At 46.8% G+C, this 72,089-nt stretch overlaps 2 protein-coding genes and 1 long non-coding RNA gene across 3 annotated transcripts; 2 read left to right on the top strand and 1 right to left on the bottom strand.

Moving 5' to 3' along the window:
- Positions 1-15,792: 15,792 nt before the first annotated feature.
- On the bottom strand, positions 15,793-17,296 carry LOC112879846. The gene is made up of 3 exons (XR_003226198.1): positions 17,200-17,296; positions 16,208-16,279; positions 15,793-15,953 (listed from the first exon to the last, which is right to left on the bottom strand). It is a non-coding gene; the product is annotated as an uncharacterized LOC112879846 (long non-coding RNA).
- Positions 17,297-23,474: 6,178 nt separating this feature from the next.
- On the top strand, positions 23,475-25,462 carry LOC112873697 (probable acyl-activating enzyme 6). The gene is made up of 2 exons (XM_025936724.1): positions 23,475-23,762; positions 23,855-25,462. Exons 1-2 carry the CDS (start codon positions 23,565-23,567, stop codon positions 25,331-25,333), a joined length of 1,677 nt encoding a protein of 558 aa, XP_025792509.1. The 5' UTR covers positions 23,475-23,564; the 3' UTR covers positions 25,334-25,462.
- Positions 25,463-31,711: 6,249 nt separating this feature from the next.
- On the top strand, positions 31,712-32,149 carry LOC112896681. The gene has a single exon (XM_025964754.1). It carries the CDS (start codon positions 31,712-31,714, stop codon positions 32,147-32,149), a length of 438 nt encoding a protein of 145 aa, XP_025820539.1.
- The last annotated feature ends 39,940 nt before the right edge of the window (positions 32,150-72,089 follow it).

The following is a 72,089-nucleotide window of genomic DNA, read 5'->3' on the forward strand; positions in this document are numbered from 1 at the left end:
CGTCGCAGCTCCATCAGCGAGCTCCACAGCTTCGTCAATATTCATCCACGAATCAAGCTAAGTGATTTATACCTTTTCCGACTTGTTCTTCACAGCATCAGCTACCTTTTCGGGTACGCCTCTCGATGGGCATGAAACCCTCGGGGGCTACGCCCTGATCGACTACTCCTGGGATGCTAGACCGACAGCCACAGCTTTGGCGCATTGAGTACTGGAGGCTCTGCCACAGACTTAATGCCCCAAGTGCTAGCGGCTTTGCCACGGCCTTAGGACACTGACTACGGAGGCTACGCCACAAGGTTGTGTTCTGAGTGCTGGAGGCTTCATGGGACTACTCCCTATGGAAGTACAGATCTTCGTGTGTTGCCACACACGCTCTCGCCGGCTACTTTATGCGCACGGTGCATCCTCTTTGTCGCATGACGACTTCTTTGTCTTCTCTTAACGGTTGTTAAAGTACTCGGGTAGCACACGCCTTACTCCGTGAAACCTCGACTCTTCTGTAAGCCTATGCTCCTACGCGTGCATGCGGCTAAGCTCCCTACGCTATGGTCTACGGCCATCAGAGATCAAGTGCTTAAACGTAACAGGCTAACTGCCCAGGGAAATTACATGGCCTAGCAAGAGCAAGACGCGAAATTTTTACAGCGAATAAATTTTGGTTTCTTCACATTATTACTGAGTACTACTCGGTATCTTCGCATTATGCTATATAATGAATGCATTGTCTTTTTTCAGATCAAGCTTCGGCAACAACCCTCCAGGTAGCACGGCGTGCCATCACAGTTTCGCTAGTTCCCAGGCTCGGGGGCTGGGCGCTGCACACTACTCGACATGCCTCCTTCGGCTCTCCTGGCTCGTCAGCTCGGGGGCTGGACGCCGCAAAACTACTCGAAGAAGACTCATATGAAGACTAAGAGTGCAGAAGAAACCTTAAGTCACCGCGCGGTTAAATAAACCAGCGGGAGGCTTAATTTCACTATGCAGAAAGCGAAGAGTTTTTCTCGGAATTTCAGAGTAACACCAATGCCACGATTCTTGGATCCTTTTTCCCAAACCTGGGAGATTTGGGTTCAAGGCTCGGGGGCTGCGGGGTATGTGGCATCGACTACTTATTTTTCGAATTTATTCGAAGAGTAGGTAAGGAGGATTCAAGCTTAATTTGACCCTCAGCCTGATTCTTCGATTCAACCTAAGGCTCGAGGGCTACTCCATATGGAGTGCGATTTTTAAATTGCACACCATAACAAAAATTCGAGGCATGAGCACCTCATAGCTTCGATGCAGCCAAGCAAGTACTCGAAGAAGGGCTTCAAGATGAAGCTTCAGAAGAAGTCGAAGACTGCTTCGAAAGTACTCGATACACCTGCAGTACTCAGCTACGAAGAGCTCGGGGGCTTGTCAGACCCGGGGCCAAGGGACTATGTACATAGCGTAGTTTAAGAGATTAAGTCCGTCTTATCTCTTATTTACTTCGTTTATCTCTTATTTATTCCGTTTAAATAGAAGATAGAGCTAACCAATACAGAGGGAATCTACTCAAGATATGTTCTGGTATGATTCCTCAGCTGGTGTTGGTTAGTATCTTTGTAACCCTGGCCTCTCGGATATATAAGGGAGGTCAGAGACCCCCCTTCAAAACAGAAGATCACTAGGTCATTCTACACCAAAGGCAATACAAACCACCATACAGGACGTAGGGTGTTACGCATCTTGCGGCCCGAACCTGTCTAAGCTTTGTCTTCCTTGCACCTTCGAGTTCCTGATCTCGGCGTCCCTTCACCCAAAACTTACCACCTTGGGTATATCCCACGGTGGGCAGCCGGTTAAATACCGACAGGTCGATGTTGCCCTTGCATGACGGTTCTATAGTGCTATTTTGCTCAAACAATTGCATTGCGTGCATGAGGGTTAACTTTGTTTAAAAAATAGCAAAGTGTGAAGTTCAAAATATGTGCTGACTCGCTGAGGCGAACGGTCCAGTCCAGATGGGCGGACGGTCCGCCATCTACACAGAAGGTTTTTGATAGAAACTTGAGTTTCTGGTGAGCATCAAAAGATGAACGGGGTAAGGTCCGCCTAGGGGGAGCGGTTGGTCCACCAACTAACACCGAATGGTTTGGTGATAATGTTCATGTGTGATAGAACCGCTTGAATTATTTCGGCTCAAGCGCGCTAGTCATCACTAGGCAGGCGACAGAAGCTCAACGCACTTCAAACGGAACAACTCATTGGTCTGTCGGGTCACTGCCCGATTCAACCATGGTTAAACAGAATCGACGTAGGTTTACCTCGCACGAAGACGAGTCCAGCCTTACAACAGCTCGCAACTTTTACACCACAGGATAATTAATCATTATTACACAGGGGTTTTGTTTCATCCTAGCTAATACAAATTTATACAAGCATTATTCGAAACTTCAAGTTTACCGGGCAGTATTTAGAGTTAGCAGTGAAAACAACAACGCGACTACATACGTCGCAAAGATAGGCACCATACTCAGCCCAAAGCATGGCTTTACTTCGAAGGGTCATTGCCGGCCGGGGACGGATCCCATTCCACGGACCAGCCAAGCGGAACAGTGCCGGGCCAAGTCAGACTATCCACTTGGGTCACGAACATCATACCTGAAAACTATATTACTAGCAAGGCCGAGTATACTAATACTCAGTAAGGCTTACCCAACATTTGGGTATACTTAGCCCATAACTAGACCATGATAGGTTGAACGGCTCTAGTTTTCTTTTGCTGAAAAGCAACAAAGAGTATGTCCTTACTTTCATATGTTAGCTTTCAGATTCTAGATTCTTTTAACCATTCTAGGTAAGCACCTATACTAGTCAAGTAAGGTAGATATTAAGCATCCATCAAAATTATTCCATTAACTGTTACTGTTATTACTCTATGTGGCAGAAGTATCAAGCAGTCTCAATCTCTGTGAGAAATGGATGATTCTGAATCGAATTTCATAACCTTGCAAGGGATCCTAACTCACACGCTCGGAAACTTAACTTTCCGGGCAACCGTTTCCATCTTATTCCGGGGCATGGATCAGGGCCACCACAAGTGACTGCAGGACCATACGCACATTCACTGTGCAGGACGTACGCCAACAGCGCGACTGTATGGCCGTACTCCCATCCGCTATGCGGAACGTATTCCCACATATTGGTGCGTGTGTGTGACAAAAACCAAAATTTGAGTGGTGGGGTAAGTCCACTTGCCGGGCCAATCAGGTAATAGGCTTACCGCGTACCATATTTACGGTATGTGGCTAGTACTTTCAAACACTTGACCACCACTACCATACACTGCAACCTTATCAAACTTAAATCAACACAAATGGGGTATTCTTTCAAGTCATGATATCGTACATAACCCCATCCGTTATCCTTATAGTGATTGCAGAATGGTAAACAATCAATTCCTATATCGCGCGAGTGACAGGAAATCACTCAACTTCTACCGGTCCTATTAGTAGAGCATCTATTCGGTAAAGACTTGGAAAAACATTACATAGGTTCCTAAGTTTCATGCATCTAGGGTTTCATTACAACTCCTAAAACTTAATGCACAGTATAGATATATAACATAATAAGTGCATAATTTGAAAAACTGGGTTATGTACCGGGGCTTGCCTTCTTGGGTGAGGCTGGGGTCAGGAATGTCAACAACTTCCGAACTTTGGTTCGGGGCTTCAGTAAGATCCTCGGCGACGTTCACTTGGTCTTCAGATATACCCTGCTCGGGTTCCGGGACCAATTCGTAGGTTCCGTCTTCAAGCGTCGTTGATTCTACATGATATGCAATGATTTGAATTAAATGATTATTAAGTCAATAACTTTCCTTCATGATAAGGTTGCAATCCAACAATTCACATTCAAAACACCACAAAGCAAAGGATTTGAATTTCAAGAATTCAAATTTACTTGTTATACATTAATCTAATTAATTCTACTAGTATCATAAATAATTTCTATAACTTCAAGCTTAAGAGTATTGAGGTTAGGAATTTAACTACAAACACTTGAAGTTGATATAAAGCTTCTATTAATTTCTTATTTTTGAACCTAACAGGTTAGTGGTACAAAAATGAACAAATTCAAACTTAGATTAACAAGTTTTATTTTTAGATTGAAATCTATAGGGGCTCTGACTTTGAATTTTAGTGAGTGTGTTTACTTCTATCAGATGAGCTTGCCATAAATTTTTCAAAAATTTTTGAAAGCAGAAACTAAGGTATTTGAATCAAATTCAAATTTCAAGTTTAAATCAAAAACTTAAGTTAAACAGTGCTATAAATTATTCAAAAATTTCTATCAATTACTCAACATCAGAAAGATATATGGTAAAAAGATCTAAGCATGGAAGCATGAGAAACATGCTTGAATAGTCTTAATTCATTTCAAGCTTAATTTGCACAAATTAAAATAAGTTCCAGTTAGAGTTTAGTACTGCTGGTGACATTTGCACACAAGTTCACTCATGCCACATACAAGTTGCATACCAAAGATTACATGAAATAAAGCTAGCATGCAAGAGATACATACAAGATTCCCTTTTGTTAAACTTTAAAATAACACTTAAAATATTAAGTTTCAAACTAAACTTTGGTAACAAAAGTTGCAGAGCTAGACTCTTAGAGTACAACAAAATAGGTTTGACAATTTTTAGATTTTTCTACAAATTTCTATAGATTTTCAAAGTTGGAAGATTTGAATTGGGGGGTACTGATATTGTTGTAGAAAATGGTATTGTTGTAGAAAAGACCCTAGAAAGAAAAGAAGACTTGCAATTGGGTTCCTGATCGGTTTAAACAGAGGAACCGAACGACGACGGCCAAATTCTAGCGAGGCGGCTCACCGGCGGCGAGGGGAAAGTGGTGGAAAAGGTTCAGGCACTCACGGCGGACTCGGGGATGACCGGAATCGAGGAAGAAAGGCTCAGAGGCGATGGTTCAACGGAGGTCCAAGCCGGTGCGGCGAAGTTCCGAGAGCGGCGGCGGCGTTTCGGCGGCCGGAATGCAGGAGGGCGACGGGAAAGTGGCAAGGAAGCTTCTACGCGTAGATGTGGTGCTGGTGGTGAGCTTGGCGAGGGCTAAGAGGGGGCGGAGCGTTAGGACGATGGTGAGACCGAGCGGCGGCGGTGGAGAGGATCGCCGGCGCGGTGTTCTGGGCGGCGTAAATGTGAGAAGATGGAGAAGAGCTGGCTAGGAAGTTTTGGTGGGATGTGGCGGTGCCAGGGGAGCACTAGGTTGCGGACGTGGGGCGGCGGAGGCGGCTAACGGCGGCGAGCAGGACAGTGGCGGAGCTCTGGCGACGGTAGTCGAGCGGAGAAGAAAAAGAGGAGGTGAAAAGAAGTCGAGGAGGGCTCCTGGATGCGCTGCAAGACAAAGAGGAGTCACGGGCAAGCGGGGAGCAGCTGCTGGTGGCCGGCGGCGCGACGTGGCGGCTTCGGGCGGCGGCGGTGCGACGTGGCTGGGCGGGGAAAATACCAGCGGGGTCGGGCGAGCGGCGGGCGGGCGAGCTGGAGGCCAGGTGGTGCGGGTAGGGCGGCGAGGGGGCAACTGGTGGCCAGGGAGATCGCCGGTGAGGGGGCTGCGGGCGGCGCAGAAGAGAAACAGAGAGGGAGGGGAGAGAGGAAGACGATGAGGACTTATCCATAATTTTCGAAAAGTGCAAGGGGTTCACTGTAAAGTAAAATTTTTTTCAAACCATATCCCAAATGAAAATATGCCCAAAATCAAAAGTGTAGGGCTTAAAAAGAACTACAACTTTGCTTTAAGGATCAGCTTCAAAGGAGTTAGGGTTTTGAAACTATTTCAAAATCCGACAAACTATGCAATTTCAAATAAAACCTATTTAAATTTCACATTTCAAATGAGACCTTAGGATAATTCCACTTCTTACAGTGGTTTAAAAGTAAATACTTGCTTTTGCAACACAAACCTTCATGCATTTTGAAATTACCTTTCATTCAAACACATTTTACAAAAGAACTCTAATTAATTTTTTTTATAATTACAAAAATACCCTGTAACTTGCATTTAGGTTTTAAATCCATTCACAAGAACAAACACAAAATTTACACTAAACTCTAGTGTGTCTTATTTCCAAGTACCAGAAATGTCACATCGTGGCAGGACCAATTTAATCGGTCAAGTCCCTAGTGTCTGAACATGGTGAACGGCGGACAGTTCGGCCCAGATGGGCGGACCGTCAGCAAACGATGCAAGACAATCCTCTATTCTTACTGGGTTTTTCAACTTGAACGGCGGACGGTCCGCTAGGTCTCTAACGGTCATTTCTAGCACATATTTATTGCACTTCTAGCCATTGGGTTTGAACGGCGGATAGTCCGGTTTTTGTGAGGCAGATAGTCCGTGATTACTCTGTTTCGATGGGTTTTGAGTGTAATCGCAAGATTCCGAGGGGGTGGCTATATACCTCATGCCTAGCTGTGGGTAAGATCTCTTAGCACATTTGAAAGCTTCCTTGACATAATAGAGCCAGCTCCCTCCTCTCTCTCACTCACTTTGCTTGGTGGTTGCATTCTTGAGAGTGTGAGAGCATCCTAGTGCATTGCATCAGGAGTTTGAGCTTTGTGGCACTAGAGAGTCTTCAAGCAAGCATCATTGACTTGTTACTCTTTGGGGTTGCCGCCTCCTAGATGGCTTGGAGGAAGTGAAACCGTTGAGCCCTTCAAGAAGATTGTGAAGGTGCCTAGGTTTTGTTTGTGAGTGGTTCTTATGGTCACCTCGCCGGAGTGGTGAAGAGTAACTCTAGCGGAATCGAGGTTTGGAGAGGTTCATTGATTCAAGCCAGCTCAAGATCAAGAAGAGTTCTTGATAGAGGAGTGGTTGAAGCTCTGAATCCACCTCAACATGGATTAGGGGTGACCGGCAAGTCATCAACACCACGAGAAAAGTTCTTATCTCGTGCCCGGTTATTTCTTTACTCATTTAATTCTTGCAATTTACTTGAGCACTTTACCATACTAGAGTTTGAATTGCTACTCGTCATCCTAGGAACCTCACTAGTAATAGGAGTTAGTAGAAATAGGGGCTCTCTTGTGTTACTAATTAAATTTGCCTAGTGTTTGTGATTTTAGTTAATACCACATATTCACCCCCTCTGGTCGGTATCCTTGATCCTATAGGAGCTATCGTCCGGGACACGCAAAGACGAATCGGACATGGTGGAGCTCAATCATTGTGGAGGAAGATCAGCTGCAGGAGGTCAAGGCTTCAGGAAGCGCTTGCGGTGGCGCGTGTTCCAGTCCCTGCGCCAGTGATGGTGGTGGTCCTGCAGCGGTGCCTAGTGGCCGCCATCCATGATATCTAGTAGGTCGCCAAGGTCCATGGTGGTTCCTGACAATCAGCTTGCTCCTGAAGCTCCGAGTATAGCCATGCAGCCATCATCAAGCCGGGGCCTTCACCACGGGTATGTGCCCATGGAGAAGATGAATGTTGCACACAAGGTACTCGATGATGAGTTAAATTCACCGCATTGAGGAAGGGTTACCATACACAATGCAAGCCTACCAACCAAACACGATTTTCATAAACCAGGCTAAACTAAGCTCAGCAACCACATACGAGGGTCCAGCACTGTTGCAGCCAGGCCAAGGCTGGCCGTGGCTAATTCTTAGCCAGGCTTAAACTAAGCCAAGCAACCAATCACAACCATACTGTATTATTTTCTATCTATATTTCGTATAGGCGTATATGGTAGCAGTTATATTAGTCAAGAACACAACATGTGTGCTTAGATTTTTTTTTTTTGGTTTGTCCTTTTTTGTGCTTTTCAACTTCATTCAGTAACACACGATCAAGTCTAGCATGTCTTCTGAAATTCTCAAAGGATGATGTCTTTTTACTCTTTTCTATACCTCATTATTGGCTCGATCCGGAAGTAGGATTAGCAATATTAAGTGCTCCAAGCATTGCGACAATAACATCACAACGCGTGGAACATGAGTTAGCTCGTAAACTAAACGGATTATTCATCAGAATTTAAGCGCACTATATGATGAGCTAAGGATTAGTAATTCCTAAACATTTCTCCTAATAGATGGAGCTGTACTTGTTATCACCGGAGTGAGGCAGCATATTCAATGACCAAAGTACAACAAGAAATACCACCATTCAGCCCTTTCCACGCACTACGACAGGAAGGGTTATTAACAACGGGATATGTGGTCGTCCATGGTTGTTAAAAGTTCCGTCGCTAATACTATTAACGACCACACAAAATTTCCTGTCGTTAACTTTACAATGATGGCAAAATATGTGGTTGCTAACACTCTACTATGAACGACCACATTTCAAATGATAACGACCACTATTTTGATCGTTAATATTATTATGGCATGTTGCATGAGGCATCAAAGACCATTTCCTTCTTTTTTAACGACCACAATTTTGTTATCGGCAACAACTTTCCACTGGGCTACATAGCATTAACGACCACGTCGAAAAGATTAACAACCACACTGTCATTTCTAATATTTTCAGATCGACTACTTGAGGGTAGTTAACGACCACTTTGCACCACGTAGAGAAATTATATATTTTTTAACAAGCATGCATGTAAAATAAATTTATTTGCAACAACAAACATAATCCAACATCACAGTACTTCATATTTTTGCGATAGATATCCAGGACATAAAACTAACAAAGGCTAACTTAAGGCCAATCCTATAAAAAAAATCAAACTAGCTGTAAGCATAGGCATATGCATGCAACGTAGATCTCCTCATGAACCATTCACTTGTCTTGCTTCTAATAATCTTCATCCGGATCTCTTGTTCCCTACAGTATGCAAGTTTCATATCAGCCCCCAAAAAGGAAAGAAATAAGGAATTAACAATAGTTTTGAGTGTACATGCTTACAGCTGATTATGGTGATTCATGTTGGCTATAGTTAGCACTCATATGCTTCTTCATTTGCGCCCATTTTTCTTCCATTCGGCTCATACGATTGTTAACGTTTCAATTTTCTTCATGAAGGACTTGATTATCTTCCTGAAGTGCTTGTCTTTCTTGCTCAGACTGTGCTAGTTTCTATATCAATTCAGCCTTGGTAATTGCTGGACTTCTCAAGTCTCTTGCTTTTATTCCACCACCGTAACCAACAACATGGTCACGCCTTGTGGATGGGAAGCACTTGTCCACAAGGTCTACATTAGAAAGAGAAGGGTTCGACAACCTTTGCTTCTGAATCTGTGCCTGTAGAGCAAAGCAATCTGAATTAGGGGCTTATACCAACACGTATGTAACTATTCTAAGGCAACGCTGAACAAAAAAAAAGATCCATGTGGAACTATAAACTTACATGCTTCCTGGAGGCTTGTTCCACCCTTTGTGTGAGTGATAGAAAATAATGTGTCCCATTAGTGATAGACTTGTTTTCGTTGCCACCCCATTAGTGATAGAACATTGGAACATGTAATGAATTGACAAGTGAAAAACAAGTGAGCAATGGAGTCTATACAGTCTATACATACATTGTCCCAGATGATCTGTCTGTAAGGTTTGCTGCCACTGCGATGAAGAATTTTTAAGCTAGATCTATTTTTGGAGTTTCTCTTGCTGTTTGCCTAAAATTTGAAAGAAATTATGTTACTAAGGGCAATCACAAGGGGTCACATGTAAACCACACAAGTTATCATTATATAATACGCAAGATTTACACTTACTATGAACTCCTTGCTGTAGAAATGTTCTTTGACAAGCCACTCCGAATCTGCTTTTGGAATCTCTTGATGACAATTCTTAATAACATGCTGCATATTCCTTGCTGGCTTAACAAAATGCCGATTTAAGTGTCCACGCCAATTGTTCCATAGATCTCAAGCGTGCTCCATGATCTCATTTTCCTAGACATCAAGTTCAATGTTTTGGTCTGCATTTTCAAACTTGTCCTGGTGTTAAACAAATATTGTTATCTGAAGACATGCCTTGTTGAAGGATAAAAAGAATGAATAGGCAGCTGCGTAGGGGAGCATTTACCTTAATTGCATAAAAATGTGCTTTTGAGCTACTGTATTTATATCTGTCCATTTCTTAACCCTTATTGGGGTGATGTTAAGATCACGCACAATTCTACCCAACGTTGTGAGAATGTTTTAGATAAAGCCCTCTTGTTATAGAACTTCACTTTAATTTTCTCGCCTGCCTTTAGTTTAGCAACCTTCTTACATTTGTTTTTTTTCCTAGATCTTGTTTCTTTTCAACATTTTTGTCACCTGGAACATTAATGAAAATATTAGAACAATTTAATCATATCGAAATAATTTTATTTTACTTGTGTTAGTGGTCATACGATTTAATGTATCTGCAAGACGCTGATCCTCTTGTAATTCTTCAGTCTCAATGTTATCATTATCTGACAATTGGGAATATCCATGATCAGTTTATTTTCTACCTTATATCTTGCATGATTAGATGAGTAAAGCTAGTACCACGATATTGGTTCCAGTATTCGGAGGGTCAGGGCTTCACGCAGGATACTAGAGTATCACTTATTATTAATGCACGTATGATGCCTAGGTTAATCAAGTATTGTTAGATGTTGTTTTATCTCTACGGTAAGTAGTGACAGTCATATACCTTCTTCGTAATCCTCCATATTCAGATTGAGGGGTACAAAGTCCATAAAGTAGCCGAGTTGGCTAGCGACTCGTCTGCCAGTCATGTGCGATTCTTCCAGTAGTGCCTGGGAGCCTAGAGCTTAGACTTAATCATATGTATGTGTGTATGTGTATGGTATAAGCTGTATGTTTAGAGTAGCTTTATTTTTCCTTTCTTCCTGCCTTTGCCTATTCATGAGTTTGAGCTTGAGTTAACTTGTCTACCTCATTATCCATATATTATACTTACCCCTGTTTGTACAATTAAATATTCAATCAAAAATTAACCATCAACTTATCTATTTTATAACCGTCATCTTCCCTACGAAAATATAAATATAATATCCAAGATTACTCACGGGCAAAATGCTACTATGGTATTTCGTGCGCTTGTGGATTTAACTGCGATGTAAGAAATACCAACAAGCATCATCTCTGATGATCCATCTGGCACTTAGTCCGACGCTTCAGACCATAGTACTGGATCAGCCAATAATGATGAAGAATCTCTCTTAAACCTATGGGACGCTACTGTGTAGAGTATCGGATGAATGCTAGTTGAGCAACTGCTGCTAAGCCAAGTACTGGATTATCTTGTACTACTTGAATCTTTGCTTCCTATGCAGAGCATTGATCCGCTGCTTGTAATCCGGAGGGTGTCGGATCAACCGATACTTTGTAGGTGATCTCTGGTTATTTGTACATCTTAGAATTATTCTATTTTTGGATTTTTACCATGACTTGCACTTACTATGATTTGGATCACTTGTTTTGAATGATTTTACTATGATTTGGACTTCATCCATGAAACCTAAAAATCCTACGGATATACGCTTACAAACTCGTTTGTCTCGGTGACATATCATACTCAATCACCAAAATTATGATTATTGGTCTAATGAGATAATTTTCCTTACAATTTGGTATATCCTTTGGCGGTTCTAAACCAAATGCATCCTGTACTACGCTCCAAACAAATCTTGCAACATGACAATCAAAACATAAGTGTTGGATGGTTTTTTTTGTTATTTTAAATTAAAACCAACACTTGTCATCACCGTTCCGGTTTCACTTCAAGACAATCAAAATGTCACCCTTCACTACGAACTAAACTAAGATCTTAATTGCTAGAGGGTAACTTTAACTTTCATAAATATTTATTTAGGGGTATTGCGGTTTGGTTTACTAATTGTTTATACATTGATTGCACTGTAAACACTCGCTGTTTAGTGAGACTCCATTTGATAGAGTCTTGCTGGTCATCGAGCTATAGAAATAAGTAAATTCCGTCAATGCCACTATAAATTATAGAATTTCTCTTGATGCAATTGAAATTTTTAGCTTCCCTTCAGAGCAACTCCAACAGCCTAGATATAATGCTAGTTAAATTTAGAGTTTTAGAGGACTATACAAAAATAGAAATATTCCTGGCCGATGGGGTAAACCAACATACTCTCCAAATCTTGACTATCTATATTCAAATTACACTACTACAAAAATAATTTATAGGGACACCCTATTTTTTTCTAGGGGCGGGCCAAAAGATAACCCGCTTCTACAAATGGAGCGGGTTACTGTAGCAATTCACCGTCCCCGAAAATGCATTTTTAGGGGGGTGATGGCGTCACCTGTCCCTATAAATAACCATCATTTTTAAGGACGGCTGACGCCATCACCCGCCCCTAAAAATGCATTTCTAGGGTAGGTGATAGCATGACCCGCCTTACAAGTAGTCCCACACAAAATAAATTTATAACTTTTTTCATATGATCTCGAATGAAGTCAAACTTTATATCAAAATTGTAAAGATTGACAAGACCTACAATTTTGTAGTTGTAAGCTTTTTCATTTAAAGTAATTTAAGAGTCCAAAAAACTATTATAAGTTGTCTAACAACTCAAAAAATTATTATAAGTTGTCTAACAACTATGACTATATAATATCTCATACAACTCAAGTCATACATTGAAATTTCCAGAATCTTAACATTTATATACACTAAAATATACTTGGCATATTTTTTATCTACAGTTCACAATAACCATAGTGTAGAATTTTTACTTTTTTTATTTGTTTTGCTATATGTAAAGATTTAAATAAATTTTTGGAATAAAGTAGGAAAATATTTTTAGGGGCGGGTGATGGCGTCATCCGCCCTTATAAATCAATTTTAGAGTTAATATAAAAGAATAGCATACCATATAGAGTTACAAGTGACTGTGTGGTGAAGAGGAAGGTACGCACAAGGCTTGAGATACGCCGTTCGAACCCCGGATGATTCAAGTGTGCATATTTTATTAAAAAAATTGTACCTCAATAGTATAAGGGCTTTGGTGGTGGTTGGTTGGCTGCAATATTTTTTTCTTTTTTATTTTGCTATTTTTTTATTTTTTTAAAATTTTTTCATTCTGTAAATTGATTTGTAGAAATTATTTTCAGCACCCGCCCCTAAAAATAGCATTTCTAACTGCGAGAAGTAGAGGCAGGTACCGCACCCACCCCTAAAAACCTTTTTTTATAGTGTCACCTCCACGTCGGATCATTTTCCTAGCGATCGGGCCATTTTTTTTCCACTTGACGCCCGATGGACGCCTCGACGCCACCGCGATGCCTCAACCCTAAACCCCTCGATGCCTTCCACTTGGCTCCGCACTCATCCATTAGGTTCCAGCAGCGAACGACTGCAAATCGAAACTAGGTCGCCGTGGCAGGGGATGGCCAGTGACTTGGCAGCCACGGTCGTGGACGGGCAGCGCCGGCCCGGTGCCTCGACAACTGTGCCAAGGGACGAGGAGGAGCGGCGGCATGAGGGCCACGTGAAGGAAGGGGGCAGCCACGCGTTGAGGCAGCTGAGAGGGGAGGGTAGACCCCCACATCTCTTCGGCCTCAGAGGAGTAGCGGGAGGGGGGGGAGGGACGAGCCGCTCCTGCAGGGAGGGGTAGCGGGGAGGGGCGGACGCCCGCGCATCCTTGGTCTCTAGAGGGGTCGGCCGGCCCACCTCTACCGCCGCGCGCTGGCTGGGAGAGGCGCCGGGCGGACGCTCATCCGCCACCGTGCGCTGGCTCGGAGAGCTGGGCGCGTGCGCCTCCATCGCCGCGAGCTGGCTGGGATGGCCGACCCTGCGCTGCTCCATCGCCGCATGCGGGCTGGAAGGGGCGGCCAGGCAGGCAGGGACAGGGGTGGCAACATGTAGCAGGTCGGCGAGGACGAGGGCGCGGGCATGGATTAGAGGGGCGGGGAGGACGCGTGGGAGGAGGAAGTACTGCGGGAAAAGAGGAGCGTGAGCAAGGAGGGAGATGGCTAGTCGGAGCCACTCCGCAAAGATGCCTAGCGGAGGGGAGGGGATGCCGAGCCAAATAGAGAAGAGAGGAAGAAAGAGAGGCTGTTGGATCACTTTTTTCCTAATATTTTTCTAATTTTACAGATCCAAATAGATTTAGCTAGCCTCTTGGAGTTGCTCATACTCCCAATATTTCAAATTTCTTTCCCCTTAGTTTCTCTTTCCGTTAGTTGTTAGTGCTCCTCACTAACGAGATGGGCACACATGCTGGAGAGCCAATTCCGTCTGTTGTCCAATACCGAACCTACCCCTTATCCAATGAAAACATGTGCTCGCACCCTTATCTCAGCGGATTCCATCCCACACCCGACTCCATCCTATATTCCTATCCCGGAAAGAATTAGTCTAAATTTGAACTGAGTCAAACTTTCTTAAATTTGACTAAATTTACAGAAAATATTATGAACATTTATGTCTCAAAATATGTATATTATGAAATATATTTCATGGTAAACTTTAATTATAATTATTTGGAATCATGAACAATATAATTTTTTTAATTATTTGGTCAAAGGTGGGTTAGATTAACTTAGTACTCCGTTCTAAAAGGACAGTTTGTTTAGAATATTTCAGACACATTACTCATTAAAAAATGATCTTGTTGCCCCTAATTAATATAGGAATTGTGATTGAAAACCGTATTATTTATTTGGTTTACTAGATCCTCAATAAATACATATGTATTGAAACTACAAAAGCAGAATCTACCAAACATTTGATTGGCTCGATGCGCTTTTCTATATAACTTTTCTTGGTACTTGGCATTACTTTAATTAGATGGATTTTAGTGTAAGCAAAACAACACTGTTTGTGAGGTAAATTTTAAAGGCTAAATAAAGCAACAGTGTTTTGGGGATGGAGGGAGTACAAGATATTATTGTATTATTTTTAGGACGAAGGGAGTACAATTTATTCAGACAAATGTTTTAGATAGTTTTTCACCATAACTTTCATGAGGATAACTCCTGCAAGATATATAACTTTTCAACAGAAAATATTGGGAATGTTATCAGGAAACTTTCTATGTTTGGAAACTTTTGGCGACACCTTATACACATAAGGTTTTCATTATTCACTTTCCCTTATTAAGTTAGGTCCAAATTGAATTTTAAAACGACTCATTCAACAAAGTTTTGTGTAAAACCTTATTCAGATGAGTTCGTTCCACTAAGCTTTGTACAAAACTTGTTTTGAACGACTCGATAAGCTACTTTTTAATAAAAATAATAACTTCTCATCTAGCTTTCGCCCACTCGAAAAACCAAGAGAAATGAAAAGGAAAAGGAAAGGGCCGTGGTCGGAAGAGGGGAAGATAGTGGCCAATAATCACTGCGTGGTCGCAGGGCCACGCGCGTCGTCGATCCTGCAGAACACACTACACTGTCGAGTCCAGTGCTAAACAGGAAAACGAGTGGGCAAGGCAAGCACGAGACCAGAACCCCGCCGCTCATCTCTGTCCCTCCGGCATCCTGTTCATCCGTGGTATCTGCTGACTGCTTCCAAGGTGTTTTGTGAACATATAACGACGAACCAACATATACCGATTGGCCGTTTATAACAAACTTTTACCCACGGACAGTCTGAAGTTAACTTTTTTTACCGACTGGTCATCCAATGGAATCATTTAAATGGATAAAAAATAGAACTCATTTGGCTGCAAATTAGTTTTAGAGTTCAGCACAAGCACATTAGTCATACATACCACATTCACAGTATAAAGCTCAAAATTCATTACATAAATGCTTGATATGTATATATACATATTGTTCTGTTGTACAAAAGAGTCCAAAAGAGATCAGTTGGCACCTGCATTGAGTGGCTTTCTATCAACTAACTTGCTACTTTTTCCAACAAGTCAACTAATCTAGCTGTGAGTGACTATAATCTAAAAAAACAAAAGATATGGATCCAGCAGAGAGTAGAGTACTGTAGAGTGATCAATTCACCTAGTATGGAGTTAATAGCGCCCAACAGATCCTGAAAAATAAACAGAAAGTAGTAATAGTTAGATAATTAAACTTGGAGAAAAACTTGCTTATACCCAATGAGAATGAAATAAACCACATCAACTGGCTCAAAATGTTCTATTGATCATGCACACAGGGCAACTAGTTCAAAAAGGTCACTCTGATGGCAAAATTTAAAATGGACAGCACACCAGGGCCAATAATCATGTAGTTCATGGTAGCGTTGATTGTAAGCATTTTGATGAAGCTAAGTGTAAAAAATACCTGCAGTACATGGTAGCATTGATTGTAAGCTCATCAATTTCATCTAAAGACAGGATGTAGAGATGAGCAAACCTGCAAAAGAACCAGGTTAGAAATTTGGACCAACAGATAGTTCTACTATCGCTACTGATCACACGAGAAGGCTCCTATGAATAATAAATAGACCATCCATTCATTTGCAAACAATTAACACAAGCTGTTGTATTTACATTGCATTGATCATGACTATACCTTTCTCGAGCTTGCCCTCTAGCTTCTTATGATCCTTGAACATTGGAAAAGTTAGACTGTAATATACTATTCGTTTGTGAAAGCAAAAAAAACAGTTTTGAAGAGTCAGACTGAAGGACACATTCTGAAAATTCAGATTGCACATTGAAATTAAACACCAGAGATAGCACCAGCAGCTAATACATATCAGACTAACAGTTGCACCCACCAAAAATATGATTCAGGCAACAGTATATCAGAAATTTCAGATGCCTACCAAGTCGAGTCAATACAGCTATTTGTCCTACATCGAAAGCACCTACCCCCGCGAAACATCCTAGATCCTAAAGTTTCTGCAGATACTTGCTTATTTACTTCTTGAATGTTTATGGCTCTCTGTGCACATCAACTAGAACAATTAGCAATAAAATGTGGACAATTTGATACAATATAACGCCAACTATTGCTGGTCTGTAGTCTGCTACTTCTGCTTTATGCTACCGCTACAGACATACTGCTAGTCTTTCTAAATCAACTAGAATAATGCACGCAGGTAGAATAGTTGCACAGTATGCACTATGCCGTAGCAGACGGATTTCTGAACTCCAATAATGCACGCAGCTAGAATCACAGGAATCTGAGAGAGGGGTGCCGCATTGGGTGAAATGGATTGACGGTGAGGCCAGCAGCTCCCATGGCCCAAAAATTAGATCGGGATCTAAATCAAATCTAGGGAAAATAGTGAGAGAGAGATGGGGGGGAGAGAGAGGGGAGACATTTACCGGATTGAAGGAGTGCAGTAGCCACCGAGGGAGCAACCGGAAGTGTCGTTGACGATGACAGCTATATGGGACGGCACCAGCACGGGCTGCCGCCTGCATCAACCTTGGATTTTTCGAGGCGCCATTCGCCGCATCCAGCACGTCTTGTGCAGCCGACTGTGTAAGCTGCAGTCCGACTGCGCAAATAGCATAAATACTGTAATAAATAATGTAGGATAAGGGATGGGGCACGTCGCATAATTTAAATTTATCGTAAACTATTCAGATACAAGTAGGACTAGTCGGAATTTAAAAAAACCACCCGAATAGCACTCGAATAGTACTTCTAAGCTCGTATCTGGCTAGGATCTGTGTAACCCTTTCCCCAAGGCGGGCACGAACTCCCTCCAACAATCATCTAAATCAGTATAAATCATAACACAGGATGTAGGGTATTACGCTCCTTGCGCGCCGAATTTGTCTAAATCTTTGTGTTCGTTGCACCCTCGAGTTTCTTATCTCGGCGACACCTCACCTACAACCTACCACCTTAAGGGTATTTCTCGTGGGCTTGGCGGTAAAATATCGATAGCCGGCGCACCAGGTAGGGATGCTCATTAAAGATCCTCTAGCGAGCTCGATAGCAGCGTTCAACCTCATCGTCGCGCTGGAAGAAGGCGAGGCTTTCATCTTCGGCTCTTGGGTCAGCATCGCCAATGGCTCTGGTGACTTCGGCAGCCACCTCGTCAACCCCAAGGAGTCGGAGGCATCAACGCCAACATCCAGCCGCGACATCAAAGAATTCGCCGACAATCTCGGCGAGATCCAAATTTCCGATCTAATCAGAAATCGCGAGAGCGAATCCGGGTCCAACTCAGCTCCTACTCGCGACAGGTCCGAATTCGAGTCTCAGCCACCATTTATCTGGAAGCGCTACAATCCGAGTCCCTATCCGCATTGGAAAAGAACTTAGATGATCTATTCAAACTTGGACTCCGACCTCAGCTTGCGCCGCAACATCAACATGTCGCTGCTACTTCGACTTTGTGAAGATGCTCGGTTAACCACCGATGACTATTTCGACTACTCGTCTCGACTAGAAATCTAGTCGGGAGCGGGCTTCACACCGTCAATAACTAGTCGGGACTCCGACTAGTCGGGCTTCATCAACAAACTGTCGTGGCTCTTTTGACGAGCGCTATGGCTTCGTCAGCGATCGTCCACGAATCAAGTCATTTATACCTTTCCCGACTTGTTCTTCATAAGATCGGCTACTTACCTGTGTACGCCTCTCGACGGGTATGAAACCCTCCAGAGCTACACTTCGCCGCCTACTTTTTGCGCAACGCGCATTCTCTTTATCTCAATGTTGACTTCTTATTTCTTCATTTATCATCTTCTCTTAACGGTCGCTAATCCACTTGGGTAGCATATGCCCTAATCCGTGAAACCTCGGCTCTTCTGTCACGCCTAAAGCCCTACGCGTACACAGGACAAATGTCTCATACACGTTATGAGCAACGGCTAAAACGGGACCAGATGCTTAAACGTAATATGCGGACTACTCGGGAGATGTACATGGCTTGAACAAGAGCTCAACACAACAAGCTTATTTTTACACCAAATAAATTTTGATATCTTCACATTATGCTACATAATGTATGCATTATCTTTTTTCAGATCAAGATTCAACAACAACTCTCTAGTTCGCTAGGCACATCTCCAATGGCTCTGCTAGCTCCAAGGCGCAGGGGCTAGGTGCCAATAACTACTCGACATGGCTACTCTGGCTCACCTAGCTCATAAGCTCGGGGGCTGGACGCCGCAAAACTACTCGAAAGACTTGCAAAAGAACCTGATTTAAGAGGCTTTTGAGGATTTATCTAGGAAAAATAATTGTTTAACCATTATTTTAGGGATTTTCTTTCGAAATAAGGAGGTTTTAAAATTTTTAACCTAGAGATCCTATCTAGCCATTAAATTAGGGATAATATTTGTTTTGAGTAGTAATTTAGGATTTCTTTAAGGAAGTTATTTCTTTAACCATTTGTTCTGGATGTCATCCGGAAAAAGGGATTTTCAAATTTTTGAGCCAATTTGCCTATTTTAACCATCAATTCAAATCCTTAACTTATTCTGCAATGCATGCCACCATCTTGTGGATCTTTTTTTCCAAATCTAAGGATTTGGATTCAAAGCTCAGAGGCTGTAGGATACATATCATCAATGGCTTATTTTTCAAATTCATTTGGAAGATGAAGATCAAAAGATTCAATACTAATTTGACGCTCAGTCTGATTCTTCGTTTCAATCTAAGGCTCAGTGGCTACTCCATATGAAGTGCAATTTACATCGCACCCCATGTAAAAGAAGACTTAAGACTACTCGGGGCACGAGCACCTCACAACCTTGAGGCAATTAAGGAAGTACTCGGAAGACACTTTCAAGATGGAGTTTCAGAAGAACTCGAAGATGGCTTTAGAAGTACTCGGAACCCTGCAGTACTCGGATATGAAGAGCTCGGGGGCTTGTCAGACTCGGGACCACGGGACCGCACACATGGTATGAATACGCTAAGATATAGGATGGGGCATGTCCCGTACCTTATATATGTTGTAAGCTATTTGAACACGAGTAGGACTAGTCGGAATAGATGGAAACACCCGAGTAGCACTCGGATAGGACTCCTAAGCTCGTATTAAGCTCGTATCTGGTTAGGATCTCTATAACCCTGTCCCCCAGACTACATAAGAGCGAGCAGAGATCCCTCCAACGGACAATCATCTAATGCAATACAAACCACCATACAGGACGTAGGGTATTACGCTGCTTGCGTCCCGAACCTATCTAAATCTTTATGTTCCTTGCACGTTCGAGTTTCTGATCTCGGCAACACCTCACCTACAACCTACCACCTTGGGGGTATCCTTAGGTGGACTTGGCGGTAAAACACCGACACGGGACGTGTCGCGCCTGAAGTGGCCAGTGCAAGATCATAAGGAGGAAGGGGAGGCAGGAAGGAAGAACAAGAGGAATGGAAACCAAGCTGGCAGGAACCGAGGGCGTCGTGGAGTGGATGGCGGCTGGAGGGGGTGGGGTGGGGTGGGGTGGGGGCGTGGACAGATTGGACCCTAGGGTTAGAACATCAGCCATAGGATCTCTAAACCAACGGCTGAGATCAAATAGTGTGCTGGGCTGAGGTGATGCTATCTCAGCTCAACTATATTTTAAAAGGTTTTTCCTATTAACTCTATTTTATTTTAGTAACAAATATTAATGCAAGGTGTTATTTTATTTAATGTATGAATATGCTCCCATACATGTTTATTTTTAATTTAAAGAACATTTTTACAATATATGCAATTCAAATGTGAGGTAGATTATAAAAAAGGTATACTATTGCATAAAAATCATAACTAAATTATTTTTATGAATAGATATACTAAATTAAGATCATATTAAAGTTTCATGCAAAATGGTATGCTGAAATTCATAATTAAATTTGTGTATTATTAAATTTATGAAACTATAAATTGACTATGAAAACTGTAGACCCTATTTACCGAGTGATTGATTCGATGTACTGTTCACTAATTGCTAAATATACATATCTTTACGACTGTTAGTTGATCTGAAAATAAGAATCACCGACTGACTACAAGTCGAGAAGCTTTGCCGACTGGCTGAACTTTTACCGACGAGTGTCTGTTGCTAATTTGGTGTTGTGGTGTAGTGATTACTTGAGGCCGCGTCGTTCCATAGTACGGTTCCGTTTGTCCACCCAGCTAATGCTATAGCTAGCTAATTTTAGCGCTAACTGATTTAAACGAGCTGAGTCAGCGAATAATATAATGCAAAAGCTAATGGATTGACAAATATGAACAATTGTGCTGCTATACGATACGCGCGCTCGCCGCAACGTACCGCCATATTACCATGCTGACCAACGGCCACGCGAGTAGTTTCCCGCAAAACATTTTTTTCCCAAAACGCAGCAGATGCTCACATACACGCACGCACGCTCATCCCTATAAATACATGCATACATATTCATCTTTAAAATACACGTCAGCAATCCTACCCTCATATGAGTATTTTCGAGAGACTGACACTATACATCCTCGAGATTGATAATGTCACCACATGCGTCTCATTGTCAACCGGCACATCACCTACCACTAAAATAATAGTACCGATTAAATACTGTAATAAATTTAAGAAAATGCGAGCACTCGTGTTAAGTCAAGAACTCGAACTCGGATGGTGGTTTCACCACGAGCAATCTTACCAACTAATTTACGCTTAGTTCTCACCTAAAATATTATTGTAGGCCGTCGTTCCACTATATAAAAGGAAGGTTTGTTACGTCATTCCTAACGAAGGTTTCAGGGTAATCTCATGCGCGTTAAATGAGCTACACAGTAGGTAAAAGTGATGACAATGCAAGAAATTTATGAAGGGAGAGAAAAGATGATTTTCATCAATGAAACTGGATGTACAATGTTTCCAAGACTATGGGGGCTAGAAATACTATGTCTCACATATGAAAGCGCAAGATAAAACTGTGAATTCATGACTTATTTCATTCATTAATCTAAATTTGTTTAGATAACATGCTACTCTTGGATAACACGAAATAAAATGCCCCGCTGAGAATACCCTTATGGTGCTTTCCTACGTGACCATTCTCAGCAATTGATCTTAAAGAGTTGATTTATTATAAATAAGGATTGTTCAGTAATCATCCTCCATTCATTAATTAGCCACCGGTAATTCCTCGCCACACCATATCGAGAAGGAATTTCGCATGCGCCGCCCATGTGGAGGGCCGAGTCTCGCTGCAGCCCGTGTGACAGGATCAGCCAAGCCTTGAATAAACAAGAGAGGGCAGCCAGCCAGTCGCGGCCCGAATTGATGTGTTATATGATCCCAATTGCCCAAACAAAAGACTTCAAGGACTAGAGTGGTTGGTCTGATATTGGAAAGAAAGTTAATATTTGGGAAGATCTATTCCACCTTAATTTTACATTTGTGTTGGGAAATTGAACGCTGAAAAGGTATACAAAACAAGGGAAGCATAGACTTTTAGTGTGTGGTGATGACTTAGCCAACAATGATTTCGTATACCAGTAAAATAAGTGCAATATATTCCCTCCATCCTAAATTATTAGTCGTTTTGGCTTTTCTGGATTTATAGATTTTGCTACGCATCTAGTCATAAATATATATATAGATATATAGCAAAAATTCTATATCTAGAAAAGTCAAAACGACTAATAATTTGGAATGGAGTGAGTAGAATTTCATGTAGACATGGCACAAAAGAGAGGAAAAGTTATTTCTTGGTTGAGATACAGCTTGGGCACGAGATATAATTCATTACTAGAAACTGAACTATGCAACTGGTACACAATGCACAGTATTTAACAATTAATTATCATCTTGTGGGATCAAAGAAATAAACAACCTACAATATGGGCACTAGGAGATACGTTGCAGCTTGGAGGAGAGCAATAAGGCTGGTTTTAGCGGGGAGTGTCATCGCACAGTTTTTTAGACTATGAACTAGATAACTATGGCGGAGGAGTGTCATCTCCTATTTCATCCCATAAAACTTCCTCCCCCTTCTTCATAAATAACTCTGCCATATCAGCAAATTGATATGGCATAGCATTTAATGCTCATGATACTCTCATACGATACTTTTATTGAGATTGGCCTAAGATAAAAAAAGATTAGTAATAACCAGGACTAATGTAAATGATGCCAAACAAAAAGTTTGGTTTAACATCGGAAGAAATAAAGTGGAGAGGTGAAAATAACAATTTCACCTTTGACTTGACATTTGAGTCAAGAAATTGATCGCAGAAAAGATACTGAAAGGAGAAGGCAGAAGCACGTGGTGGACATTTAGAAGCACATGGTTGAACATTTGCTGGTTTGACTTTGACCTTGGATAGAGGAGTCATTTCTTTAGTAGGTTATGTCCTATCAAATTCCTGTTACGAACTACATATATGATCGACAGCAGCTATAGTTTTTTTTCTTGAAGGAAACAGCAAATATAGTTGACCAGGTTTTTTCTGTGACCAAGACAGATCAGCACGGGAGAACCCCGAGAAGGCAATGGTATCCCATCTGTGCTCTATTGCCCTGTGAAGTGGCATTTCAATCGTCAACTCTATTGGGTCACTCGGGTGGCACTCGATCCTGACCGTCCATTTCCCAGTTAGATTTCCTATATATCGATCATCGAGTCGCCCCTCTTTCAGTCGTCCAGGCCTGCAGTACTTCAGAAAAGGAAACCCACGAGAGCGACGTACACAATAGCTAGCTAAAGCCGTCGCCGCTCGCCCTCTTCCGGCCGGCGACGACCACCTCACGGCATGGACAGCCTCGGTGCCAATGCGGCGAACTCGTGCCCGCTCACGCCGCTGGGCTTCCTGGAGCGCGCGGCCACCGTGTACGGCGACTGCCCCTCCGTCGTCTACCACGACACCGTCTTCACCTGGTCCCAGACTTTCCGCCGCTGCCTCCGCCTCGCCTCCGCGCTCGTCTCCCTAGGCATCTCCCGCCGCGACGTCGTAAGCTGCCGGCCGGCCAGACATTCTCCTGCCTTGCTCCGCCGTTTCGGTTCACGCATTTTGCATGACATCGATCGACTTGTTGTTGTTAGGTGTCGGTGCTCCTGCCCAACGTGCCGGCAATGTACGAGGCGCACTTCGGCGTGCCCATGAGCGGCGCCGTGCTCAACACCATCAACACGCGCCTCGACGCGCGCACGGTCTCCGTCCTGCTCCGCCACTCCGGCTCCAGGCTCGTCCTCGTCGACCAGGCGTCGCTGCCGCTCATCCGCGACGCGATCCGGCTGCTCCCGCCGGGGCACGACGCCCCGCGCGTCATCACCGTCGAGGACCCCCACGAGAAGAGCCTCCCGGGCGCCGCCCCGGGCGCCGTCACCCTGACGTACGAGGGCCTCCTCGAGAAGGGCGACCCGGGGTTCGAGTGGGTGCGGCCGGCCTGCGAGTGGGAGCCGATGGTACTCAACTACACCTCCGGCACGACGTCGGCGCCCAAGGGGGTGGTGCACTGCCACCGCGCCATCTTCCTCGTCACCCTCGATTCGCTCGTGGAGTGGGCGGTGCCGCCGAGGCCGACGTACCTGTGGACGCTGCCCATGTTCCACACCAACGGCTGGACCTTCCCCTGGGGGATGGCGGTGGTCGGCGGCACCAATATCTGCCTCCGCCGCGTCGACGCCGCCGAGGTCTACGCCACCATCTCCCGCCGCGGGGTCACCCACATGTGCGGCGCGCCAGTGGTGCTCAATATGCTGGCGAACGCGCCGGAGGGAGTGCGGCGGCCGCTCCCCGGAAAGGTGTACATCCTTACGGCCGGCGCGCCGCCGCCGGCAGCCGTGCTGCACCGAACGGAGGCCGCCGGGTTCGAGGTCAGCCATGGGTACGGACTGACGGAGACGGCGGGCGTGGTGGTCTGCTGCTCGTGGAAGGGGGAGTGGAACAAGCTCCCCGCGTCCGAGCGCGCCAGGCTCAAGGCGCGGCAGGGCGTGCGCACGCCGAGCACGGCCGAGATGGACGTCGTGGACAGCGACACCGGCCGCAGCGTGCCCCGCGACGGCGCCACCATGGGCGAGGTCGTGCTCCGCGGCGGGTGCGTCATGCTGGGCTACCTCAACAACGACGAGGCCACCAGGGAGGCGGTACGGGGCGACGGGTGGTTCTACACGGGCGACGTCGGGGTGATGCACCCGGACGGGTACCTGGAGATCCGCGACCGGTCCAAGGATGTGATCATAAGCGGCGGCGAGAACATCAGCAGCGTGGAGCTCGAGTCCGTGCTCTACAGGCACCCGGCCGTGAACGAGGCGGCGGCGGTGGCGCGGCCGGACGAGTTCTGGGGCGAGACCCCGTGCGCGTTCGTGAGCCTCAGGGAGGGCGCGGCGGGCGCGGTGACCGTGGCCGAGATCGTGGCGTGGTGCCGGGAGCGCATGCCGCACTACATGGCGCCTAAGACGGTGGTCTTCCTGCCGGAGCTGCCCAAGACGTCCACCGGCAAGGTCCAGAAGTACGTGCTCCGGGACGCCGCCAAGAAGATGGGACCCACCGGCAGGGGCAGCAGCACAAGCAAGATGTAGCTTGTCTTTGTTCGTAGCTAGCATCATGGTATTCTGAGATCAGCAAAATAATCTGCAAGCTTCTTGTCTCCTCGACTCCTCGAGTCGCTGATGGAAAAAATAAAAGTTTCAATTTTAAATTAATCCAAAGATAAATCATGACCACGATGAAAATTACGTACGGAAAACGAACATATGTAAACATGCTCATGAAGTGATCTAAGATATAACGTTGCAGCAGCAAGATCAATTCTAATCGGATCATACTAGGTACGAAGATATAGTTAGGGACCCACGCCACGTCGATCAGCACCTCCGCGCGCTTGACGACGCCAAGTCGCGCCCCACTGATGAGGAGGAAGACGAGCCGTAGCGACGAGGACGTAGAGGACGGCGATGTGGAAGCGTTCGAGCAGTCGCGTAGAGCGCGGCAAAACAAATCTGCAAAAGGAAGCTGCGTGCCAGTAAGGATTGGACCGGATTTTGGTGGACCACTCACGCGCACGTCGCGCGCCCTTCGCCGAAGCCCAAGCCCGGCCCGGCGAGACGAGCGAGCACGCACGTGTGTTCTTCCATCTTCCTCTCACCCACACTTGCAAGAGCATGAAGTGCATCCAACTATTTAAGTTGGATTTTCTCCACCTCCACTAGTAAGGTGGGACTAACTTGTTGTCATGCACCTTTGCACTAATAGATCTCTAAGATTTTATTGGAATTATTTGGATTTACATAGGCTAGGCCAAATTATTCGCCGTGGTGAATGTGAATCACCAGGAACAGAGGAATCTGATTTTCATAAAAAATAGAGGAATCTGATTGAAACGTCACGTCAAGCAACTTATTCGTCTCGATATCCAAACTGTTAATAAGGTTAATAGGTTAGTAGTTAATGTTGACTATGACCAATTGATGTCAAGACAACTTAAGTCTGCAGCTATACGTATATATGGGTCTCTTCAGAATCAAAGATTTGTGAATGTAAATGGATGAACTGATTCTCTTGTTGTATTGATTGATGAATGGATTACATATTTATACTTGTTCAAAGGGCATGGACACGCCTGTTCGGAGGGAGACGCCCCTTCCGAACAGACCCTTTCGGTACAAACGTCATGCTAATGATAAGATCAACCAACTAATACATGTGTTAATACTAATTGATCACTTCTCTAATTATTTCTAACACTCCCCCCATCAATTTGCTCCATGTTAGCTTCATGTAATCCTTGTTCTTCATTCTTAAGAATATCCAAAATAATAGGAAAAAAATCCTCTAAAACCTTGTAGGAAAAATATGAGGAGAAACTGTATCATCTATCTATATGCCATGAAAAACTCTCTTAAACCTGATGAGAAACTAAGGAAAAAATGATACGACATATATGTAGATTACTATCTCATTGTTGATAGATATGAGATGGTAATATTCTTCTCCTAAAACCCAATGGGAATAATATGAGAAAGATTAATATATCTTTGATACCTTCTAAAAACCCTATGGGGAAAATAAGATATATATACGGTGCATTGATATTGTCTCATTAAAAACTTTTATGAGAAATTGAATTAAAAACTCATATGGAAAAGAGTACAATATAAACTTTGTTCAGGTCTAATATAAGATGATTCTCCCTCTGAACATTACATATCTTAACTTTCATCTCAAAAAGATTACTTGTCAGATTTCTATGTCATATGTGTAAATTATGACACACATTAAATCAATATAACAAAAAAATTTTCCATAAACCTGGAAATATGTCCAATCAATTGTTTGAAACTTGACTTGTAAAACACAATTAATCTTGATTTAGAATACAAAATCCAAATAGGACTGATTCTATCTTTGATCCAAAAATTCAATGTCCAAACAGGGACAATTATGTTTGAAAATGTTAAATTCATTTGATCCACAAAAAATAAGTTAGAGAACATAATTTCCACAACTATATATTTAGGTTTTGCGTGAAACCTTTATGCTACTAGCTCTTGCTCCTTCACCACCTTAAAGAGGAAAATAATATGAGAAATAACTTCTCACTCGTGGAGCAAGTGCTATTCCACTTTAATTGCTTACACATAATTTGACCAATTTGATTTGGAATTCAAAGTACCATATGGGCTGATTATGTCCGAATCTGCCTAGGATTTTTGATCAAATGTATATGACAATTTAGTAGAGAAACATATGTCGACATTTAGTAGCCTTTAAATACTAAAATAAATATTGCTTGTGGAAATCTTTCTCATTTAACTCCATGTATTTCCTAAAGATACGGAGTTAAGCGTTCTCATTACCTAGCACACATTAAGCGCATAGTTGTGCAGGACTTTTGATATATGTACAAGGCATCCGTAAGTTGGTAACTCTTGTGACCATACTTCTCTCCCTCATATCTTGATTTGGGGTTTGAGTGGTTTGTTTGGTACCTCCACTCTTTCTGGCACGATATTATAATCGGATTTACCACGGTGTTAGTAAATAAAAGTAGTGGCTAGCTTATTTGCAAGTGCATTGCAAATGGCGCACTGCTTAAAGTTAGTACGTGGATATGAGGGCGAATGTGCATACATTCATTCCTGGCATTTTAGTGGTTAAATCTCCCCCTAATGTTGGGATTGTTCCTCATATAAGAGTAAATGAAGGGGGTTAAATAAATTCTAATATAAGAAATTCAAGATGTAATTAGCAAGATGAATGCTGATATCTCGTATGGATTCTTGGTGCCCTCTCATGTTAACTCTCTAGTGGTGACATCGGTACATATAATGTGTAACCGAGATCCGCAATGGAAAATACTAGCATTCTGCCAAAATTTGATCATGTAGTAACTCCAACGGAGGGAGCCGTTTGCGGTAGAAATGAATTTATTTGTTAATGCATTGTGTTAAAGTATATCATTTTATATGCAGCATACTATATACGAATAAGGAATTCAAAAGAAATTCTTATCGAAAATATAGAGGTACATATAAGCATTATTGAATATCAAATATGTTCATACATAAGTGTCGGGGCGAATATCATGGATCCCCGAAAGTATGTTCCTTAGGAAGCTAATTACGGGTTAGCTCTCCTGCAATATGCAGCTCAGCCTAATCAAGGCTGTCGCATGGTCACGGACGGCCCACCAGAAGGAGGGGCACTAACGGCCCAATACCAAGCCTAGAAGAAGGGCACGAGCCACCTCGCCCGACCACTAGAGGTCAGGCTGCGCCACGCCTGACCCCAATGATGCGAGCGCGGCCTCGCCCGACCCCTATGAGAGGAGTCCCTCCTCGCCGACACTGAGGGCACAGGCTCAACCTCGCCTGACCCCGCGCGCACGGGCTCGGCCTCGCCCAACCCCGAGGGAACGGATTCGACCGTACCTACCGTAGGGACATGGGGCCACCAGGGTCTCACGGAATGACAAGTCATGCCGGGGTCGAACCTCTGGTGCAGGGGCAGATAAGAACGTGCCTCGACATGACCTCTAGCGAGGACAAGCAATTACCGCGAGGCCTGGTCGTCCGCCGCACCAGAGGTCAAGCCGTAAAACACGCCAGGGGCTCACGTCGCCCGTCTTGTCAGGGCACACGTCGCCAACAAAGCACGCCAGGGGGCCCGTGCCGCCCACCCTGTTGAGACGCACATCGCACGTCGCGCCAGGGAGTGGCACATGGATACCCCCATCGTCATCTATAGGACAAACAGGGACCACATGTAGGGAGGAGGAAAAGCGGGATCCTGACAACCTCTCTCTCGCGCACACAACACTTTGCCGCCAGAGACTTGGGAGCCTATTCCCTCTCTCGCCCGTTTGTAACCCCTACTACAAACAAGTGCAAGAACACAAGCAGCTCAAACTGGATGTAGGGACATTCCACCCAAACCAGTATAACCCTCTGTGTCTTCCTTATGCACCATTCGGGCCAGACGCGTAAACACAAATTCACTAGTCGGCAGTCCGAAACACCAACAGTTGGCGCACCACGAGGGGGCTTTACGCGTCTCAACGACTTCATCAGACTACGGATGGCTAACCACACCGGAGGATGGGCCCCGGACGCGCTCGTGCGTTTCGGGAGCCTGGACTTTAACGTCACCATGGGTGGGGGACTGAAGCAGATTCACAGATTCACGTTCCGGTCCGCCACACCCACACCGCCAACCTTGACCCCATTGTCGAGGCTTTCGAGGGGTTGCGGCTGCGCACCCCAGGCGATTGCTCCTTCGGGGGTAGCTGGCTCCTCGATTTCGATTACGAGAAGCTGGGGCGTCAGCTCCGCGTCTTCATGGGTCCCCAACTGACCTAGGAGGACTTGCATTAGGTTATATTTTCATTCGCCAACATCACGGTGCAGCTCTCCGGAGGAGGACCACTCTGCACGGAAATCATGGCCGGGAATGCTCTGACGGCATTTCCCTACGGCATGTACAACGCAGTGAAGGACATGCGTCACCTCATCGCATGACGGCTTTGTTCGCCCCCCACGGATGATGAATTCGTGGGAATGGCGGACTATGTTTTGGAGTCTTTCCATGACCTCCTCGTGGGGAGTCGGAGATGATTTCTGACTCTGACTCCAGCAGGAGAAGTCATCACCCTTCACTGGAATGCTTCATGGCGGACTCTCCTGAGGGGCACGTCAAAAGCACACACGATGGAAACACTCCCCCAGACGGCTCCGATGATGGAGCCCGAGAGAGAAACCAAGCCCCCCTGCGCGTGCGGCTGGAGCAACTGCGGGAGCGGCAAAAGGAGCTCGAGGAGGCATGCCTCCAGCTAGAGCAGGAACACGCCAAACTCGAGCGTGAGATCGGACGTCGCGGAGGTGGTGGGCGCGCACGCGCCAACGCCCGCACGTCAACCGGAGGATCCTCAATGACAACGAGGGACCCCCCGCTCTTTGCCCTGGCGAGCCAGAACATCGCTGCCGCAGCGGCTCTGCTCGAGGGACTCTCGGAGCCTACGTCGCCTGAGGTGCGTCGCGCCCACCACAAGCTGCGCACGCTCCTTGAGCACACAACACAACACCAGCCAGCACCACTCTGTGAAGCGGGGTGTCAAGGATGTGTCCGTACACCAAGCCCTGCGTGAGGGAGAGAATCCCGCGAATGCCCCCGTTCGAGGATGCCTCGGCGCCGACTGTGACACACACCTCACCTTCAATGCCCGCAAGCACTGGCACGAGGATGAGCAAGCAGCGGTGAGCCGAGGGTATCACCCTTGCCGTGGCAGACGCCACGATAGCTCTAAGGACCGAAGCCCGAGCCCCGATCCGTCACGCCCTAGGGTTTTCAGCTTGCACGTCCGCAGCGCGGCGTTCCCGCCCCAGTACCATCCCCCGGCAAACATCATGAAGTATGCTAGGAAGACGAACCCCAGCCTATGGCTCGAAGATTACCGGCTCGCTTGTCGAGCTGACGGGGTGGATAGTGACTACTTCATCATCCGCAACCTTCCACTGTTCCTAGCCGACTCGGCGCGAACATGGCTCGAACATCTCCCCTCTGACCGGATCAAGAATTGGTCGGACCTGAAGGAGATATTCATAGGGAATTTTTAGGGCACCTACAAGCGGCCTGGAAACCCATGGGACCTCAAGAACTGCTGGCAAAAGCCAGGAGAGACTCTCCACGAGTACATCCGGCACTTTTCTATGAAGTGCAACACATTGCCCAACGTCGCCGACGCTGATGTTATTGGGGCATTCCTGTTTGGGACCACCTGCGAGTCCCTGGTCCATAAGCTGGGATGCAAGAGCCTGCGAACCACTAAGGAACTCCTCGACATCGCAACAAGCCACGTCTTGGGCGAGGAGGCGGTTGGGGTAATCTTCGACCGTGCGAAGGGCAAGGCTAAGCATGATGAGAGCACCGGAGAGGGTGCCTCGAACCGCCTGGGGAAGAAGAAGAACAAGAGGAAAAATGGGGGTTCCCTCGTAGCCACCGCCAATCGTAATGGAGGTACGGCAGCTGTTGGGGAGACCCGCGATCATTTCAAGAAGATGCTGGAGAAGCCGTGCCTGAACCACGCCTTCCCTGTCAAGCACCTGTATAAGGACTGCACCCTCATGAAGAAGTACCTATCGGGAGGTTCCAGGAAGGGGGAGAAGAAGAAGAAGCCCGAGCCGGCAGAGGGTGACGCTGAGGGGAAGGATGATGGCTTCCCTGACACTGACGGCTGCCTCATGATATTTGGCGGGCCGATGGCTTACAAGTCCAAGTGCCGTCAGAAGCTTACATTCTGGGAGGTCTACGTGGCTGAACCGGCAATGCCTTCATTTCTCTAGTGGTCAGAGTCGGCTATCACTTTTGATCGATCCGACCACCCAAGCAGCGTACCACAGCCAGGGAGGTGCCTGCTTGTGGTCGATCCAACCGTTGGCACGAAGTGCCTCACCAAGGTGTTGATGGACAGGAGCAGTGGCCTCAACATCATGCATGCTGAGACCCAGGATGCCATGGGCATCGATCGGTCACGCATTCGGCCATCCAGAGCACCATTCCACATCACTGTGCTGGGGAAGCAAGCGATACCACTTGGGCAGATTGACCTGCCTGTAACATTCGGGGATCCAACCAACTACAGGACGGAAACCCTCACCTTTGAGGTGGTTAGATTTCACAGATCCTTCCACGCCATCTTGGGGCGGCCGTGCTACGTGAAGTTCATAGCCATCCCCAACTACACGTACCTCAAGCTCAGGATGTCAAGCCCGCATGGTGTTATCACCATCAGCTCCTCTTTCCAGCGTGCCTACCAATGCGAGGTGGAGACCTACGAGATCGCCTTAGCAGTTGTCGCCTCTGAGGAACTCATAGTCATCCAGGAGGAAACCGCAGAGTAGGCACCCGACTCCAAGCGAAGCTCCGAATATGTCGGGCACCTGACTCCAAGAGATCCTCATCGACCCCGACAGCTCAGGGGACAAAAGGGTGCGAATCGGCACAGTGCTCTCCCCTAAATAGGAAAGCGTGCTCGTTGACTTCCTCTGCACCAATAAAGATATCTTTGCATGGAAGCCCTCGGATATGCCGGGCATACCGAGGGAAGTCGCCGAGCATGCCTTGATGGTTAGGCCAGGCTCCAAGCCAGTCAAGCGACATCTGCGCCGCTTTGACGACGAGAAGCGTAGAGCCATCGGTGAGGAGATTGCAAGGCTTTTGGCGATTGGATTCATCCGGGAAGTGTATCGCCCCAAGTGGTTAGCCAATCCTGTTCTTGTATGAAAGAAAAGTGGGAAATGGAGGATGTGTGTTGACTACACGAGCCTCAACAAAGCATGCCCAAAGGATCCATTTCCTTTGCCCCGCATAGACCAGGTAGTTGACTCAACCTCAGGGTGTGAAACCCTCTACTTCCTCGATGCGTACTCCGGGTACCATAAAAATCGTGATGAAGGAGTCCGACCAGCTCGCGACTTCCTTCATCACACCGTTCAAATTGTACCGTTACATCACCATGCCATTCAGTCTGAAGAACACGGGGGCTATGTATCAACACTGCATGCTCAGGTGTTTTGGCAACCTCATCGGGTGAGCCGTCGAGGCGTATGTGGATGACATCATGGTCAAGTCCCAGCGGGTCGACCAGCTGGTGGCCGACCTAGAGCAAACTTTCGCCAGACACAGAGCGAATAATGTCAGACTCAACCCTGAGAAATGCGTTTTCGGGGTCTCTAGGGGAATGCTGCTCGGTTTTATTATTTTCGAGCGCGGCATCAAGGCCAATACGGAGAAGATTGCGATGATCACGAAGATGGGTCTGATTCAGAACCTCAAGTAAGTTGAGCAAGTCACAGGGTGCCTTGCGGCACTCAGCCGTTTCATCTCACACCTTGGCGAACGAGTCCTTCCCCTTTATCGGCTTCTGAGGAAGACCGACCATTTTGCATGGACCACCGAGGCTCAGGAGGCGCTCGACAAGCTTAAGGCCCTCTTGACGAAGGCCACGATCTTGGTCCCACCAATCGATAGAGAGCCATTCCTATTCTACATTGCGGTGATGCGCAGGTGGTCAGCGTCGCTCTGGTCATGGAGCGGGAAGAGGAGGGGTATGACCTCAAGGTGCAACGCCCTGTATACTTCATAAGCGAAATCTTGGCTGATGCTATGATTCGCTACCCCCAGGTCTAGAAGCTCATGTACGCTGTCCTGATCGCCAAAAGGAAGCTGCACCACTACTTCGAGTCACACCCAGTTATGGTGCTCACATCCTTCCCTCTTGGTGAGGTTGTTCGCAACCCGAACGCCACCGGGAGGATCGCGAAATGGGCCCTCAAGTTTATGGGTCTGGGGATCTCATACGCCCCCCAAACAGCCATCAAGAACCAAGTGCTCACCGATTTCATCGCACAATGGACCGAGACTCAGATGCCCCAGGCAGCCCTCAATGATAGGTGTGTGAGTTTAAATTAGTTTAGATAGAGATAGCCAGGGTTTATGTCGTAGTTAGTTAGGATTAGTTAAGAGAGGCAAGTCTCCGGACTATAAATATGTACCTTGGACTATGAATGAAAGAAGAACATCAACCATTCACAAACAACTCTTGGCGCATCGCCATCCCTGTTCTAGGGTTTCTCTCGGGTAAGTGCCGTGCAGCCCCGATCACGCTTCGCATGATCGGGGCGGCATCGTTCCTGCCTGTTTACCTTTGTATTTCTCGTACTGCAGCGTTCTTGATGGCGAGTAACACTAGTTATCTTAACACTTATAGGGATACATCGGCTTTTCATACTGTATTCATGCGTTGCTTGTTATCTGTAAGCGTTTAGCTGTGTGAGGATCCATGGACCAAGAGGGGGGGGTGAATTGGGCCTTTTTCAATTTCTAAAATAAAGTAAAGCAACCTTAACCTATGCAATGCTAGTAAGGCACCAATTCACTAACCGGATAACTAAGCTACCTACACAAGCTAAGAGAGATAAAAAGAGAAGTAAAGCCTAGCAAGGTAGAGCAAAGTAATGATCTCTAAGTCAAACACATGAATAAATTGCATGAAAGAAAATGCTTGAATAAAGAGAGTGGACAAGAGACGACCGGATTTTTTCCCGTGGTATCGATGTGTTGGCACACACCCCTAATCCACGTTGTGACACTCACAAAGAGTCTTGTCACCTCCCAAGTCACCGAGACGAGGGCGCTCACTAAGAGTCTCCGTTCACCATCCCGGCGTGGTGGAGATCAAGCCACGTACAATCTTCTTCTCCGGGCTCCCACAATCCTTGGCAAGCTCTGCGAGAAACACCTCGTCCACCAAGATCGCCTAGGTGATGCCAATCACCAAGAGTAACAAGCTAAGGCCTTCACTTGAGCAAGAACCGATCACCAAGAACGGATGCACACAAGCTTCTCTCTACTCAAGTCCTTAATCTTGCTTCTTGATTGATTGAATGAACAAGTATGTGAAATGATGAAACTCAAGGTGGCTCTTGACTATAGTATGAGTGTTTGGATGTTGCCTGGTGTCAAGAGTAGCAAAATGACCCATTGGAGGGGTATATATAGGCAGCTCACACGAATAGAGCCGTTGGAGAAAAGCTGCCAGAAAACTGCGTAGCGCCGGTTAATCCGACGTACCTCCAATAGTCATCGTCGGTTTAACCGGTGAATGTAAACTGCCCCTTCTAAAAACTAGCCGTTACAACTTGGGCAGATTAACCGACGTATCATCGGTTTAACCGGTGAGTGTAGTTGTCCACTGATCAACTGAAAACCAAGTCTCTGGACAACTGCACCGACGTTAACTCAAACCTGTCGTCGGTTTAACCGGTGTATAGAGCTTGAAATACCCTGGAAAAAACCAACTCTGGACTAATGCACCGACGTTAAATTCAAACACGTCGGTTTAACCGGTGTATTGACTTGTCCAGACTTTGCTGACTTCGTTTAACCGACGTATAGAAATTTGAGATCGTCGGTTAATCCGGTGTTAAAGATTTTTTTTCTGATTTTGCCTTTTCTGATTTGAGTCTTGAATGAAATCCAAATATTCTTGAGATATGAGTTGGGAACCACTTATTTGAACTTCTAGAAACTTGAGTGACCATTGTATGCATCCATTTTCAAATGACCATGTCCATGCTCAAGTTACTTAGCCTTAACCCCTCTTAATAGTGCGATCACTACAAAACTATAAAACCTATACTAACCTAAGTGTCCTTCTCAACCTTATGACACTTAGGACTAGAAAGATCCTTAGTGTTGACATATAATTGAGTTGAATGCCGAGATCGCTTTTTTTTATAACGAAAATTAGGGGCTTCTTTTGACATATGACCAAATGAGCGATAATGATCGATTAAGCTGCACAAACTCATTAGTCACAATAATGGTTGTCATTAATCACCGAAACATACCTTGAGGGCCTAGATGCTTACAATCTCCCCCTTTTTGGTGATTGATGAAAACACAAACATAAATAACGAGAGAGCGAGAAAGATAAGGCAGGAATAAACACAAGCAAACTCGGAAAGAAAGAACCAAAGTACTCAACGGCTCAAACGAAATCCATAGATATGTCTCAAAACATAGCATACTCAAGCGACAAATGTACATATCCATGAACTAACACCAAATGTGAACTAACACCAAATGTGATATAAAACATCAAAGTCCTGATCACTATGAGCTCTCTCTAACTCTACCCTCCCCCTGACTCCAACTCCTTCTCCCCCTTTGGCATCAAAGCACAAAAAGAGGCGAGCTACTGATCCGGCTATCGCGGTACGGCGAGGAAACGGTCCGGGTCATCGTCGTCGTCGTCGGACGGTGTATCCTCGGTGACGGACGGGAGCTGCTGGTCAGAACTGCCTGCTGGAGCTGAACTGACTGGGGGTGTAGCTGTCGTCGAGGCTCTTGTGCTAGCACTGCCTGGAAGAGGGTCCGTGGAAGTAGTAACCGGCTCAGCAGAAGATGTGTCAACATCTGAAGTAGTAAGTGCTGAAGCTGCCGGCTGTGTCGACTGCTGAAGCAAGGAACCCTCTCCACCTCCCCCTGAAGGTAGTGGCTGTGGTACGACGGGGAGGGCGACTGTCTGCACTGCTGAAGGAGACTCCTGGAAGAGTGAAGTCGCTGGCAGTGGTGAGAAGAATGGACGACCCGCAGGCCCAAGTAGTGCGGACATCGAGAACATGGTCTCCGGAGTCGCTGAGGTAGCTTGAGCTGCAGTAGGGGCTGGAGCTGGTGTAACGGCAAGCGGAGGTGCTCCAACACCCTGAAGGCCTGGCTGTCCTGGCTGCTGCGGGGCGAGTCCGGTGTGAAAGTAAAGCTGTGAGATCATCTCGAACATCGCCATCATGCCCTGCTGCATCTGCTGGAACTGAGCGTCTGTCCTCTGAGAGACTCTATCAATAAGCCCGACAAAACGCTCCTCGGTCGCAACCCGCTCTCGGGCGGCCTCTCTCTGTATAGCTGCAAGTTGAGCCTCATGGGCTCTCCTAGCCTCCTCCTGTGCAAGCCGGTCCTCTCTCTGCTGAGTCACGAGCTGCTGTAGAAGTGCGGTGAGCTCAGACAGCTGAGACACCTGGGACTCAGAGACTGTAGCAGCAGCGGCTGACTCTGGAGCTGGCTCTCTGGACCCCCCTGCCTCGTGGTCATGACTAGCTGGGGCTGCTGCAGGGAAGTAGTCCTCATCCTCGGAGGAGTCCGACTCAGGCTCAGACCAGTGTATCTCATCCTCTCCTCCGGGAAGCTGTGCCTCGGCGGCTAGCAGTGCCTCGTCCTCCTGTGCCACACGAGCCTGTGCCTCGGGTGACAACTGTGCTATGGCAGCTCTATCGGCCTGTCTGCCTCTCCTCCGGTCCTGTGGTGCTGTCGGACGGTAAACTGGGAACCAGGGAACCTCGTCCTGACGGTAGACTACACTGACGGGTGACTCAGCTGGCACGATCATAGAACAGATATAGCTGATCCAGTGAGCATATGGAAACTGATGCACAACACCCATCCCGTCAGTGATAACATCCTCGATCTCAGCCAAGATGAAGTCAACTATGTCAAACGGCTCGTGAGTGAGGATGTGTAGAAGCAGGAGCTGCTGCAGTCCTGTAAACCCCTCTAGGTAGCCACTCCTCGGTAGCAAAGTCCTTCGGAGTGCCATGTGAACTGCGTATGCCTCTGGGGTCAGCAAGCTGGGAACTCTGGCGTAGGAGGCAGGGAATGGCTAGCGGAAATACTGAGAGATCGCCTCGTGAGAAGGTGCAATCCCGCCAATCATGGCTCTGCGCGGTGGATCTGCATCTCCGTAAACCATCTCGTGCAGGGAGACGTCAACCAAGTCAACTCCGAGAATCCCTGGTAATGTAGCCCTGGACAGACCAAAGACCTGGCCTCCAAACATAAAATGTACTGCTCTGCACTCTGGGGCTATCCAAGCTGTGGCATAGAAAACTCTAACCCAGTCCTCGATGTATCTGTTCCGCTCAATCTGAAGTAACCTGGGCAGGCCCCTGAAGTGAGCGAAGTGCTCTCTGACGTCTGCTCCCCCTGCGGCTGTCCTCAGAGACACCCAGTCAAGAACTCTGTGCGGGAAGATCCTGTGGCCCCGCCTCTGGTAGGTCTCGTAGAAACTGGCCTGAAGAAGCGTCCAGAACTTACGGTCGACCCTGCTGTCACGTGTCACGGGGAACCAGTCCTCCTCCTGAACACTCCACCTGAGCCTCTTGACCTTCGCCGCATTGGCCTTGGTCAAGTTCTGGAGCAGCACACCTGGCTCCAGATGCACAACAGTGTCCATGCGGAACACTGCACGCTCGGCCGCTAGGGCCTCGGCTCTACGAGCTGCTGCTGCTGCTGCGGACCTGCGAGGCTCCTGTGGCTGGTGACCTCCTCGCGTCCTCGGTCCAGTGCGACGCTCGGTCGCTGGCGAAGTATCTCCTGCTGGGGACGTCTGCCGAGTGCGGCCAGAACGTCGTAGAGTTGGTGACTCCTGTGTGCCCTGCCCCTGTGACTGCTAAGACTGCTCTTCCTCTGTATCTGAATCTAACTCTGCAGCTGAAAGTGAACGATCTGACTCTGTTGCTGCTGCTACTGCAGTCGTGGCTCTGGTGGCCCTGGCACCTCTGATTCTGCCCATACCTCGACCTCTGCCCCTGCCCCTGGCTGGCGGATCCCTGATCGCGAACGGGCGAGCGCGGCCTGATGCCTGCTCCTCGGTAGCCTTGGCCACCATCTCGGCCCTCTCGGCCTCTCTCGCTGCACGAGTCCGCTTGCGAGCGGGCTCCTCGACCACAATCTCCTTCCCCTTTCTCTTCTCATGACCCATCACTCTCTGCGTGTTGGTGACGGCAATGGCGCAGAAGGCGCAAGTGGCGGCGACGCGGTGGCGGCTAGGCGCGCGGAGCGACGCAGAAGGTGGCGGCGCGGTGGCGGTTTTGCGCAGGTGGGTGTGTGCGTGGGGCGGCGCAGAAGGCGGCGGCGCGCGGGCGGTTGCGAGCAGGCGGCACACGGCGGCGCGCACGGGCGGCACAAGTCGGATGGGCGGCTGAAAGTGGAGAGTCGGAGGACGGGAGCGGCGGCGCGGGGGCAAGAGAGTTATATGACAGGTGGACCCCGCGGATTTTCTTATCGCCGGTTGATCCAACGCTTAGGGTCCGAACGCCGGTTGATTGCGTCGGTGTAGTTTACCCGAGACTCCACCACATCTGCATATGAATGCCGGTTGAACCGATGCTTCGATAAATGAACTTGCCGGTTGAACGACTCAAACGCCGGTTGATTACTAGGTCAGATCTGTGATACGTTCACCGGTTGATCCGATGCTCCGTAATTTGTATACACCGGTTGAACTCCTGGATTGTCTGAGCTGAAGCTGAAACTTAGTAACGCCGGTTAAACCGATGGGTAAAGATCCATTGAGCGTCGGTTTAACCGGTGAAGCCAAAAACCCTCACTCAGCTCACTCTTCTATGCTAAGTCCAATAAACTTATAAAATTCAAATAAACTCAAGTTAATGGACTTGCATAGGCGACTTTACCGCTCAAAGCAAATAGGATAGCTCACTAGCTTAGATAATTTTTCTTTTCAAACACAAGGAAAAGCCGCAAGAGAGACAAAGCGCCAAATAAAATGTATGAGCCATGTCATAGGAATATTGAAGAAGGAAAGCTTCAAACTCATCATGACATTGCTCACTAGGCAACAGCGCACCTAACATTTTACTCTTTTCACTTTTCATGAATTAAGATCTTGTATATGAAACAAGTCTCATTATCATCAAGTGATCTCCTTTGTGACCCTTTCGCATGCAATGATAATGCAAGCTACAACCACATGCGAAAGTAAGGTAAACATGAAGTGCACATCTATATGACAAGAAATGCATAGCAAGAATTTAAATTCTACTTGTCAAGTTTGAACCCACGGGAAGCTTCTTCATGATGAGCCTTTCTACAAGCCTAGAGGAAAACAAGTGGACCACCACCTCTAGCTATACCCTTGCTCATCACTATCTTACCATGGTTAGACAAGTGTCCTATATGTATGCATTTTTCTATATGACATGGCAACTTACATGACGTTTGCCGCATCTAACACATTAAGCTCATTCCTTAGCCTAACAAAAGTACTCTCGTCTAAAGGTTTTATGAAAATATCTGCCAATTGCTCCTCAGATCTCACACCTTGAAGGGAAATGTCCCCCTTGGCTTCGTGATCACGCAAGAAGTGATGGCGAATATCAATGTGCTTTGTGCGAGAGTGTTGAACCGGATTCTTGGCAATTTTTACGGCACTTTCATTGTCACAAAGGAGTGGTATCCTATCTAGTTTCACACCAAAGTCCGAAAGGGTTTGCTTCATATATAGGATTTGGGCACAACATGCACCGGCCGCTATATATTCCACTTCCGCGGTGGACAAAGCCACGGAATTTTGCTTCTTACTCGACCAAGAAACTAGAGAACGCCCAAGCAAGTGACAACCCCCGGAGGTACTCTTGCGATCCACACGGCTTCCGGCAAAATCCGAATCTGAGTATCCCAAGAGATCTAAGCTAGCGCCTTTGGGGTACCACAAGCCTATGCTAGGGGTGTGCTTGAGATACCGAAGGATCCTATTCACAGCCGAAAGGTGTGATTCCTTTGGGTTAGCTTGAAAGCGGGCACACAAGCACACACAAAACATTATATCAGGCCTAGATGCGGTAAGGTAAAGCAAAGACCCTATCATAGAACGATAGAGGGATTGATCAACCGGCTTACCGTCCACATCCAAGTCGAGATGCCCATTGGTTGCCATGGGTGTCTTGATTGGCTTGCACTCATCCATCTTGAACTTCTTCAAGATATCTTTAGTATACTTTTCTTGATAGATGAATGTCCCTTCCTTCATTTGTTTGACTTGAAAACCAAGGAAGAAGGTCAATTCGCCAATCATGGACATCTCGAATTCCCTAGACATCATGGTAGCAAACTCATAGCTTAGTAAATCATTAGTTGAGCCAAAGATAATATCGTCAACATAAATTTGACAAATGAAAAGATCCCCGTTGATGTCTTTTGTGAACAAAGTGGTGTCCACCCTCCCGATCTTGAAGTCTTGCATGATTAGGAAGTCACGAAGCCTCTCATACCAAGCCTTTGGAGCTTGTTTGAGCCCATAGAGTGTCTTGTGCAACCTATAAACATGATTAGGATTCCTCGGATCTTCAAACCCGGGAGGTTGCTCAACATAAACAAGTTCGTTAATAATGCCATTTAAGAATGCACTTTTCACATCCATTTGATATAGCTTAATGTTATGATGTGAAGAGTAAGTAAGAAGGATACGGATAGGTTCAAGTCTTGCGACCGGAGCAAAAGTTTCACCAAAATCCAAACCTTCGACTTGAGAAAACCCTTTTGCCACAAGTCTTGCTTTGTTACGTACCACCACCCCATGTTCATCTTGCTTGTTTCGAAAGACCCACTTTGTGCCGATGATGTTCTTGTCTTTCGGAGGAGCTTCGAGGACCCAAACTTCATTGCGGGTGAAATTGTTCAATTCTTCTTGCATGGCCATCACCCAATCCGAGTCCTCAAGCGCTTCCTCTATGCTAGTGGGTTCAATACAAGAAACAAACGAGTGATGTTCGCAAAATGAAGCATGCTTAGAGCGAGTTCTTACTTCTTTGGAAGGACTACCAATGATTTGACCAATTGAATGATCCTTGGAGATGCGACCATGCTTCACTAGCGGTACTTGCATGGATGCTTGTTGGGGTGGATCATGGGTGACTTGTGCTTGTGGTGGAACATTTTGCTCTTCTTGTTCTTGGACTTGGGGTGTTGGCGTTGACATATTTTCTTGAGGTAGTGGATCATCTTTTTCTTGATCTTCTTCCACTTGGGGTGCCGTGGAGGTGCTTGGTGTAGATGAGGAAGATCCTCCCCCTTGATCATTGGCTTCATGCACCTCTTCCGGCTTGATATCCCCAATGGACATATTCTTCAAAGCTTCATCAATCTCTTCATCACCTACATTTTCATAGCCAACAACCTCCTCTTGGGAGCCATTAGATTCATCAAACTCCACATCACATGTTTTTTCAACTAACCCGGAGGTTTGATTGAATACTCTACATGCTTTGGAGTTTGATGCATAACCAAGAAAGAAACCTTCATCACATCTACTCTCAAACTTACCGAGCCTTTTCTTCTTATAGATGAAGCATTTGCAACCAAAGACTCGAAAGTAGGATATATTTGGTTTCCTCCCGGTGATGAGCTCATATGGAGTTTTCTCGAGGAGTCGGTGAGGATACACTCGGTTGGATGCATGACACGCCGTGTTGATTGCTTCCGCCCAAAACTTCTCGGACGTGCCATAATCATCCAACATTGCTCTTGCTAGGGTGATGAGAGTCTTGTTCTTTCTTTCCACCACTCCATTTTGTTGAGGCGTGTAGGTGGCGGAAAACTCATGCTTGACTCCCTCTTCATCGCACCATTCTTCAATCTTCATATTCTTGAACTCGGTGCCGTTGTCACTCCGGATCTTCACAATTGGGGAGTTGAACTCCCTTTGAGCTTTTCTTGCAAATGTCTTGAAGATCTCCGGAGTTTCACCCTTATCGCCTAGAAACATGACCCAAGTGTAGCGTGAAAAATCATCAATGATTACTAGGCAATAGAGGTTACCACCAATGCTCTTGTATGTAGTTGGACCAAAGAGATCCATGTGTAGTAGCTCGAGCGGCTTGGAGGTAGACAACATCGTCTTGATGGGATGATGTGTTGCAACTTGCTTCCCAGCTTGACATGCTTTGCATAACTTGTTCTTGTCAAAAGTGACGTCCTTCACGCCGGTGATCATCCCTCTCTTGTGGGCTTTCTTGAGGTTGCTCATGCCAATATGAGCAATTCTTCTATGCCAAAGCCACCCAAGAGACAACTTGGTGAAGAGGTATGTCATGGTGCTTGTTTGCTTTGAAGAGAAATCCACTAAATAGATGTTGCCATGCCTAAACCCCGTGAATACCAATGACTTGTCTTTTTCATGAGTTACTACAACACCATTCTTGTCAAAGGCACACGTTAGTCCAAGATCACATAATTGAGCAATAGAAATAAGATTGAAACTAAGTGCTTCTACAAACAAGACATTTGAAATAGATAAATCTTTTGAAATTTCTATTCTTCCCAAACCTAAGACTTCCCCCTTGAGTTATCACCATAGGTGACATGTTCATGATCGCCGGGGTCTTCAAGAGAGGTGAACATGCTATCATTGCCGGTCATGTGTTGAGAGCAACCGCTATCAAGTACCCAATGTTTTCCACTGGCTTTGTAGTTCACCTACACAAATGAGAATTCACTTTTGAGTTTTAGGAAACCAAACAGGCTTTGGGCCTTGCACATGTGTGACAAGAGCTTTTGGGACCCAAAGTTGCTTGGGGAGCTTCTTCTTTGACTCCTTAGCAATTTTGCCAATGAACTTGGCCTTCACCTTGCCCTTCACTTTACTCAAGAGAAAATGGTTATTTTGAAACATTGATGAGTAATTCTTGGGTAAATTAGGAAGAGGACGTGATGGTAAAGTGCACTCCCTAGTGTGGTGCCCGGTGACTTGGCAATGTTGGCAATATGAACCAACTTCCTTGATGAAGCTAATCGTGATCTCCGGAGAAGGAGTAGTAGCCATGTTTGGCTCCGGAAATGAACCAAGACCTCTCTTCCCATAGTCACGAGCATTGTTGAAGAGAATCTCCTTGTGGATGTATTCTCCTCTTGAGAGTTTCTCCACACTACTCTTGAGACTTGCCACTTGATCCATCAATTCCTTTTCCCTAGAAGGAGCAAGCTCAGGCACAATATTAGTAGCATTAGCATTAATGAGTAGGTCATCACATGAAGTAGAAGCATTGACCTTTTCAAAAGTTTCATAAGCAAATTTCTCAAGACTTGGGTCAATTGCTTCATAGGCAAATTCAAGTTCTTGATACTTGTGAGCCAACTCCCTATGGTCTTGTTTGAGCTTTTTTTAGCTCTCTTCAACTTGCTTAGCAAGTACAAGTGACTCATTGTGCTTTTTGAGCAAGTCATTGTACTTACCAAGCAAGTCGGAGTGGGCAAGCTATAACTTGGCATGAGTGCTCTCAAGAATTTTGACTTTGCCCTTTTCCCTCTTGATGACGGATGTATACTCATTAATGAGGTTAGTGAATTCATTAGGATCAAACTCTTCATCACTATCATCTTCACTATCTACCTTACATACCTTGGTGTTACCTTTTGCCATGAGGCACATAGGAGGCGGAGGTAGTGGTGGTTCTTCATTGGTGAGGGCGATGGTGACGATGTCTTCTTCATCACTTGAATCTTCGCTTGATGAGACATCGGTCAACCACTCTTGTTTTTCCACCAAGAAGCTTTTCTTGGTGTGCCCTTTCTTCTTTGGGAAGAGCTTGGTCTTGTTGTCATGGGTCTTCTTCTTCCCAAATCTCTTGTTTTTGTTCTTCCTTTCTTCTTCATCATCATCGCTTGAATCATGGCGATGCTTGCTCTTGTTATCCTTGTTTCTTTTGTCCGGCTTGGGGCAATTTGGACGGATGTGACCTTTTTCTCCACAATTGTAGCAAATTTTGTTCTTGACATCCATTGGCCGGAACATTCCCTTTTTAGAGTCAAAGTTGAAACCCTTCTTATTGATCTTGTCATTCAAGCGTGTGAACTTTCTCATCATGAGAGCAAGTTCTCCATCATCTTCAACATCGGATGAGCTTTCATGATGATCATCTTCTTCATTGCTTGAGCTTGAATCTTGCTTGATTATCTTGAGCTTGCGGGATTTGTTTGTCTTGGTCTTTAGAGCAATTGATTTGCTTGAAGTTGGCTCTTCGGACATACCAAGAATACTCATTTCATGAGCGCGAATTTCCCCCACAAGTTCTCCCACTTCCATTGTGTCAAGATTCTCTTTTTGAAGCATAGCATTGATGATGTTATACTTGGGCTTCGGGAGGAGCATGAGAATCTTGCGATTTATGGAGGCACTGTCAATTTTGGATATTTCAAGTGCATTAATGTCCTTGACAATGACATTCAAGCGAGAATACATATCATTGCAATTTTCATGAGCTAGCATTTTAAAGGAATCATACTTAGCTCTAAACAAGTGATATTTTTGCTCATGAACTTTAGTGGAACCTTCATGAATTTCAATGAGCTCCTTCCAAATATCACTTGCTAAGTCCATGCCATTAACTCTAGCAAAGACTTCCTCACTAATGGCTTCGAAAATTGCATTTCTAGGCTTGGCATTCCATTTTAATTGTTCGGTGGTGGGAGTTCCGATGAACCCGGTCTTAGTTGCCGACCACACTTCAGGGGCAATCGCATCAAGGTATGCGGCCATGCGAACTTTCCAATAAGCAAAGTTCTTGCCCTCGAAGTGAGGCGGCGAACCACCCATCTTGGCCATAGCTCTAGGCGGTGAAGCCTAATGATCCTAAATGAGCAACGAGGCTTTGATACCAATTGTGAGGATCGATGGACCAAGAGGGGGGGTGAATTGGGCCTTTTTCAATTTCTAAAACAAAGTAAAGCAACCTTAACCTATGCAATGCTAGTAAGGCACCAATTCACCAACCGGATAACTAAGCTACCTACACAAGCTAAGAGAGATAAAAAGAGAAGTAAAGCCTAGCAAGGTAGAGCAAAGTAATGATCTCTAAGTCAAGCACATGAATAAATTGCATGAAAGAAAATGCTTGAATAAAGAGAGTGGACAAGAGACGACCGGATTTTTTCCCGTGGTATCGATGTGTTGGCACACACCCCTAATCCACGTTGTGACACTCACAAAGAGTCTTGTCACCTCCCAAGTCACCGAGACGAGGGCGCTCACTAAGAGTCTCCGTTCACCATCCCGGCGTGGTGGAGATCAAGCCACGTACAATCTTCTTCTCCGGGCTCCCACAATCCTTGGCAAGCTCCGCAAGAAACACCTCGATCACCAAGATCGCCTAGGTGATGCCAATCACCAAGAGTAACAAGCTAAGGCCTTCACTTGAGCAAGAACCAATCACCAAGAATGGATGCACACAAGCTTCTCTCTACTCAAGTCCTTAATCTTGCTTCTTGATTGATTGAATGAACAAGTATGTGAAATGATGAAACTCAAGGTGGCTCTTGACTATAGTATGAGTGTTTGGATGTTGCCTGGTGTCAAGAGTAGCAAAATGACCCATTGGAGGGGTATATATAGGCAGCTCACACGAATAGAGCCGTTGGAGAAAAGCTGCCAGAAAACTGCGTAGCGCCGATTAATCCGACGTACCTCCAATAGTCATCGTCGGTTTAACCGGTGAATGTAAACTGCCCCTTCTGAAAACTAGCCGTTACAACTTGGGCAGATTAACCGACGTATCATCGGTTGTAAGCATCTAGGCCCTCAAGGTATGTTTCGGTGATTAATGACAACCATTACTGTGACTAATGAGATTGTGCAGCTTTATAGATCATTATCGCTCATTTGGTCATATGTCAAAGAGGCCTCTAATTTTCATTATTCAAGAAGGCGATCTCGGCATTCAACTCAGTAATATGTCAAGACTAAGGATCTTTCTAGTCCTAAGTGTCATAAGGTTGAGAAGGACACTTAGGTTAGTATAGGTTTTATAGTTTTGTAGTGATCGCACTATTAAGAGGGATTTAGGCTAAGTAACTTGAGCATGGACATGGTCATTTAAAAATGGATGCATACAATGGTCACTCAGGTTTCTAGAAGCTCAAATAAGTGGTTCTCAACTCATATCTCAAGAATAATTGGATTTCATTCAAGACTCAAGTCAGAAAAGGCAAAATCAGGAAAAATCCTTAACACCGGTTTAACCGACGCTTCAAATTTTATATACGTCGGTTAAACGAGGTCAGCAGAGTCTGGACAAATCAATACACCGGTTAAACCGACAATATTTGAAATTGGACGTCGGTGCAGTTGTCCAGAGACTTGGTTTTTCAGTTGATCAGTGGACAACTACACTCACCGGTTAAACCGATGATACGTCGGTTAATCTGCCCAAGGTGTAACGGCTAGTTTTCAGAAGGGGTAGTTTACACTCATCGGTTAAAATGACGATGACTATTGGAGGTACGTCGGATTAACCGGCGCTACGCAGTTTTCTGGCAGCTTTTTCTCCAACGGCTCTATTCGTGTGAGCTGCCTATATATACCCCTCCAATGGGTCATTTTATCACTCTTGACACCAGGCAACATCCAAACACTCATACTATAGTCAAGAGCCACCTTGAGCTTCATCATTTCACATACTTGTTCATTCAATCATTCAAGAAGCAAGATTAAGGACTTGAGTAGAGAGAAGCTTGTGTGCATCCGTTCTTGGTGATCGGTTCTTGCTCAAGTGAAGGCCTTAGCTTGTTACTCTTGGTGATTGGCATCACCTAGGCGATCTTTGTGATCGAGGTGATTCTCGCGGAGCTTGCCAAGGATTGTGTGAGCCCGGAGAAGAAGATTGTACGTGGCTTGATCTCCACCACGCCGGGATGGTGAACGGAGACTCTTAGTGAGCGCCCTCGTCTCGGTGACTTGGGAGGTGACAAGACTCTTTGTGAGTGTCACAACGTGGATTAGGGGTGTGTGCCAACACATCGATACCACGGGAAAAAATCCGGTCGTCTCTTGTCCACTCTCTTTATTCAAGCATTTTCTTTCATGCAATTTATTCATGTGCTTGACTTAGAGATCATTACTTTGCTCTACCTTGCTAGGCTTTACCTCCTTTTATCTTTCCTAGCTTGCGTAGGTAGTTTAGTTACCCGGTTGGTGAATTGGTGCCTTTCTAGTTTTGCATAGGTTAAGGTTGCTTTACCTTGTTTTAGAAATTGAAAAAGGCCCAATTCACCCCCCTTTTGGTCCATCGATCCTTTCAATTGGTATCAGAGCCTCGTTGCTCATTTGGATCTTTAGGCTTCACCGCCTAGAGCTATGGCCAAGATGGGTGGTTCGCCGCCTCACTTCGAGGGCAAGAACTTTGCTTATTGGAAAGTTCGCATGGCCGCATACCTTGATGCGATTGCCCCCGAAGTGTGGTCGGCAACTAAAGTCGGGTTCACCGGAACTCCCAACCCGGAACAATTAAAATGGAATGCTAAAGCTAGAAATGCAATTTTCGAAGCTATTAGTGAGGAAGTCTTTGCTAGAGTTAATGGCATGGACTTAGCAAGTGACATTTGGAAGGAGCTCATTGAAATTCATGAAGGTTCCACTAAAGTTCGTGAGCAAAAATATCACTTGTTTAGAGCTAAGTATGATTCCTTTAAAATGCTAGCTCATGAAAATTGCAATGATATGTATTCTCGCTTGAATGTCATTGTCAAGGACATTAATGCACTTGAAATATCCAAAATTGACAGTGCATCCATCAATCGCAAGATTCTCATGCTCCTCCCGAAGCCCAAGTATAACATCATTAATGCTATGCTTCAAAAGGAGGATCTTGACACAATGGAAGTAGGAGAACTTGTGGGGGATATTCGCGCTCATGAAATGAGCATTCTTGGTATGTCCGAAGAGCCAACTTCAAGCAAATCAATTGCTCTAATGACCAAGACAAACAAATCCCGCAAGCTCAAGATGATCAAGCAAGATTCAAGCTCAAGCAATGAAGAAGATGATTATCATGAAAGCTCATCCGATGTTGAAGATGATGGAGAACTTGCTCTCATGATGAGAAAGTTCACACGCTTAAATGAAAAGATCAATAAGAAGGGTTTCAACTTTGATTCCAAAAAGGGAATGTTCCGGCCAATGGATGTCAAGAACAAGATTTGCTACAATTGTGGCGAAAAAGGTCACATCCGTCCAAATTGCTCCAAGCCGGACAAAAGAAACAAGGACAACAAGAGCAAGCATCGCCATGATTCGAGCGATGATGAAGAAGAGGAGAGGAAGAACAAAAACAAGAGATTTGGGAAGAAGAAGACCCATGAAAAGAAGACCAAGCTCTTCCCAAAGAAGAAAGGGCACACCAAGAAAAGTTTCTTGGTGGAAAAATAAGAGTGGGTGACCGATGTCTCATCAAGCGAAGACTCAAGTGATGAAGAAGACATCGTCACCATCGCCCTCACCAATGAAGAACCACCACTACCTCCGCCTCCTATGTGCCTCATGGCAAAAGGTAACACCAAGGTATGTGAGGTAAATAGTGAAGATGATAGTGATAAAGAGCTTGATCCTAATGAATTCACTAACCTCATCAATGAGTATACATCCGTCATCAAGAGGGAAAAGGGCAAAGTCAAAACTCTTGAGAGCACTCATGCCAAGTTAGAGCTTGCGCACTTCGACTTACTTGGTAAGTACAATGACTTGCTCAAAAAGCACAATGAGTCACTTGTACTTGCTAAGCAAGTTGAAGAAAGCCACAAAAAGCTCAAACAAGAGCATAGGGAGTTGGCTCACATATATCAAGAACTTGAATTTGCCTATGAAGTTATTGACTCAAGTCTTGAGAAATTTACTCATGAAAAGGTCAATGCTTCTACTTCATGTGATGACCTACTCATTGATGCATATGCCACTAATGTTGTGCCCAAGCTTGCTCCTTCTAGGGAAAAGGAATTGATGGATCAAGTGGCAAGCCTCAAGAGTAGTGTGGAGAAACTCTCAAGAGGAGAATACATCCACAAGGAGATTCTCTTCAACAATGCCCGTGACTATGGCAAGAGAGGTCTTGGTTCATTTCCGGAGCCAAACATGGCTACAACTCCTTCTCCTGAGATCAAGACAAGCTTCATCAAGGAAGTGGGTTCATATTGCCAACATTGCCAAGTCACCGGGCATCACACTAGGGAGTGCACTTTGCCATCACGTCCTCTTCCTAACTTACCCAAGAATTACTCATCAATGTTCCAAAATAACCATTTTCTCTTGAGTAAAGTGAAGGGCAAGGTGAAGGCCAAGTTCATTGGCAAAATTGCTAAGGAGTCGAAGAAGAAGCTCCCCAAGCAACTTTGGGTCCCAAAAGCTCTTGTCACACATGTGCAAGGCCCAAAGCTTGTTTGGGTTCGTAAAACTTAAAAATTAATTCTCATGTGTGTAGGTGAACTACAAAGCCGGTGGAAAACATTGGGTACTTGATAGCGGTTGCTCTCAACACATGACCGGCAATGATAGCATGTTCACCTCTCTTGAAGACCCCGGCGATCAAGAACATGTCACCTATGGTGATAACTCAAAGGGGAAAGTCTTAGGTTTGAGTAGAATTGCAATTTCAAAAGATTTATCCATTTCAAATGTTTTGTTTGTAGAAGCACTTAGTTTTAATCTTATTTCTATTGCACAATTATGTGATCTTGGACTAACGTGTGCCTTTGACAAGAATGGTGTTGTAGTGACTCATGAAAAAGACAAGTCATTGGTATTCACAGGGTTTAGGCATGGCAATATCTATTTGGTGGATTTCTCTTCAAAGCAAACTAGCACCATAACTTGCCTCTTCACCAAGTCATCTCTTGGGTGGCTTTGGCATAGAAGAATTGCTCATATCGGCATGAGCAACCTCAAGAAAGCTCACAAGAGAGGGATGATCACCGGCGTAAAAGACGTCACTTTTGACAAGAACAAACTATGCAAAGCATGTCAAGCTGGGAAGCAAGTTGCAACACATCATCCTATCAAGACAATGTTGTCTACCTCCAAGCCGCTCGAGCTACTACACATGGATCTCTTTGGTTCTACTTCATACAAGAGCATTGGTGGTAACCTCTATTGCCTAGTAGTTGTTGATGATTTTTCACGCTATACTTGGGTCATGTTTCTAGGCGATAAGGGTGAAACTCCGGAGATCTTCAAGACATTTGCAAGAAAAGTTCAAAGGGAATACAATTCCCCAATCGTGAAGATCCGGAGCGACAACGGCACCAAGTTCAAAAATATGAAGATTGAAGAATGGTGCGATGAAGAAGGAGTCAAACATGAGTTTTCCGCCACCTACACGCCTCAAGAAAATGGAGTGGTGGAAAGAAAGAACAAGACACTCATCACCCTTGCAAGAGCAATGTTGAATGATTATGGCACGTCCGAGAAGTTTTGGGCGGAAGCAATCAACACGGCGTGTCATGCATCCAATCGAGTGTATCCTCACCGACTCCTCAAGAAAACTCCATATGAGCTCATCACCGGGAGGAAACCAAATATATCATACTTTCGAGTCTTTGGTTGCAAATGCTTCATCTATAAGAAGAAAAGGCTCGGTAAGTTTGAAAGTAGATGTGATGAAGGTTTCTTTTTTGGTTATGCATCAAACTCCAAAGCATATAGAGTATTCAATCAAACCAACGGGTTAGTTGAAGAAACATGTGATGTGGAGTTTGATGAATCTAATGGCTCCCAAGAGGAGGTTGTTGGCTATGAAAATGTAGGGGATGAAGAGATTGAAGAAGCCTTGAAGAAAATGTCCATTGGGGATATCAAGCCGGAGGAGGTGCATGAAGACAATGATCGAGGGGAAGGAACTTCCTCATCCTTACCAAACACCTCCACGGCACCCCAAGTGGATGAAGATCAAGATAAAGTTGATCCACTACCTCAAGAAAATGTGTCAACGCCAACACCCCAAGTCCAAGAACAAGAGGAGCAAAATGTTCCACCACAAGCACAAGTCACTCATGATCCACCCCAACAAGCATCCACGCAAATACCGCTAGTGAAGCATGGTCGCATCTCCAAGGATCATCCAATTGGTCAAATCATTGGTAGCCCTCCCAAAGGAGTAAGAACTCGCTCTAAGCATGCTTCATTTTGCGAACATCACTCGTTTGTTTCTTGTATTGAACCCACTAGCATAGAGGAAGCACTTGAGGACTCGGATTGGGTGATGGCTATGCAAGAAGAATTGAACAATTTCACCCGCAATGAAGTTTGGGTCCTCGAAGCTCCTCCGAAAGACAAGAACATCATCGGCACAAAGTGGGTCTTTCGAAACAAGCAAGATGAACATGGGGTGGTGGTGCGCAACAAAGCAAGACTTGTGGCAAAAGGGTTTTCTCAAGTCGAAGGTTTGGATTTTGGTGAAACTTTTGCTCTGGTCGCAAGACTTGAAGCTATCCGCATTCTTCTTGCTTACTCTTCACATCATAATATTAAGCTATATCAAATGGATGTGAAAAGTGCATTCTTGAATGGCTTTATTAACGAACTTGTCTATGTTGAGCAACCTCCCGGGTTTGAAGATCCGAGGAATCCTAATCATGTTTATAGGTTGCACAAGGCACTCTATGGGCTCAAACAAGCTCCAAGGGCTTGGTATGAGAGGCTTCGTAACTTCCTAATCATGCAAGGCTTCAAGATCAGGAGGGTGGACACCACCTTGTTCACAAAAGACGTCAACGGGGATCTTTTCATTTGTCAAATTTATGTTGACGATATTATCTTTGGCTCAACTAATGATTTACTAAGCCATGAGTTTGCTACCATGATGTCTAGGGAATTCGAGATGTCCATGATTGGCGAATTGACTTTCTTCCTTGGTTTTCAAATCAAACAAATGAAGGAAGGGATATTCATCTATCAAGAAAAATATACTAAAGATATCTTGAAGAAGTTCAAGATGGATGAATGCAAGCCAATTAAGACACCCATGGCTACAAATGGGCATCTCGACTTGGATGTGGACGGTAAACCAGTTGATCAATCTCTCTATCGTTCTATGATAGGGTCTTTGCTTTACCTTACCGCATCTAGGCCCGATATAATGTTTAGTGTGTGCTTGTGTGCCCATTTTCAAGCTAACCCTAAGGAATCACACCTTTCGGCTGTGAATAGGATCCTTCGGTACCTCAAGCACACCCCTAGCATAGGCTTGTGGTACCCCAAAGGCGCTAGCTTAGATCTCTTGGGATACTCGGATTCGGATTTTGCCGGAAGCCGTGTGGATCGCAAGAGTACCTCTGGGGGTTGCCACTTGCTTGGGCGTTCTCTAGTTTTTTGGTCGAGTAAGAAGCAAAATTCCGTGGCTTTGTCCACCGCGGAAGCGGAATATATAGCAGCCGGTGCATGTTGTGCCCAAATTCTATATATGAAGCAAACCCTTTTTGACTTTGGTGTGAAACTAAACAGGATACCACTCCTTTGTGACAATGAAAGTGCCGTAAAAATTGCCAAGAATCCGGTTCAACACTCTCGCACAAAGCACATTGATATTCGCCATCACTTCTTGCGTGATCACGAAGCCAAGGGGGACATTTCCCTTCAAGGTGTGAGATCCGAGGAGCAATTGGCGGATATTTTCACAAAACCTTTAGACGAGAGTACTTTTGTTAGGCTAAGGAATGAGCTTAATGTATTAGATGCAGCAAACGTCATGTAAGTTGCCATGTCATATAGAAAAATGCATACATATAGGACACTTGTCTAACCATGGTAAGATAGTGATGAGCAAGGGTTTAGCTAGAGGCGGTGGTCCACTTGTTTTCCTCTAGGCTTGTAGAAAGGCTCATCATGATGAAGCTTTCCGTGGGATCAAACTTGACAAGTAGAATTTAAATTCTCGCTATGCATTTCTTGTCATATAGTTGTGCACTTCATATTTACCTTACTTTCGCATGTAGTTGTATCTTGCACCATCATTGCATGCGTAAGGGTCACAAAGGAGATCACTTGATGAAAATGAGACTTGTTTTACGTACAAGATCTTAATTCATGAGAAGTGAAAAGAGTAAAGTGTTAGGTGCGTTATTGCCTAGTGAGCAATGTCGTGATGAGTATGAAGCTTTCCTTCTTCAATATTCCTACGACATAGCTCATACATTTTAATTTGGCGCTTTGTCTCTCTTGCGACTTTTTCTTGATTTTGAAAAGAAAAATTATTTAAGCTAGTAAACTATCCTATTTACTTTGAGGGGTAAAGTCGCCTATGCAAGTGTATTAACTTGAGTTTAGTTGAATTTTATAAGTTCATTGGACTTAGCATAGAAGAGTGAGCTGAGAGAGGGTTTTTGGCTTCACCGGTTAAACCGACGTTCAATGGATCTATACCCATCGATTTAACCGGCGTTACTAAGTTTCAACATCAGCTCAGTCATTTCAAGCGTTCAACCGGTGTATACAAAGTTTGCAGCATCGGATCAACCGGTGAACAGATCACAAATTTGACCTGAAAATCAACTGTTATTTGCATCGTTCAACCGACCAGTTCATTTGTGGAAGCATCGGTTCAACCGGCGTACAGATGCAGATTTGGCAGAGTCCCTGGTAAACTACACCGACGCAATCAACCGGCGTTCAAACCCTAAGCATCGGATCAACCGGCGATAAGAAAATCTGCGGGGTCCACATGTCATAAATCTCTCTTGCCACCGCGCCGCTCACTCTCCCGCCGCTTGCCGCCTGTCCACCTTCTGTCGCGCGCTCAAATCCTCCGTCCGCCGCCGCCCGCCGCATTCCCGCGCCGTCTGTCTTCGCACCGCCGCTCGCCGCACCGCTGCTCGTTGCGCTGCCGCCCGCGCATTCCCGCGCCGTCTGCCTCGCATCGCCGCCCGTGCGCGCTGCCATCCGTCGCCCGCACTCAATCGCGCCGCCGTCCGCCGCCCACTCGCAACCGCCGGCCGCCGCCCGCACACACCTCACGCCACCACCCGCGCGCCGCCTGCACCACAGTGCGACGCTCGCATGCCTTGCATTGCCCTTGCTCCACCACGCCGTCGTCACTGCCGTGTCACCGTGCCTTGTTACTGTCTGTGATCGAGATGGGCCGTGATAAGAGGAAGGGGAAGAGGAGATCGTGGTCGAGGAGCCTGCTCGCAAGCGGACTCGTGCAGCGAGAGAGGCCGAGAGGGCCGAGATGGTGGCTAAGGCCGCCGAGGAGCAGGCATCAGGCCGTGCTCGTCCGTTCGCGATCAGAGATACGCCAGCCAGAGGCAGAGGTAGAGGTAGAGGCATGGGCAGAGTCAGAGGTGCCAGGGCCACCAGAGCCACAACAGCAGCAGCAGAGGTAGAGTCAGATCAGTCACCTTCAGCTGCAGAGACAGATTCAGATACTGAGGGAGAGCAGTCTGAGCAGTCACAGGGGCAGAGCACTCAGTCACCGGCTCTACGACGTTCTGGCCGCACCCGGCAGACGTCCCCCGCAGGTGACACTTCACCAGCGACCGAGCGTCGCACCGGACCGAGGACGCGAGGAGGTCACCAGCCTCAGGAGCCTCGCAGGTCCGCAGCAGCAGCAGCAGCTCGTCGAGCCGAGGCCCTAGCGGCCGAGCGCGCAGTGTTTCGCATGGACATTGTCGTGCGTCTGGAGCCAGGTGTGCTGCTCCAGAACTTGACCAAGGCCAATGCGGCGAAGGTCAAGAGGCTCAGGTGGAGTGTTCAGGAGGAGGAGTGGTTTCCCGTGACACGTGACAGCAGGGTCGACCGTAGGTTCTGGACGCTTCTTCAGGCCAGTTTCTACGAGACCTACCAGAGGCGGGGCCACAGGATCTTCCCGCACAGGGTGCTTGACTGGGTGTCCCTGAGGACAGCCGCAGGGGGAGTAGATGTCAGGGAGCACTTTGCTCATTTCAGGGGACTGCCCAGGTTGCTTTCGATTGAGCGGAACAGATACATTGAAGATTGGGTCAGAGTTTTCTATGCCACAGCTTGGATAGCCCCAGAGCGCAAAGCTGTACACTTCATGTTTGGAGGCCAGGTCTTTGGTCTGTCCAGGGCGACACTAACAGGGATTCTTGGAGTTGACTTGGTTGACGTCTCCCTGCACGAGATGGTTTATGGTGATGCAGATCCTCCACGCAGAGCTATGATTGGTGGAATTGCACCTTCACACAAGGCGATCTCTCAGTGTTTCCGCCAGCCATTCCCTGCCTCCTACGCCAGAGTTTCCAGCCTACTGACCCCAGAGGCATACGCAGTTCACATGGCACTCCGGAGGACTTTGCTCCCGAGGAGTGGCTACCCAGAGGGGTTCACAGGTCTGCAGCAGCTACTGCTTCTTCACATTCTCACTCACGAGCCGTTCGACATTGTTGACTTTATTTTGGCTGAGATTGAGGATGTTACCACTGATGGGATGGGCGTTGTACGATAGTTTCCTTATGCTCACTGGATCAGCTTCATTTGCTCTATGATCGTGCCAGCTGAGTCACCCGTCAGTGCAGTTTACAGACAGGACGAGGTTCCATGGTTTTCCGTCTACCGTCCGACAGCACCTTCGGACCGGAGGAGAGGCAGACAGGCAGATCGAGCTGCTATGGCACAGTTGACACCCGAGGCACAGGCCCGAGTGGCCCAGGAGGACGAGAAATTGCTTGCCGCCGAGGCACAGCTTCCCGAAGGAGAGGATGAGATTCACTGGTCCGATCTTGAGTCAGACTCCTCCGAGGATGAGGAGTATTTCCCTGCACCAGCCCTAGCTAGTCATGATCATGAGGCAGGTGGGTCCGGAGAGCCAGCTCCAGTGTCAGCTGCTGCCGCTACAGTTTCAGAGTCACAGGTGTCTCAGCCGTCTGAGCTCACCGCACTTCTACAGCAGCTGGTGACACAGCAGAGAGAGGACCGCCTTGCTCAGGAGGAGGCCAGGAGAGCCCATGAGGCCCAGCTTGCAGCCATACAGAGAGAGGCCGCCCGAGAGTGAGCTGCTACCGAGGAGCGTTTTGTCGGACTTATTGATAGAGTATCTCAGAGGACAGACGCTCAGTTCCAGCAGATGCAGCAGGGCATGATGGCGATGTTCGGGATGATCTCACAGCTGTACTCTCACACCGGACTCGCCCCGCAGCAGCCAGGTCAGCCAGGCCTTCAGAGCGTTGGAGCACCTCCACTTGCAGTCACACCAGCTCCAACCTCTACTGCTCCAGCTTCTTCCGCGACCCCGGAGACCATGTTCTCGATGTCAGCACTTCTTGGGTCTGCGGGTCGCCCTTTCTTCTCTCCTCTGCCAGCGACTTCACTTTTCCAGGAGTCTCCCTCTGCAGTTCACATAGTCGCCCTCCCAGCAGTACCACAGCCGTTACTTTCAGGGGGAGGTGGAGAGGGTTCCGTGCTTCAGCAGTCTACACAGCCGGCAGCTTCAGCACTTACCACTTCAGATGTTGACACATCTTCTGCTGAGTCGGTCACTACTTCTACGGACCCTCTTCCAGGCAGCGCCAGCACACGAGCCTCCACGATAGCCACTCCTCCAGTCAGCTCAGCGCCGTCACTGAGGATCCACCGTCCGACGACGACGACGATGTTGACCCGGATTGCTTCCTTGCCGTACCACGTCAGCTGGATCCCTAGCTCGCTCCTTTTTGTGCTTTGATGCCAAAGGGGGAGAGGGAGTGAGAGTCAGGGGGAGGGTAGCATTAGAGAGAGCTCATGATCAGGACTTTGATGTTTCATATTGTATCATATTTGGTGTTAGTTCATGGATATGTACATTTGTCGTTTGAGCATGCTGAGTTTTTGAGACATATCTATGGATTTCGTTTGAGCCGCTGAGTTCTTTGATTCTCTTTTCCCGAGTTTGCTTGTGACTATTCATGCCTTATCTTTCTCGCTCTCTCGTTATTTATGTTTATGTTGTCATCAATCACCAAAAAGGGGGAGATTGTAAGCATCTAGGCCCTCAAGGTATGTTTCGGTGATTAATGACAACCATTACTGTGACTAATGAGATTGTGCAGCTTTATAAATCATTATCACTCATTTGGTCATATGTCAAAGAGGCCTCTAATTTTCATTATTCAAGAAGGCGATCTCGGCATTCAACTCAGTAATATGTCAAGACTAAGGATCTTTCTAGTCCTAAGTGTCATAAGGTTGAGAAGGACACTTAGGTTAGTATAGGTTTTATAGTTTTGTAGTGATCGCACTATTAAGAGGGGTTTAGGCTAAGTAACTTGAGCATGGACATGGTCATTTAAAAATGGATGCATACAATGGTCACTCAGGTTTCTAGAAGCTCAAATAAGTGGTTCTCAACTCATATCTCAAGAATAATTGGATTTCATTCAAGACTCAAGTCAGAAAAGGCAAAATCAGGAAAAATCCTTAACACCGGTTTAACCGACGCTTCAACTTTTATATACGTCGGTTAAACGAGGTCAGCAGAGTCTGGACAAATCAATACACCGGTTAAACCGATGATATTTGAAATTGGACGTCGGTGCAGTTGTCCAGAGACTTGGTTTTTCAGTTGATCAGTGGACAACTACACTCACCGGTTAAACCGATGATACGTCGGTTAATCTGCCCAAGCTGTAACGGCTAGTTTTCAGAAGGGGTAGTTTACACTCATCGGTTAAAACGACGATGACTATTGGAGGTACGTCGGATTAACCGGCGCTACGCAGTTTTCTGGCAGCTTTTTCTCCAACGGCTCTATTCGTGTGAGCTGCCTATATATACCCCTCCAATGGGTCATTTTATCACTCTTGACACCAGGCAACATCCAAACACTCATACTATAGTCAAGAGCCACCTTGAGTTTCATCATTTCACATACTTGTTCATTCAATCATTCAAGAAGCAAGATTAAGGACTTGAGTAGAGAGAAGCTTGTGTGCATCCGTTCTTGGTGATCGGTTCTTGCTCAAGTGAAGGCCTTAGCTTGTTACTCTTGGTGATTGGCATCACCTAGGCGATCTTGGTGATCGAGGTGATTCTCGCGGAGCTTGCCAAGGATTGTGGGAGCCCGGAGAAGAAGATTGTACGTGGCTTGATCTCCACCACGCCGGGATGGTGAACGGAGACTCTTAGTGAGCGCCCTCGTGTTGGTGACTTGGGAGGTGACAATACTCTTTGTGAGTGTCACAACGTGGATTAGGGGTGTGTGCCAACACATCGATACCACAGGAAAAAATCCGGTTGTCCCTTGTCCACTTTACTTATTCAAGCATTATCTTTCATGCAATTTATTCATGTGCTTGATTTAGGGATCATTACTTTGCTCTACCTTGCTAGGCTTTACCTCCTTTTATCTTTCCTAGCTTGCGTAGGTAGTTTAGTTACCCGGTTGGTGAATTGGTGCCTTTCTAGTTTTGCATAGGTTAAGGTTGCTTTACCTTGTTTTAGAAATTGAAAAAGGCCCAATTCACCCCCCCCTCTTGGTCCATCGATCCTTTCATCGGTTTAACCGGTGAGTGTAGTTGTCCACTGATCAACTGAAAACCAAGTCTCTGGACAACTGCACTGACATTAACTCAAACCTGTCGTCGGTTTAACCGGTGTATAGAGCTTGAAATACCCTGGAAAAAACCAACTCTGGACTAATGCACCGACGTTAAATTCAAACACGTTGGTTTAACCGGTGTATTGACTTGTCCAGACTCTGCTGACTTCGTTTAACCGACGTATAGAAATTTGAGATCGTCGGTTAATCCGGTGTTAAAGATTTTTTTCTGATTTTGCCTTTTCTGATTTGAGTCTTGAATGAAATCCAAATATTCTTGAGATATGAGTTGGGAACCACTTATTTGAACTTCTAGAAACCTGAGTGACCATTGTGTGCATCCATTTTCAAATGACCATGTCCATGCTCAAGTTATTTAGCCTTAACCCCTCTTAATAGTGCGATCACTACAAAACTATAAAACCTATACTAACCTAAGTGTCCTTCTCAACCTTATGACACTTAGGACTAGAAAGATCCTTAATGTTGACATATAATTGAGTTGAATGCCGAGATCGCTTTTTTTTTATAACAAAAATTAGGGGCTTCTTTTGACATATGACCAAATGAGCGATAATGATCTATTAAGCTGCACAAACTCATTAGTCACAATAATGGTTGTCATTAATCACCGAAACATACCTTGAGGGCCTAGATGCTTACAAGCTGTCCTCGTGCCTGATCTCGGGTGTAAGGGCAGCACCTTGCTTTGTTTTCGATTAGTAAATCCAATCTGTTATGGTTAGTCTTTGTTCATGAAAGATTTAGTTTAATATCCGCATGATTAGGCCCTTCAAATGAGCTAAATGACCCGGCAGAACGTTTGATGCTTTGTATTAACCTAAAGAGGGATTGTTCCGGGAATCGGCTTTCTGTTTTTTTTGGGCCTATGTTTAGGTTGTTATTCTATTATCTTTCATATTTGTTAGGCTTAGCTACGCATAGGATATTCTGGTTATGCAGTGAGAGCTTAACCGTCGTAGATTGGATTAGCTTCTTAATTACAGAGCAAGTTTTTATTACCATCGGATATATGCACTTTGTTTAAATACTTAGATCCGATCTAATACTGGAAGACAATCGGCTCTTTACAACCGATATTGGGAATCATCCGATGAGCCGATCATGGCTCGGACTAATGTTTGAACGTGTCTGTGCGTGCAGAAAACTAACTGAAATCACTTCTACACCTTGCTGATCAGGTACAAGGTCAGGTGGCACGCCTAGCAACCCAGATGCCAGGTCATGTGCCGGATCCTGGGCTGTTCGCCGAGGGACCGGGGCCTACCAGCAGTCCTGGGAGCCTTCCGGCTCCTCGTGTTGCCTGTCGCTGCTCGACGGTGGGTTTTGACCGACAACACATTCTAGCACGACCGGTGGTACCATCTTCATCAACTACATCAACTTCTACCGTCAGGATGTCGAGGGAGGATCCAATCACGTACGAGGAGCTGCCTGCTGAGCACAAGCAGAAATACGATAAGATCAAGGCTCTCTTCGAAGCTGATCTCAGCAGCTCTTTTGAGAGAACTCGCTACCACGGCGTAAGGTGGAAGGGGTTCTCACCTGAAGGCGCTCTTGATGACGTGGACCTGTCCACCCCTTCAGAGGATCGTACCAGAGCTCTGCGCCAAGAGGTGAACTGTAACACCCTAAGGTAATTTCCTTAAATTTTAATGAATTTATTTGAGCTTAAATAGATTTTCCAGGGTTTTCCCTAATTTATCTCGCATTTAAAGTAATTTTATAACACAAGGAAATAAAATTTATCATAGGATTAAATTGGTTGTACATTCATGCTGCAGCATCGTTTTAATTGTGTTGAGTTTATAGGTTTGAATTCAAATTGTAGTTTGAATTCAAATGGTTTTGTTTGGATGTTTGAGTAGAAAAGAAAAGGGAAGGAAGCAACCCAAACCCCATAGGCCCGGCCCAGTTACCCCTCTCCCTTCTTCTTTCTTTTCCCGAGCCCCTCTCCTATCTCCCGCATGGGCCACCTGAGGCCCAGCACCCTTTCCCCTCCTCCTTCCCACGTGGGCCGCGCAGCTCAGCAACCAGCTGAAGCCCAGCAACCCTCCTTCCTTTCCTCCCCCGCACGGGCCACGCCCGGCCCAACTCCTCTCCTGTCCTTCAGCCCGACACGGCCTCCCTCTCCTCTCCTCTCTCTCTCTCTGACCGGCCGTCCCCACCTGCAGCGCCCCGTCTTCCTCCTCCTTTCTTCCTTCCCCGTTGCACACCGGCCGTCCGAAATCCCCGGCGAGCCTCTCCCCTGGGCCCGCACGCCAAGGCAGCGTCGCCGCCCTACAAGAAGGGAACCACCGCGCCCTCGAACCCTAGACCCAGTCGCAGCATCCGCTGGAGATCCCCAGCGCCGCCGCCCCCTTGCTCTGCTGAGTCGCCTCTCTGCCTCGCCGTCGGGTCGCCTCTCTGCAGCACCGCAGCCTCCCCAAACCACGGTGTAGCGTCGCCACGTGCCCAGGAACACTTCCGAAGATCCAATTCCAATCTCGTTCCCTGCGGTCGCCAGAATTGCGCAGGAGCAACTCCGGTGAGCTCTCTGCCCGCCGTGTAATTCTTGGATGCCGGTGATCTTAGGATCTTCCTCACCCCCTCTACATCTCCACAGGAGCCTCCAGGATCGATCTCCGTAGCTCAGAAGGCCCGGCCACCTCGGCACTACCGTCCTCCGCGAACGCCGCCGCCTCCGTCGCACGGCCATCATTGACGGCCATCCTCCGCTGCAACTCAGGCCACCACGAGCCCTTGGTGAGCTTTCCCCCCCCCTTCCCTGGTCCGTTTGCGCCGGATCTCGTGGCTTTTGGCAGTCTGTAGTGTCCAGGTCGCGTGCACACCGGCGAGCCGCCGCCCTTCGTCGTCGTGCCGTCGCTAAAGTCCCCTTGGCCGCTTCTGTTCACCCTAGAATAGTTCCCCGTGCCACAGCGATGCTCCCCGACCCGAAGTCGTGAAGTTTGGCCCACTGGAGCGGCGGGAACGCCGAGCTCCGACGAGCCCAAGCCGCGCGCCACCGCGGAGACGAGCTCCGGCGAGTCAACGCCGCCGTCCGACCCTCCAACTCCCTCGGAACCGTTCGATCCGATGTGGGCGTCCGTGATTAGATCCAGATCGGGATGGGTCCGAGCCATCGGATCTCGATCTGACGGCTGAGAGTCAAAGGTACCGGTTCGCGGGTTAGATTAGATCTCGACCGCCAGATCCAAATCCAATGGCCCCGAGCAGAAGTTACCCCTTCAGCCGTTCCTTTTTGCTAAAGAGCCCCTGAGTTTTTCTCAAATAAACCCGCGGTCCGCTGAAGTGCAATAATAATTGCAGTTTAGTCCTACTTCTTGCACCGAAGCCCCTGATCTTATTAGTATTAGGACCCGCCGTCCGTGCCGTGAGTTTTAGCGTGTTAGACCCTGAGTCTAGGGTTTAATTGCGTTTAGGTCCTCAGTTTTCGCACAGAAACCCCTGGAAGTCCAGTTTTCTCGCAAATAAGCCCCTGGATCTTGTTTTAAGCGTAGTTTTCGCGTTTTAGCTCCGTTTTAGGCGTTCTTTATATCCACGCGATCGTTGTAACGCGTAGAATAGTTCTAGCATAGTTTTGTGTGCCATTTCTATGGAATGTTGTACTGTTTCTTATATTTTGTCCTTGTTTGTATGTATGTGTATGTGCTGGACTGTGTTTTGGCGTTGCGATCGTGAGTAGACGCGGAGCCTTTGGAGCAGTACCAGGAGCCTTCTTCCGAGCAGTTCGAGCAGCAGCCGGGAGAGTACGAGGAAGGCAAGTATAACATGAACATCCTATCACTTTTAAGTACAATTTCATACTGCATTTTAATTCTGTACGCCTATAAGGACTTTCCTAGCCACTTTATATCCTACGTATATATCCTTTGGGTTGCATTTTGGTTAGTTGTGCTAGGTTGCTGCGCTATAACACACTTGATCCTTTTTAATTAAATTTGATTAATGGTCTTATGCAACTTAATCCTGAGAGTGACCCTCTATGCTGTGTGCTTGAGTGGCTCACGTCTCCGTAAAAGATGTTTTTATTAGAAACATGGTTTAGGGGGCCAGCACGGTGCTTAGTGCTTGGTTGGCCACTCTCCATAAGGACCGGTTCATAGAGCGACAACCTGGGACAACCGCGCAACCACAAGACTGGAATGGGACGGTCTTGACTTACTAATTAGGTCGTGTTGGTTCGGGAGTAACTTACCTGCGTGGGCAAGAGGGGTGGTAAGCTTCAATGGTCCCTGCTCCTCCAGCTTGGTCTGTGCTGTGTGTCTTGTACCCCCGGAGGTGGGCCCCATCGTCGCTGATCCAGAATCCTTAGCGGTTACACCTTACCAACGTGATCCTTTGTAACGGTCTCGTAGTGCGCTTGCTAGCCGTCTCACCTAAGGAAGTGTGATGAACAACTAGCGTAGCTCACGACTTGTGGGTAAAGTTGTGCAACCTCTCGAGAGTGTAAAACTGATATATCAGCTGTGCTCACAGTCATGAGCGGCCCAGATCCTCCGTCTGATTAGAGGGGTTATCAACCTTTGATTAGGAAGATTCTCCGGGTGGTTTTGGCTTGGATGGTTCTCAGTAGTTCTTAATTAATATTGATTAATTCTTATGCAATTTGGGTTATGGTAATTCATCCACTTGTAGTAATTAGCTTCAATAAAATTTGCCAAGATTAAAAGCTAATGCAGTTGAGTCAGCTAACCTTAGAGCCTCATACTTGTGTTATACTTGTTGAGTACGAGTTTGTACTCACACTTGCCTCTCTACTCTTCTGTTCTATTTTGGATATCTTCGACTGCTGCTCAGTGCCCGGCAACGTGGAGGATTACGTCAGCTGCTTCGATGACTTCTAGGCGTTTGTCTCTCAGTCGACGTCCCTGTGGCGCCCAGCTCTTTATGTATCTCTTTTACGCTTCTGCACTCTTGAACCGATTCTTGATTCGGTTGTAATAAAATAATTCATTTATGATTCATTTACGTTATTCCTGACATGTGTTGTGATATCTTGATAATCTGTTGTATATATGCGTGACTTGATCCTGGCGCATATATGATTGCTCGATTTATGTTCTTATAAATCGGGTGTGACAGATTGGTATCAGAGCCGTGTTGACATTAGGACGAAGCCTAGATAGAACTGGTCGAGTTTAGAATCTTCAACCATCATTTTTCTGCTTCTATTTCTTGAGTCTTAAGCCCTCGATTTGCTATCTCTCCTGTCCTTTCTGAGAAGTAGCTTGAGTTTTTCGTAGACGTTGGTCTGAGTCGCCCAATTTTATAAGCTATAAGTTTAGACTATCCCGATAAAAATACACTAGAACGAGTGTGCTAGTCGAGTGGGGTGATAAACTCGACTAAGTTGTGAATATTGACTGTTTGTTATTGTGCAAATGTTTGATTTGGATTTTTGATTGATTGCATAGGTTAGAAGTAAATCTCTTGATGCAAATCGATCTTAACGCAAACTTGAATCGAGTAATAAAATTGAGATAGAACGTGGGGGTAAAACCGTACATTCCTTTCTCCCTATTTTATCCTGTCAGAGTTTTCCTTCCCGAAGTTATACCCTATCATTTCTTATGAAATTTCGTTGTTGCAATCAGATGGTGAACACCAGGCGTACCAGTTCCGGTTCTGACCAGCAGGAGCAGAACAACCAGGGTACTGGTCAGCCGCTGCCGATGCCGCCACCACTGACCCCGGAGCAGTTCTTCCAGCTCCAGATGCAGATGATGGCGACCCTGAACAATACTGTTCAGGCTCTTCAGCATATCCATGCCCAGCCGCCGCCTCCTCCGCCACCTCAGCCTCGTGATCGGCGTGCAGATTTCCTGAGAGGTCACCCTCCGACCTTCTCACACGCCACGGACCCACTCCAGGCGGACGACTGGCTTCGTTCGATAGAGCGCCAGCTGGTTGTTGCGCAGTGCGACGACCGGGAGAGGGTTCTGTACGCAGCAGGGCAGCTGCGAGGCTCCGCTCTTGACTGGTGGGAGTCCTACCCGGGTCAGGACCGCGACTCTCTCACCTGGGTCCAGTTTCGCGAGCGTTTCAGGAACCATCACATTCCTGAGGGCATTATGAAGATGAAGCAGAAGGAGTTCCGTGCTCTTAAGCAGGTAAATTGAAGGGAATTCTCTGCAATATCTTTTGAACTTGATCTATCCTTGACTTCTTTCGTAAGCCTGACGCATTGAGCGATGTCTATCCTTGTTATCTGTGTTGTCATTTCAGGGATCTATGACGGTGATGGAGTACCGTGACCATTTCCTTCAGCTTGCCCGCTATGCCCCTGCCGACGTCGCTCGTGATAGCGATAAGCAGGAGTACTTCAAGGAGGGACTGGATGATCACATCCAGTATGCGCTGCTGAACCACCGCTTCGACAACTTCAACCAGCTGGTTGATGCTGCCCTCAACACCGAGCGTAAGCGCCGGGAAATCGAGGATAAGAAGAGGAAGATGGCTCCATCCTCTTCAGGCAGCAACACTCATCCCCGCTATCAGCATCCGCAGTAGCAGCAGCAGAGGCCGCCCCAGCAGTACCAGCAGCGGCAGCAGTTTCCGCCTCGTCCTCAGCAGCAACAGCAGGCGGGACAGGGTCAGAGGCTTCCAGCGCCTCCGGCTCCACCAGCTCAGAGGCAGGGAGCGCCCACTCCTCCTCCTGGGCAGCAGGCCGCTGCATTTCCGCGAGTGTGCTTCCACTGCGGCGAGCCGGGGCACTACGCCAACGTCTGCCCTCGGAAGGCGCAGGCAGGACAGCAAGGGCGTGCAGCTCAGCCCAAGGCCCCAGCTCAGGGCAGGGTGAACCACGTGACGGCCGAGTCAGTGGCCGATGCTCCTAACGTGGTTATTGGTACGTTCATGGTCAACACCCATCCTGCTACAGTGCTTTTTGATACTGGTGCTACACATTCTTTCATCACCCAGTCTTTTGTTGAGCATCATGGTATTCCTACTAGCACATTAAAGAGGTGCATGTTAGTATCTTCACCGGGAGGGCAGTTGAGGTCTCATGTCTTCTGTCCCAGAGTCAGTGTGGCCATAAGGGGGGTAGATTTCAGTGCGAATCTGATGGTGCTAGGCTCCAAGGGCATTGATGTGATCCTCGGGATGGAGACTCTTGCTAGGTGGGGAGTCCGGATAGATTGTGCTCAGAGGACTAATCTTCTGTCAGCACCGGATGGTCAGGAGGTTACTGTTGGTGCTACAGAGCCTTCTGGATTTCTTCATCAGATGGAGGCTAGACCCACGGATGGTATTCGCGTGGTGTCCGAATTCCCGGATGTCTTTCCGGATGATTTGCCAGGTATGCCGCCTGATCGCGACATTGAGTTTTCTATTGATCTCTTACCTGGCACAGCTCCTATTGCTAAGCGGCCCTATCGTATGGCTTCCATTGAGCATGAGGAAGTTAAGAAGACCATTGACTAGTTGCTAGCCAAGGGCTATATCCGTCGCAGTTTCTCTCCTTGGGCTTTTCCTGTATTGCTTGTAGAGAAGAAGGATGGCGCGAAGAGGATGTGTGTCGATTATCGGGATCTGAATGCAGTCACCATCAAGAACAAGCATCCATTGCCCCGTATTGAGGATCTTTTTGATCAGCTTCAGGGTGCTTGTGTATTCTCGAAGATTGATCTACGTTCGGGTTATCATCAGCTGAGGATTTGTTCTGAGGATATTCCGAAGATGGCGTTCACCTGCAAGTATGGGCTATACGAGTATACGGTCATGTCCTTTGGCTTGACTAATGCTCCAGCTTTCTTCATGCATCTGATGAACAAGGTTTTCATGGATTATCTGGACACCTTTGTGGTGATATTCATTGATGATATCCTGATATATTCCAAGTCAGAAGCAGAGCATGAGGAACATCTGAGGCTTGTGTTGCAGAGGCTCAGAGAGCACAAGCTGTATGCCAAGCTCAGCAAGTGCGAGTTCTGGATTGACGAGGTCCCGTTCCTCGGTCATGTTATCTCCAAGGGAGGTATTGCTGTGGACCCCGGGAAGGTGAAGGATGTGCTTGACTGGGTTGTACCGCAGACGGTGAAGGAAGTCCGCTCTTTTCTGGGCTTAGCTGGATATTATCGGAGGTTCATCGAGAATTTCTCCAAGATTGCGAAGCCTTTGACTTCCTTTCTAGAGAAGGGTGTGGATTTCTCCTGGACTGATGAGTGTCAAAAGGCCTTCGAGGAGCTGAAGAAGAGGCTGACTACGGCGCCAGTCCTTACTCTGCCAGACCAGAGCAAGAGGTTCACAGTGTATTGTGATGCTTCGAGGGATGGTCTTGGTTGCGTTCTGATGCAGGAAGGCAGAGTGATAGCTTATGCCTCGCGGCAGTTGCGTCGGCACGAGCTGAATTATCCCACTCATGATCTGGAGTTAGCCGCAGTTGTGCATGCTCTGAAGATATGGAGGCATTACTTGTTTGGGCAGAGGTGTGATATTTACACCGATCACAAGAGCCTCAGGTATATTTTCACTCAGAGTGAGCTGAATATGCGGCAGAGAAGATGGCTAGAGTTGGTCAAGGATTATGACCTGGAGATACACTATCATCCGGGCAAGCCTAATGTTGTAGCAGATGCTCTGAGCAGGAAGAGCTATGTTAACATGGCCATGGCTTTTCAGATGCCTCAGGAGTTATGCGAGGAGTTTGAGCAGTTGAATCTGGGTTTCTTGTGTCATACCTCGGGTACATCATTCGAGGCAGAACCCACTCTAGAGGCCGAGATCCGGCAGCATTAGAAGGAAGATCAGAAGCTGCAGGAGATCCGTGAATTACTCAAGATTGGCAAAGCCCCTCATTTCAGAGAGGATGATCAAGGTACCTTGTGGTACAAGGGTCGTATATGTGTGCCGGATGTAGCAGATCTCAGGAAGTTGATTCTGAGTGAGGCTCATGATACAGCGTATTCTATCCATCCTGGCAGCACGAAGATGTATTACGACCTGAAGGAACGATTCTGGTGGTATGGAATGAAGCGTTCCATTGCGGAGTACATGGCTATCTGCGACACTTGTCAGCGTGTCAAGGCAGAGCATCAGAGACCAGCAGGTCTGTTGCAGCCGTTGAAGATTCCAGAGTGGAAATGGGAGGAGATCACGATGGACTTCATTGTTGGCTTGCCTCGTACTCAGAAGGGGTACAACTCCATATGGGTAGTAGTGGATCGGTTGACGAAGGTTGCTCACTTCATTCCGGTGAACACTACTTACTCCGGTGCTAGGCTCGCAGAGTTGTACATCTCCAGGATCGTCTGCCTGTATGGTGTTCCTAAGAAGATCATATCTGACCGAGGATCTCAGTTCACTTCGCGGTACTGGGAGCAGTTGCACGATTCGCTGGATACGAAACTGCGTTTCAGTACTGCTTATCATCCTCAGACAGATGGGCAGACAGAGAGAACCAACCAAGTGTTGGAAGATATGCTTCGAGCCTGTGCTATTCAGTATGGTACCAGCTGGGATAAATGCCTGCCGTACGCAGAGTTTTCGTATAACAACAGTTATCAGGCCAGTCTGAAGAAATCCCCTTTTGAGGCTTTGTACGGTCGGAAGTGCAGGACTCCACTGTATTGGGATCAGATTGGTGAGAGGCAGGTGTTTGGTCCGGATATTGTTGAGGAGGCCGAACAGCTGGTACAGCAGGTGCGAGAAAATCTGAGGGTCGCTCAGACTCGTCAGAAGAGCTATGCGGATGTTCGTCGTCGAGATCTGACCTTTGCAGTGGGTGATCATGTATACCTGAAGGTCTCGCCAATGAGAGGAATCCGCAGGTTTAATGTACGAGGGAAGCTAGCTCCTCGATACATTGGTCCGTTCAAGGTGCTGGAACGGAAAGGTGAGGTGGCATATCGTTTGGAGTTGCCTCTCAATCTCTCAGGAGTGCACGATGTGTTTCACGTGTCACAGCTGAAGAAGTGCTTGAGAGTGCCAGAAGAGCAAGCACCGATAGAAGGATTGGATGTGCAGGAGGATCTAACCTATATCGAGCATCCGGTAAAGATTCTGGAGACATCAGAGAGAGTTACTAGAAACAAGAAGATCAAGATGTGCCGAGTTTAGTGGAGTCATCACACGGAGGATGAGGCTACTTGGGAGCGAGAAGATGAGCTGAGGAAGACATATCCCGATCTCATTGCTAGCTAGCCTATCCGAATCTCGGGACGAGATTCCTGTAAGGGGGGTAGGTTTGTAACACCCTAAGATAATTTCCTTAAATTTTAATGAATTTATTTGAGCTTAAATAAATTTTCTAGGGTTTTCCCTAATTTATCTCGCATTTAAAGTAATTTTATAAAACAAGGAAATAAAATTTATCATAGGATTAAATTGGTTGTGCATTCATGCTGCAGCATCGTTTTAATTGTGTTGAGTTTATAGGTTTGAATTCAAATTGTAGTTTGAATTCAAATGGTTTTGTTTGGATGTTTGAGTAGAAAAGAAAAGGGAAGGAAGCAACCCAAACCCCATAGGCCCGGCCCAGTTACCCCTCTCCCTTCTTCTTTCTTTTCCCGGGCCCCTCTCCTATCTCCCGCATGGGCCACCTGAGGCCCAGCACCCTTTCCCCTCCTCCTTCCCACGTGGGCCGCGCAGCTCAGCAACCAGCCGAAGCCCAGCAACCCTCCTTCCTTTCCCCCCCGCACGGGCCACGCCCGGCCCAACTCCTCTCCTGTCCTTCAGCCCGACACGGCCTCCCTCTCCTCTCCTCTCTCTCTCTGACCGGCCGTCCCCACCTACAGCGCCCCGTCTTCCTCCTCCTTTCTTCCTTCCCCGTTGCACACCGGCCGTCCGAAATCCCCGGCGAGCCTCTCCCCTGGGCCCGCACGCCAAGGCAGCGTCGCCGCCCTACAAGAAGGGAACCACCGCGCCCTCGAACCCTAGACCCAGTCGCAGCATCCGCTGGAGATCCCCAGCGCCGCCGCCCCCTTGCTCTGCTGAGTCGCCTCTCTGCCTCGCCGTCGGGTCGCCTCTCCGCAGCACCGCAGCCTCCCCAAACCACGGTGTAGCGTCGCCACGTGCCCAAGAACACTTCCGAAGATCCAATTCCAATCTCGTTCCCTGCGGTCGCCAGAATTGCACGGGAGCAACTCCGGTGAGCTCTCTGCCCGCCGTGTAATTCTTGGATGCTGGTGATCTCAGGATCTCCCTCACCCCCTCTGCATCTCCACAGGAGCCTCCAGGATCGATCTCCGTAGCTCAGAAGGCCCGGCCACCTCGGCACCACCGTCGTCCACGAGCGCCGCCGCCTCCGTCGCACGGCCATCGTTGACGGCCATCCTCCGCTGCAACTCAGGCCACCACGAGCCCTTGGTGAGCTTTCCCCCCCTTCCTGGTCCGTTTGCGCCGGATCTCGTGGCTTTTGGCAGTCTGTAGTGTCCAGGTCGCGTGCACACCGGCGAGCCGCCACCCTTCGTCGTCGTGCCGTCGCTAAAGTCCCCTTGGCCGCTTCTGTTCACCCTAGAATACTTCCCCATGCCACAGCGATGCTCCCCGACCCGAAGTCGTGAAGTTTGGTCCACTGGAGCGGCGGGAACGCCGAGCTCCGGCGAGCCCGAGCCGCGCGCCACCGCGGAGACGAGCTCCGGCGAGTCAACGCCGCCGTCAGACCCTCCAACTCCCTCGGAACCGTTCGATCCGATGTGGGCGTCCGTGATTAGATCCAGATCGGGATGGGTCCGAGCCATCGGATCTCGATCTGACGGCTGAGAGTCAAAGGTACCGGTTCGCGGGTTAGATTAGATCTCGACCGCCAGATCCAAATCCAATGGCCCCGAACAGAAGTTACCCCTTCAGCCATTCTTTTTTGCTAAAGAGCCCCTGACTTTTTCTCAAATAAACCCGCGGTCCGCTGAAGTGCAATAATAATTGCAGTTTAGTCCTACTTCTTGCACCGAAGCCCCTGATCTTATTAGTATTAGGACCCGCCGTCCGTGCCGTGAGTTTTAGCGTGTTAGACCCTGAGTCTAGGGTTTAATTGCGTTTAGGTCCTCAGTTTTCGCACAGAAACCCCTGGAAGTCCAGTTTTCTCGCAAATAGGCCCCTGGATCTTATTTTAAGCGTAGTTTTCGCGTTTTAGCTCCGTTTTAGGCGTTCTTTATATCCACGCGATCATTGTAACGCGTAGAATAGTTCTAGCATAGTTTTGTGTGCCATTTCTATGGAATGTTGTACTGTTTCTTATATTTTGTCCTTGTTTGTATGTATGTGTATGTGCTGGACTGTGTTTTGGCGTTGCGATCGTGAGTAGACGCGGAGCCTTTGGAGCAGTACCAGGAGCCTTCTTCCGAGCAGTTCGAGCAGCAGCCGGGAGAGTACGAGGAAGGCAAGTATAACATGAACATCCTATCACTTTTAAGTACAATTTCATACTGCATTTTAATTCTGTACGCCTATAAGGACTTTCCTAGCCACTTTATATCCTACGTATATATCCTTTGGGTTGCATTTTGGTTAGTTGTGCTAGGTTGCTGCGCTATAACACACTTGGTCCTTTTTAATTAAATTTGATTAATGGTCTTATGCAACTTAATCCTGAGAGTGACCCTCTGTGCTGTGTGCTTGAGTGGCTCACGTCTCCGTAAAAGATGTTTTTATTAGAAACATGGTTTAGGGGGCCAGCACGGTGCTTAGTGCTTGGTTGGCCACTCTCCATAAGGACCGGTTCATAGAGCGACAACCTGGGACAACCGCGCAACCACAAGACTGGAATGGGACGGTCTTGACTTACTAATTAGGTCGTGTTGGTTCGGGAGTAACTTACCTGCGTGGGCAAGAGGGGTGGTAAGTTTCAATGGTCCCTGCTCCTCCGGCTTGGTCTGTGCTGTGTGTCTTGTACCCCCGGAGGTGGGCCCCATCGTCGCTGATCCAGAATCCTTAGCGGTTACACCTTACCAACGTGATCCTTTGTAACGGTCTCGTAGTGCGCTTGCTAGCCGTCTCACCTAAGGAAGTGTGATGAACAACTAGCGTAGCTCACGACTTGTGGGTAAAGTTGTGCAACCTCTCGAGAGTGTAAAACTGATACATCAGCTGTGCTCACAGTCATGAGCGGCCCAGATCCTCCATCTGATTAGAGGGGTTATCAACCTTTGATTAGGAAGATTCCCCGGGTGGTTTTGGCTTGGATGGTTCTCAGTAGTTCTTAATTATTATTGATTAATTCTTATGCAATTTGGGTTATGGT

This window comes from Panicum hallii, chromosome 1, assembly GCF_002211085.1.
Source record: "Panicum hallii strain FIL2 chromosome 1, PHallii_v3.1, whole genome shotgun sequence".
NCBI lineage: Eukaryota > Viridiplantae > Streptophyta > Magnoliopsida > Poales > Poaceae > Panicum > Panicum hallii.

Bases quoted from the DNA above. Each gene is read 5' to 3' on its own strand.
- LOC112896681 (XM_025964754.1), top strand. From the start codon at position 31,712: ATGGACAGGAGCAGTGGCCTCAACATCATGCATGCTGAGACCCAGGAT.
- LOC112873697 (XM_025936724.1), top strand. From the start codon at position 23,565: ATGGACAGCCTCGGTGCCAATGCGGCGAACTCGTGCCCGCTCACGCCG. The intron at 23,763-23,854 runs GTAAGCTGCCGG...TGTTGTTGTTAG, and splicing joins GCATCTCCCGCCGCGACGTC to GTGTCGGTGCTCCTGCCCAA.